Consider the following 72,089-nt stretch of genomic DNA (forward strand, 5'->3'; position numbering starts at 1 on the left):
AGAATAAGTGGTTTATTAGCTTGTTTTCATGCTGGCACAATACACCCATTTTACCACAGCCACAAAATAGCTCACGGAAGCCTGTGGACCAAAGATAATTATTGCAAAAAGTGGCATATGCAGCATTATTACTGTTATTTGAAATAACCCTACTGTACTTCTGCAGGTTTGTGGGTGAACTCTCAATAAACAATAGACCAGTCAATACAGCATATAATCATAATTAACTAACATTGCTTTGTTGGTGGATTGATGCTGACATGTTTCAATGGTTCATACTACCTTAGAGAGTGATGCACTCACACTTTTAAACTTTAGTGGCTACAAACAATAGGAATGTAAAAAAAAAAAAAAAAAAAAAAAAGTTTTTTTATAGTAATGGTGATTCTTATTTGTAACGGTTCTTAATCGAAAAAAATCAATTTAAAATGTTTTTTAATGTTTAAAAAAAATAAATTAAATCAAAATAATAAATTAATACATTTAAAAAATAAATAAATATTATATATATATATATATATATATATATATATATATATATATATATATATATATATATATATATATATATATATATATATATATATATATATATATATATATATATATATATATATATATATATATATATATATATATATATATATATATATATATATACATATATATTTTTTTTTTTCCTCTGTCCTGTCCAGCCATTTAGACAAATCCTTTTGTTGATGTAGATATCTATATCTGCTGTAGAGATGTACTTTAGACAAGAGAAGTGTTGGATACTTCTCTCTTGGCCTTGATTGTACTTATTTTCCTTTCCTTCTCCGTTAAGTTTTCTTGTCGGAGAAATACACAAGAAATAACAAATAAACAAGGTCTTTCGCACTTTGTTGTGTAATTTTTAGGAACGCACCTAACTAAGTCCAACCAATCAGCATCCGTCAGCACAGCCCGCTCCCTCCAAGATTCCGGGAACCTTCCAAAACTCCTACTAAAAAAGTTCCTGAAGAACTCAATCTACCTGGGTAGTTTTTGGTTGAAACACAAGGGGAACTTAATTAAAAGGGGGACGTTCCTGCGGTGGAAAAGGGCCTCTAGTTTCTGGTTGTTACTCTTACATACAATACCAGCTCTGTTTGACAGTGCAAACATTTTACCACAAGGTTTGTCTTTTTCAGTTTGGAAAGATCGCAAGGCCTCTTTCTCATCTTCTTTGGGCCCTTTGCTCTCTTGTCTTTGTGTTTCTTCCTACCACACAGGCCACATCACCCGCAGTGTGATCAATGCACTCTATGGAGCAGTCTTGCGGAAATAATGTCAGATTTTATACATTTTTCATGAATTGAGCTCATTAAGCGACTCATCGAAGCAACAAAATACAAACCGAAGCTTTTTTCTGACCAAAATAATCTGTGAATGGTTGCAGCCTGAATAACAGGCTTGGTTACACATCTATAAAAAAAATTTTTTTTAATGTGTTGATAATGTTCTGTACGGTGCGTGCAGTCTGCAGGACATAAAATATTTGCCTATGTGGTCGAATCATAGAATTGTGCAAACGTGCGCTGTAATGGCCGTCATTTTATTAGCATGAAATGGATTGTTAGCTAAAAAGCCTGCAATTACCATATATTAATTACACTAATATATGTGGTCTAATGACTCAGCAGGTGTCTCCTGGTTTTATGGAGGTCTGTGAGGTTCCCACTGATTGCACGCAGGACGCATCTGGGATTCTTCTCTGCAGAAGCATTTTTACCGAATGGCAGCCGTTTGAAAGAGCATTTAGTCATTGTTTGATTCACATGATTGTATTTATTCATCTTCTTTTAGGAATTGTTGTGCTTTGCCACACATGCGAGCAATTGAACCCACAACCTTTAGCTTTAAAACATTGCAACCTATGAATTAAGATAAGTCAGCATTAGGGATGTCTGATAATATCGGACTGCCAATATTATCGGCCGATAAATGCTTTAAAATGTGATATCGGAAATTATCGGTATCGGTTTCAAAAAGTAAAATTTATGACTGCCGCTGTGTACACGGACGTAGGGAGAAGTACAGAGCGCCAATAAACCTTAAAAGCACTGCCTTTGCGTGCCGGCCCAGTCACATAATATCTACGGCTTTTCACACACACAAGTGAATGCAATGCATACTTGGTCAACAGCCATACAGGTCACTCTGAGGGTGGCCGTATAAACAACTTTAACACTGTTACAAATATGCGCCACACTGTGAACCCACACCAAACAAGAATGACAAACACATTTCGGGAGAACATCCGCACCGTAACACAACATAAACACAACAGAACAAATACCCAGAACCCCTTGCAGCACTAACTCTTCTGGGACGCGACAATATACACCCCCCCCAAACCCCGCCGAACTCAACCTCCTCATGCTCTCTCAGGAAGAGCATGTCCTAAATTCCAAGCTGCTGTTTTGAGGCATGTTAAAAAAAATAATGCACTTTGTGATTTCAATAATAAATATGGCAGTGCCATGTTGGCATTTTTTTTCCATAACTTCAGTTGATTTATTTTGAAAAACCTTGTTACATTGTTTAATGCATCCAGCGGGGCATCACAACAAAATTAGGCATAATAATGTGTTGATTCCACGACTGTATATATCGGTATCGGTTGATATCGGAATCTGTAATTAAGAGTTGGACAATATCGGGATATCGGCAAAAAAGCCATTATCGGACATCTCTAGGTAAAACACATACAAAACACATTGAAAATAATTGGCCCCATTTGTCCATACTACACCCAGTTCTAGTGCTCACACTTCTGATTTTTTCTTAAGCCACTTTTTCAGTTTTGTGGAGAAAAGTTGAATGTTCAACTGTGACTTTAAAGTGCAGTGGCAAAGAGTTCCACAGATGTGAGGCACCTTTCTACTCTACAGCTGGAGTCTGCACACCTTCACTACTCTATCTTTGTATTCCTTGACACACCACATCAGAGACTAATCCATTAAGACACTTAAAAATAGCTTTTAAAAATGAGAAATTTATAAAATGATCAAAACTCATCATGTTATATTTTTGGGTAATATGGCCTGCGATGAGGTGGCGACTTGTCCAGGGTGTACCCCGCCTTCCGCCCGATTGTAGCTGAGATAGGCTCCAGCGCCCCCCGCGACCCCGAAGGGAATAAGCGGTAGAAAATGGATGGATGGATGGCAGTGATGATGCTTCATTGGTTTTTGGTCAAATATCATTAGTGTTTGTTTATGTAATAATAACTAATAATAACTGGGATTTATATAGCGCTTTTCTAAGTACCCAAAGTCGCTTTACATGTTAAAAACCCATCATTCATTCACACCTGGTGGTGGTAAGCTACTTTCATAGCCACAGCTGCCCTGGGGTAGACTGATGGAAGCGTGGCTGCCAATTTGCGCCTACGGCCCCTCCGACCACCACCTATCATTCATTCAACATTCATTCACCAGTGTGAGCGGCACCGGGGGGCAAGGGTGAAGTGTCCTGCCCAAGGACACAACGGCATGGTAAGAAGCGGGGAGCGAACCTGCAACCCTCAGGTTTCTGACACGGGCGCTCTACCCACTACGCCATGCCGCCCCAATGTAATGACAACAGAGGCTTCACTACACATTTCATGGCACAATATGACATATGGGAACAAATCATTGCATGCAAGTAAACATGTGGAGCTTGAATTGATTGATTGATTGATTGAAACTTGTATTAGTAGATTGCACAGTACAGTACATATTCCATACAACTGACCACTAAATGGTAACACCCGAATAAGTTTTTCAACTTGTTTAAGTCAGGGTCCACTTCAATCAATTTATGGTAACAGATAAACAAGGTCTAATAAGCCTGAAACAGTTTATATTTATTTTTGTGGTCTTAGTCATTTTTATAATAGGGCCATCACATTTTAGCTTAGGGTCCAAAATAACACCCAAATATTTAAATTCCTTTACCTGCTCTATTTTATTTTGATTGATGTTGACCTGAATTTCATTGAATGATTGTTTCTTCAAAGAGAAACCCATTGAGACTGTTTTGTTATGATTTAGGGTTAAAGAGTTATTCTGAAGCCGTGTTGATATTTCAGCAGGCTGTCAGTTTAATATCTCTGAAGCCTGTTGAGGCGTGTCTGCTGCCACATAAATGATCGTATCATCTGCGGACATTTGGCATATGGTATCTGTGCAAATATTGGTGAGGTCATTAATATATATACTGAAAAGCAAGCAGGCCTAATTGTTGTCACTTATTGTGCCACATGCAACTACAGCTGCCCTTACACCAGGAGATACTTGCGATAATATTATCAAATATCTTAATATTTGTTCAATTCCCAGTACAACTCCGACTAGTCAATGACAAATGACCACAAAACAGCATCACGTCGATGACGCACTACTTAAAGAAACAATTTAAATGTGCCAGTGAAGTGAAGTGAATGATATTTATATAGCGCTTTTCTCTAGTGACTCAAAGCGCTTTTACATAGTGAAACCCAATATCTAAGTTTAATTTAAACCAGTGTGGGTGGCACTGGGAGCAGGTGGGTAAAGTGTCTTGCCTAAGGACACAACAGCAGTGACTAGGGATCGAACCTGGAACCCTCAAGTTGCTGGCATGGCCACTCTACCAACCGAGCTATACCACCAGTGAATAACAGAGGTGGGTAGAGTAGCCAAAAATGACACCCATGAGCACCGTTGCTCTTGAGTCTTGAGGAAAATCAGAAATGTGAGCACTAGAACTGGGTGTAGTATAGACAAATGGGGCTAATTATTTTTCTATTTTGTACTTGTCTTAATCCTTTTTTACGTGTTTTTCACTTTTCTTTCAAAGCTTAAAGGCCTACTGAAATGAATTTTTTTTATTTAAACGGGGATAGCAGATCTATTCTATGTGTCATACTTGATCATTTCGCGATATTGCCATATTTTTGCTGAAAGGATTTAGTATAGAACAACGACGATAAAGATTGCAACTTTTGGTATCTGATAAAAAAAAGGCTTGCCCCTACCGGAAGTAGCGTGACGTAGTCAGTTGAACATATACGCAAAGTTCCCTATTGTTTACAATGATGGCCGCATGAAGTGAGAGAGATTCGGACCGAGAAAGCGACAATTTCCCCATTAATTTGAGCGAGGATGAAAGATTTGTGGATGAGTAAAGTGCAAGTGAAGGACTAGTGGGGAGTTGAAGCTATTCAGATAGGGAAGATGCTGTGAGAGCCGGGGGTGACCTGATATTCAGCTGGGAATGACTACAACAGTAAATAAACACAAGACATATATATACTCTATTAGCCACAACACAACCAGGCTTATATTTAATATGCCACAAATTAATCCTGCATAAAAACACCTGCGTGTTTGTTATGCTAGCTCCTAGCTCCTCTGCTAGCTCCTAGCTCCATAGAACACGCCAATACAATTCAAACACCTGATCAACACACACAATCACTCAGCCCAAAAGACCGTTTACCTAACCCAAGGTTCATAAAGCTTATATATTTTTAAAAAGTTACGTACGTGACGCGCACATATGGTCAAGTTATCGAATGTTTAGCAGCCAAGGCTGCATACTCACGGTACCTGATATTCAGCTGGGAATGACTACAACAGTAAATAAACACAAGACATATATATACTCTATTAGCCACAACACAACCTGGCTTATATTTAATATGCCACAAATTAATCCTGCATAATAACACCTGCGTGTTTGTTATGCTAGCTCCTAGCTCCTCTGCTAGCTCCTAGCTCCATAGAACACGCCAATACAATTCAAACACCTGATCAACACACACAATCACTCAGCCCAAAAGACCGTTCACCTAACCCAAGGTTCATAAAGCTTATATATTTTTAAAAAGTTACGTACGTGACGCGCACGTACGGTACGGTACGTGTTATGCTAGCTCCTAGCTCCTCTGCTAGCTCCTAGCTCCATAGAACACGCCAATACAATTCAAACACATGATCAACACACACAATCACTCAGCCCAAAAGACCGTTCACCTAACCCAAGGTTCATAAAGCTTATATATTTTAAAAAAGTTACGTACATACGCAAAAAAAAGCCAAAGCTGCATACTCACAGTAGCACGTCTGCGTCTTTGTCATCCAAATCAAAGTAATCCTGGTAAGAGTCTGTGTTGTCCCAGTTCTCTACAGGCGTCTGTGTATCCAAATCAAAAGTCCTCCTGGTTAGAGTCTCTGTTATCCGAGTTCTTCCATCTTGACTGCATCTTTCGGGAATGTAAACAAAGAAGCGCCGGCTGTGTACTGTTGTGGCTGACTACGTTAGAAAAATACGTCCATTTCGCACCGACAACTTTCTTCTTTGCTTGCTCGGTTTCCTTCTCCATAATGCAATGAACATGATTGAAACAGATTCACGAACACAGATGTCCAGAATACTGTGGAATTATGAAATGAAAACAGAGCTTTTTCGTATCTGCTTCAATGTGGAAGGCATACCCGTGTTCGCCGGGCTACGTCACACGCATACGTCATCCTCAGAGGCGTTTCGAACCGGAAGTTTAGCGGCAAATTTAAAATGTCACTTTATAAGTTAACCCGGCCGTATTGGCATGTGTTATAATGTTAAGATTTCATCATTGATATATAAACTATCAGACTGCGTGGTCGGTAGTAGTGGGTTTCAGTAGGCCTTTAACCACGGATGAGGATGGCAAATGAGCCTGTGCCTAGAAGTCTTATGTACTTTGACATCTGTTACCTATGGGTAGCAATGTTTATGTCTAATTAGGGCTGGGCGATATTTTTACTTAAACTCGATATTCGATATATATATTGATTTGTAACACTGTTACAAATATGCGCCACACTGTGAATCCACATCAAACAAGAATGACAAACACATTCGCACCGTAACACAACAAACACAACAGAACAAATGCCCAGAACCCCTTGCAGCACTAACTCTTCCGGGACACTACAATATACACCCCCCGCTACACCCCTAACCCCACCTCAACCCCGCCCACCTCAACCTCCTCATGCTCTCTCAGGGAGAGCATGTCCCAAATTCCAAGCTGCTGTTTTGAGGCATGTTAAAAAAAAGTCAATAATAAATATGGCAGTGCCATGTTGGCATTTTTTTTTTCCATAACTTGAGTTGATTTATTTTGGAAAACCTTGTTACATTGTTTAATGCATCCAGCGGGGCATCACAACAAAATTAGGCATAATAATGTGTTAATTCCACGACTGTATATATCGGTATCGGTTGATATCGGAATCGGTAATTAAGAGTTGGACAATATCGGAATATCAGGAAAAAAGCCATTATCGTACATCTCTAGTATTAACAGCACAGAAAATAAATTGTTTAAGTAGCACAGAATTACATAACATAAATAAAATAGAAACATTTTATTTCTATGGAAAAATAAATAACACAGCTGTGCAAATAATACAAAATGTATCAAACTCAGATAAAAAAAAAAAACATTTGCAGGCAGGCACTTTTGAACACAAGATACACTTACCATTAGTGCATCAACCCAAGAAAACCCTCCCTCCCCCATTCACACTCATCCACACTCATTTACACAAAAGGGGCTGTCTCTTTCTGTTATTAAAAAAAATAAATCTTTTGGTTCCTACAATATAGAATAATACAGTCTGCAAGGGATACAGTCTTTAGAGCACACATGATTGTGCGTGGTGCTGGTCCACTAACATTTTCATTAATTACTATCTTTTATGTAATTGTTTTTATATTGCTTTACTTTCAAACAAAACAAACAAAGGACCTTAACTTCACCAGACCAGGTTGTCAATGAAATCAGATTGTTCAAAAGGGTTCTTAAAACCAGGTCCAGATCGGGCCCAGCAACACACACCTTCACCCATGTACACCAAAAACCAGGGAACACAACAGGTTGCATACAATCCACATACAAAAATACATTTTCAAATTAAGCACCCATGTACAGTCCACATCACATCCAAGTCGAACTCAGCAACACATACCTTCATTTATGTACACTTAAAATAGGGAATACAACAACAGATTGCATATCATATATAAACAAAATGACATTTTCAAAATAAGCCTTTGAGGACTTCCCATCTTTTTTTTATGTTTTTTGGCATCATTATCGTTTTCAACCATATAATTTTCTAAAGTTAAAAAATACTGAATAAATGTTTTAAAGAAAGAAATACTAAGTGAATATCTGTTTTTGGCCTTAAAAATAAACCTTTTACCGAGTACTATAATTAAATTGACTAAATCATGACTGTCAATGAACTCTCCTAAAATAACAGAAACCACATCAAGCGTCATAAACAAACCAATCTTTAAACACATTTTTTCAGAAGACACAATATGACAATACCAAAACAAATGTAGGGTGGATTCAGGCTCCTGACAACAAAATCGGCAGTCATCTGACTCTGTCATATTCCATATTTTTAACATTTTTCCTGTGGGTAGGAAGTTATAAATAATTTTAATTTGAAAATAACGATTTTGCACATCGATAGTGGTTTTGTAGATTAATTTGAATATTGCATCCCACGGCAACGGGCAGTCAAAAAAGTCCTCCCATTTTCCATATGTGTTGTATGGGGCAGCCTTCAAATATTTCTTTATTAAATAAAACTTATATATTTTTTAAATTTATTTTAGTTCCTTTTTGCCAACTAGAATTTCTTATTAAGGGTTTACAAACTAATAATTTAGTAGTTCCATAATTAATTTGTTTCCATCTTTTCCCAATGACTCCAGTTAGTTGATTAAATGAAAAGCTTGAACAAACATCACCATACATAGTTGTAAATTCATCATATTTTATAATTTTACCATTCTCATTGATAATGTCATTGACAAAAATGATTCCTCTTTCAAGCATATTTTTCCAAAAGAAAGGCTTTCCATCTATTACAATATTAGAGTTCATCCATATTATCTGCTGCAAAATATCATCTCTTTTTTTTGGTAGATAAAATTGAAAACACCACTATGAGTGGATTGTTTCCTTTATGAAGCCCGCCATGTTTCCCAGCAGACTCTCTGGGAGGGGATCACTTGTAAAAAAGGATACAATTTCTTTTGATACAGTACATGTTTTTTGTCCAACAGGACATTTGTGTACCACTCAATGTTTAAATACATCTTTGGAACAATTGATGCTTTTAAAGACAGACACATAGCTTCAAGGTTGAGAAGTTTCAGGCCCCCATATTCATATTCATTGTACAAAACCTTTCTTTTAATCCTTTCTGGTTTGCCGTCCCAGACAAAATCGAAGACCCTCCGCTCATAAATCTTAAAAAAGTTTTGTGATGGAGCTGGTAATGACAAAAACAAATAAATAAATTGGGGAATAATTAACGAGTTGACAATAGATATGGATGTTCTTATACATGCAAGCACGTCTTGGAAGGAGGAAGTGGAGGAGTTTAGTAGCTCGTGGAGGGAGAGCAAGGAACACAACAAATTGATTGATTGATTGATTGATTGATTGAAACTTTTATTAGTAGATTGCACAGTACAGTACATATTCCGTACAATTGACCACTAAATGGTAACACCCGAATAAGTTTTTCAACTTGTTTAAGTCGGGGTCCACGTTAATCAATTCATGGTAAATAAGCAGTGTTTGCTCATTTTAACGTGAAATAAATTACATCGATATTACGATATTTTCTTAATTCATATCTTGTTTAAAAATATATCGATACATCTTACAAACTGGATATATCGCCAAGCCCGACTTGTCATAATCCTTTTAAAGGTGTTTTTCCACTTTTCTTTCAAAGCTTAACCAGGAACGAGGATGTACTTTGACATCAGTTACCTACGGGTAGCAATGTTTATGTCTAATAAATAAATAAATAAAAAAAGATGTAGCGCTCAGTCACTCAGTGATGGACTTCCTCCCTCGCGTCTCTAAGTGGGTGCTAGTTAATTACCGGGGTCTGGGCTGAAGAGAGGTGTCTCTTACCAACCAGCCAGCCAGCGAAGGCGCCTTGTTGACTCCCAGTCGCTGCGCCCGAGCGCTCAGAATAGCAGAAGGCCAAGTCTATTAAAGTGCGGCGGGTTCATTTGTCACAGCTTCCCTGTAACGACCAGGTATGGGCGCTGATGAATGGCCTGACCTTTTCCTTCCTCCTTATAATCATGTGTTCCCGTTGGATTCCCAAACTTCATTTGTAGATGTCTTAGACGCCAAGGCGATCCATGTACGTACGGCGTACGCCAGCCGAGTCTGAGGCGCACCTTTACGATGATTACCGGCAAAAATCTGATTGTGTGACAAGAACTACACTGAGATTTTGCTACAGTCTCATTGACTCCCTTCTTACTGGTTTTGTCAAAAGTGGGCTGATAGAGGACCCCAGGATGCAGAGTCCAAAGGCCACGTGCTTGTCAAAAATTTAAATTTTCTATTGAAAGGGGTCATTCTGGGTATTTTTTTTTTCTACATGAAAAAGACGTCCTTGTGGTCTACATAACATGTAACGGTGGTTCTTTGGTCCAAATTATGTTTTACAGACCGTCTTCAAGCCGCAGTCTTATTTAAGTTCCTCCAGGCCGAGCCCCCTTCGACTGTGTCACCGCCATGTTGTCGTTTTTAGCGCTTACATAGAGTCTACAGGCGTCAGATTGGATCCAGGACTGGACTCGCTGACCACACGGCGACCTCTGCTCCCCACTCTCCACACATTTATTTTACACCGCGCGTGCAAGCACTCCTCCGGGGAGGTGTGCAAGGAAGGCAGTTATCTCGCCTTGGCAACGCAGTGCAGATAGTATAAGTGTTGAAGAGGTCCAGGCCCCGCCCCCATCTGCTCATAACGGCCAATTAAAATGTGATTGGTTGATCTCTCGGTTATTGCTATTACGACATGTGGAGTGCATTAAATAACAGGAATGCACACTTGTCAATATAAACAAGTATCAAAGAATCATATTGCACATAGTCTACAAAGTATCCAGTAACAAACGTGTCCGCAACACTCAACTTACTGTGGGGTGAATTATTGTGGCCACGGAGTGTCCCCAAAAACACTGTTACCACTGCACTTCAATTTAAAGACAGCGTTCCAGTCGGTTAACAATAAAGAGGGTATTTTGTTTCATATTTAGCTGCTATTCAGCTACTGTATATAAGCACGGTTTTCAAAAAGAACAAAAGTATGCCCCATAGTCAATCAATCAAAGTTGACTCATATAGCCCTTAATCGCAAATGTCTCAAAGGGCTGCACAAGCCACAACGACATCGAAAAAAACTAAACCCAATGGGAACAAGGAGACATCAATAAATCAATCAATCAATGTTTACCTATATAGCCCTAAATCACAAGTGTCTAAAAGGGCTGCACAAGCCACAACGACATCCTTGGTTCAGATCCCACATAAGGGCAAGGAAAAACTCAACCCAGTGGGATGTCAATGAGAATGACAATGAGAAACCTTGGAGAGGACCGCAGATGTGGGTAACCCCCCCACCCCCTCTAGGGGAGACCGGATGCAATGGACGTCGAGTGGGTCTGACATAATATGGTGAAAATCCAGTCCATAGTAGATCTAACATAATAGTGAGAGTCCAGTCCATAGTAGATCTAACATAATAGTGAGAGTCCAGTCCATAGTAGATCTAACATAATAGTGAGAGTCCAGTCCATAGTGGATCTAACATAATAGTGTGAGAGTCCAGTCCATAGTGGATCTAACATAATAGTGAGAGTCCAGTCCATAGTGGATCTAACATAATAGTGTGAGAGTCCAGTCCATAGTGGATCTAACATAATAGTGTGAAAGTCCAGTCCATAGTGGATCTAACATAATAGTGTGAGAGTCCAGTCCATAGTGGATCTAACATAATAGTGAGAGTCCAGTCCATAGTGGATCTAACATAATAGTGAGAGTCCAGTCCATAGTGGATCTAACATAATATTGTGAGAGTCCAGTCCATAGTGGATCTAACATAATAGTGAAAGTCCAGTCCATAGTGGATCCAACATAATAGTGAAAGTCCAGTCCATAGTGGATCCAACATAATAATGAAAGTCCAGTCCATAGTGGATCTAACATAATATTGTGAGAGTCCAGTCCATAGTGGATCTAACATAATAGTGAGAGTCCAGTCCATAGTGGATCTAACATAATAGTGAGAGTCCAGTCCATAGTGGATCTAACATAATAGTGAGAGTCCAGTCCATAGTGGATCTAACATAATAGTGTGAGAGTCCAGTCCATAGTGGATCTAACATAATAGTGAGAGTCCAGTCCATAGTGGATCTAACATAATAGTGTGAGAGTCCAGTCCATAGTGGATCTAACATAATAGTGTGAAAGTCCAGTCCATAGTGGATCTAACATAATAGTGTGAGAGTCCAGTCCATAGTGGATCTAACATAATAGTGAGAGTCCAGTCCATAGTGGATCTAACATAATAGTGAGAGTCCAGTCCATAGTGGATCTAACATAATATTGTGAGAGTCCAGTCCATAGTGGATCTAACATAATAGTGAAAGTCCAGTCCATAGTGGATCCAACATAATAGTGAAAGTCCAGTCCATAGTGGATCCAACATAATAATGAAAGTCCAGTCCATAGTGGATCTAACATAATATTGTGAGAGTCCAGTCCATAGTGGATCTAACATAATAGTGAGAGTCCAGTCCATAGTGGATCTAACATAATAGTGAGAGTCCAGTCCATAGTGGATCTAACATAATAGTGAGAGTCCAGTCCATAGTGGATCTAACATAATAGTGAGAGTCCAGTCCATAGTGGATCTAACATAATAGTGTGAGAGTCCAGTCCATAGTGGATCTAACATAATAGTGAGAGTCCAGTCCATAGTGGATCTAACATAATAGTGAGAGTCCAGTCCATAGTGGATCTAACATAATAGTGAGAGTCCAGTCCATAGTGCAGGGGTCACCAACGCGGTGCCCGCGGGCACCAGGTCGCCCGTAAGGACCAGACGAGTCGCCCGCGGGCCTGTTCTAAAAAAAAAATAAATAAATTAAAATATATATATATATATATATATATATATATATATATATATATATATATATATATATATATATATATATATATATATATATATATATATATATATATATATATATATATATATTTTAAAATTAAATCTACATAGAAAAAACACAAGATACACTTTCAATCAGTGCATCAACCCAAACAACCTCCCCCATGCACACTCATCCACACCCACTCACACAAAAGGGGTTATTTCTTTCTGCTACCAATATTCTGGTTCCCACAACATAGACAACACATCTGCAAGGGACACAGTCCCTGAAGCACACATGATTGTATAGGCTGCTGGTCCACTAACATTTTCATTAATTACTATTTTTTATGTAATTATTTTTATATTGTTTTACTTTCTTTTTTATCCAAGAAAATGTTTTTTATTTATTTATCTTATTTTATTTAATTTTTTAAAAAAGGGCCTTATCTTCAACAGACCAGGTTGTCAATGAAATTAGATTTGTTTAAAGGGTTTTTTAAACCAGGCCCAGTGCAGATAATGTCCAAGTCGGACTCAGCAACACACACCTTCATTTATGTACACAGAAAAAAATTAGGGAACACAACAGATTGCATATAATTTATAAACAAAATTACATTTTCAAAATAAGCATTTATGTACAGTCCAGATTATGTCCAGGTCACTCAAATGAGGGAACACAACAACAGATATCATATAATCTATAAACATAATTATACTTTCAAAATAAGCCTTTGAGGACTTCTCATCTTTTTTTTAATGTTTTTTGGCATCATTATCGTTTTCAACCATGTAACTTTCTAAAGTTAGAAAATACTGAATAAATGTTTTAAAGAAAGTAATACTAAGTGAATATCTGTTTTTGGCCTTAAAAATAAACATTTTACCGAGTACTATAATTAAATTGACTAAATCATGATTGTCAATGAACTCTCCTAAAATAACAGAAACCACATTAAGCTTCGTAAACAAACCAATCCTTAAACACATTTTTTCAACTTCCACCCAAAACAAAGACACAATATGACAATACCAAAACAAATGCAGGGTGGATTCAGGCTCCTGACAACAAAATCGGCAATCATCTGACTCTGTCATATTCCATAATTTTAACTATTTCCCTGTGGGTAAGAAGTTATAAATAATTTTAATTTGAAAATAACGATTTTGCACATCGATAGAGGTTTTATAGATTAGTTTGAATATGGCATCCCATGGCAACGGGCAGTCAAAAAAGTCCTCCCATTTTCCATTTGTGTTGTATGAGGCAGCCTTCAAAGATTTCTTTATTAAATAAAAATTATATATTTTTCCATTTATTTTAGTTCCTTTTTGCCAACTAGAATTTCTTATTAGAGGTTTACAAACTAATAATTTAGTAGTTCCATAATTAATTATTTGTTTCCATCTTTTCCCAATGACTCCAGTTAGTTGATAAAATGAAAAGCTTGAGCAAGCATCACCATACATAGCTCTAAATTCATCATACTTCCTAATTTTACCATTCTCATTGATAATATCATTGACAAAAATGATTTCTCTTTCAAACATATTTTTCCAAAAGAAAGGCTTTCCATCTATTACAATATTAGAGTTCATCCATATTAACTGCTGCAAAATATCGTCTCTTTTTTCTGGCACATAAAATTGAAAACACCACTATGAGTGGATTGTTTCCTTTATGAACCCCGCCATGTTTCCCAGCAGACTCTCTGGGAGGGGATCACTTGTAAAAAAGGATACAATTTCTTTTGATACAGTACATGTTTTTTGTCCAACAGGACATTTGTGTACCACTCAATGTTTAAATACATCTTTGGAACAATTGATGCTTTTAAAGACAGACACATTTTATTGAATAAACATTTGGGAGAAAAATGTGTGTGTTTAAAAATTCAGTTTGTTAAATAACAGTGTTTTAAAATGCAGTGTAAAAAATCAGAGCAGAAAAAAAATCTCTCGTCTGGTCCTTACGGGCGACCTGGTGCCCGCGGGCACCGCGTTGGTGACCCCTGGCCTAGATCTTCCAGATTTTCTGGGACAACAACACCAAGTATGTTAACTGGTCCATCTGTCCACAAAACAGGCACTTTGCATTCCATTCGAAAGGACGTTCCCTTTAGATTTCCGATCCTTAACATTTTACATTTATCATAATTAAGCTTAAGGCCAGATTGCTGTGAAAATATGTCCAAAAGATTAAGAAGGTTCCGCAAACAATGAGGAAAAATCTTATCTTTGTGAATCAGCCTTTTCTGACATGAACTTCATCAAGAACAAACACAGAACACGCCTCACTGATGCACATCTGCAAGACTCACTCAGAGTTGCAGTGTCAAGTTACACACCAGAGTACAACACACTAGTTAACAGTGTGCAATGCCAGGCTTCCCACTAACTGACAAAGAAACAGATAACAGATTTGGTGTCCAGTTCAAAGTGTGACATGATTTAAAAATTTGAGAGTTGACTTTTGTATTTTACATGAGTTATTATTTGTACAAACATGGTGCAAAGTAATTCATGATTTGTTAAAAAATGTTAGTGGCTAGCTAGTTAAAATGGGATATTGTGATTTCACAAGACTGTCTTAGAAGTGATCATTTGAAAATGTTCAATTTGAAAAATGTGCACTTAGAGAAAATATAAAAATAAAGTGTTGCATATTGATATTTATCTGTTTCTATATATATTCATTGTGAGAAATCATTAAGATGATCAGTGTTTCCACAAAGATAAATATCATTAATTATTAATAATAACAGAGTTAAAGGTAAATTGAGCAAATTGGCTACTTCTGGCAATTTATTTAAGTGTGTATCTAACTGGTAGCCCTTCGCATTAATAAGTACCCAAGAAGTAGCCCTTGGTTTCAAAAAAGTTGGTGACCCCTGCCATAGTGGATCTAACATAATAGTGAGAGTCCAGTCCATAGTGGATCTAACATAATAGTGAGAGTCCAGTCCATAGTGGATCTAACATAATAGTGAGAGTCCAGTCCATAGTGGATCTAACATAATAGTGAGAGTCCAGTCCATAGTGGATCTAACATAATAGTGAGAGTCCAGTCCATAGTGGATCTAACATAATAGTGAGAGTCCAGTCCATAGTGGATCTAACATAATATTGTGAGAGTAATTAATTTGCTGCCTTTTTTAATTGTTTATTAAACGTAAATGTTGCAATTTCAACGCATCACCAACTTAATTATAGTCACCAAATAAAAGTAAAAAACATACGTTCACAAAACTTGTAAACATTTATCGGAAAAGCTGCATCAAAAGTAGCATTTGTTTACAGTGTACGACTTATATGGGTAGTGTTGGCCTAAAAAAACATGTTTAAAAATCTGCTTTTAAAATTTTATATACAAAAATCACAGAATGTGAAACAATCTATAAAAGAAACTAGAGCAACTCCAACCCAATCCCACATTTACAAGATTTAAGATACACATGTACAAAGCAATTGCTAAAAAAATAAAAATACAAGAAACAGTATTGATACTAAGAGTAATAATAATATTAATACTACTGTAAGGAAAGGATTCATATGGCCCAATTCTTGGGTGGAGGGGGGGTCAATCATTTTGCAATGCAGTCTGCTGAAAATTATGGAAAGCGCCACTCTACATAACAACAGACGCTGTGGTCAAAGTTGGAATTGCCACAAAACACATTTTAAGATATTCCACACTCTACTGCCATCTGGCGATTTAAGTGGATAATGCACACATCCATCCATCCACCCATCCATTTTCTACCGCTTGTCCCTTTTGGGTCGCGGGGGGTGCTGGAGCCTATCTCAGCTGCATTCGGGCGGAAGGCGGCGTACACCCTGGACAAGTCGCCACCTCATCGCAGGGCCAACACAGATAGACAGACAACATTCACACACCCACCCCCCAAATGTGTCACGTTTCATGTGTCAGGTAAACCGCAGAGAATCAATTGAATTTTCAAAAAACATTTCCTAGAACTAGATTTTCAAATTATGCCTTGACTTAAAATGGGAAAATTGTGATTTGGATGTGAATTATTTGTTCTAGCAGCCCTATTGGTTACTGCATCATCTCTATCATTTTTCTTTTCAGTTTCAAAGGTAACTTGACTTTCGATGGCCATGGTACCAATTTTGTATGTAAATGTATATGTGTGTGCATCATCCCGACACCCTTACCACCATTTACCAGCCACTGTCCTTGAGCACGAGCATAAAGCATGAGACAGTGGGACAAAGCACAAACTGGACGTAATTACAGCAAGATGACAAATGCCACAACGAGCTATTTACTCCCTCCGCTGCGCTTGCCCGCAAACACGCATTATTAGCACAACATTGACTCAAGTCATCGTAAGTACGACTGCGCCTAAGTGGCGACAAGTGCAGACTTATTTATTTGTTTTGGGCTAGCGAGGATAGAGACTGTTGGATGGCCTGTCAGCAATGCAGGCAGCCATGTCCGAAGCAGCAGGGTCGCGCGGCCAACACTAATTACATTGATGAATGGCGCTGGCTGGCTGTTCAGCTCATAGCCATTTGTACAGCATCTGTGACCCAAACCAATGCCATACATGAAGGACAAAACATTCAGAGTATAAAGACAAGGACAGACTGTCATTTATCAGGGGGGCGGCAGAAAATATTGGATTTAGTCATTGCAGACTCAACTGACTTATTTTCCCCAGTAACAGAATACATCAGACATTACAAATACATCAGTTGTTTGTATGAACTGAATCATCAGTTTGAATAAGATATCATGTAAATGGTGGGTTATTTTGCAGCCGTACAAGGCTACTAAAAGTTTGCATGTATTAAAACTAGGGCTGTCAAACCTTTTCAATATTTAATCGCGATTAATCACATTTTCTTCATAGTTAACTCAAAATGATTAAAATTAATCGCAGATAGACATCCATTTTCATCATTAAAGGCCTACTGAAAGCCACTACTACCGACCACGCAGTCTGATAGTTTATATATCAATGATGAAATCTTAACATTGCAACACATGCCAATACGGCCGGGTTAGATTAGTAAAGTGCAATTTTAAATTTCGCGCAAAATATCCTGCTGAAAACGTCTCGATATGATGACGCCTGCGCGTGACGTCACGGATTGTAGAGGACATTTTGGGACAGCATTGTGGCCAGCTATTAAGTCCTCTGTTTTCATCGCAAAATTCCACAGTATTCTGGACATCTGTGTTGGTGAATCTTTTGCAATTTGTTCAATGAACAATGGAGACAGCAAAGAAGAAAGCTGTAGGTGGGAAGCGGTGTATTTCGGCCGGCTGCAGCAACACAAACACGTAGCAGGTGTTTCATTGTTTACATTCCCGAAAGATGACAGTCAAGCTTTACCATTGGCTTGTGGAGAACTGGGACAACAGAGACTCTTACCAGGAGGACTTTGAGTTGGATACGCAGACGCGGCACCGTGAGTACGCAACCAGAATGTTGCCATAAGCATTTTGTTTAATTTGTATGTGTAACGCAGTACGCAGCTGCGGCTTCCAAACAACAGAAAAAGAAAACTTATATTTATGTGGCTGAATGAAAAAAAACAAGATCTTTTTTGTCTTCAAGAAACGCATTCAACACATTTAGATGAAGAAAAATGGAGAAAAGAATGGGATGGTCCAATTTTCTTTTCACATGGTTACAGAAATTCAAAAGGTGTTATGATTTTGATAAGAAAAAACTTTAATTTTCAATTTAACTCTATAGAAAAAGACTCACAAGGACGTTGGCTAATATTAAATATGATTATTCAAGGTCAAAAGATGTGTGTTTTGAATCTGTATGGGCCAAATGTTGATGAACCTTCCTTTTTTGAAGAAATAAGTGACATGTTGCAAGAACAACAAGGGGAAATTATTATTGTGGGGGATTTTAACGTTGCTTTGGATAAAGTTCTGGACCGAAAAGGGAATTTTTCAATGGATTATCATCCTCAATCTTTACAAAAGATTCAAAATGTTATGGATGCATTTGATTTAATTGATATCTGGAGATTCAAAAACCCTAGGTTAGTACGGTATACATGGAGAAGACAAAACCAGGCAAGTCGTATTGACTATTTTTTGATATCATTTTCATTGCTAAACAAAGTGACTGCAATAGCAATCGATGATAAATTGCGTTCTGATCATAATTGTATAGGAATAAATATAGCAATTGAAGATAATACACGTGGGCCCGGATATTCAAAGTTTAATCAAATGCATCTACAGGATGATGAATTTATCGAAAAAACAAAGCAATTTATTACTGATTTTTTTAAAAATAATGTAGGATCTTCAAATCCCCAAATAGTCTGGGAAGCCTTCAAATGTTGTTTTAGAGGATATGCCATTGCATACTCTTCATGGAAAAAAAAAAAATTAAAGCGGCAGAACAGGAATTAAAGAAAGAAATTGAGGATTTACAAAAAAAAATATTTGATCGCTTGCCCGTACGTGGGTGCCGCTATGTGCATGTCACGTACGTAACTTTGGGGACTTTGCGGAAATATATGTGCTGTATGAACTTTGGGGAGGTGAACGGTACTTTGGGCTGTGGGATTGAGTGTGTTGTGCGGGTGTTTGATTTGTATGGACGGGAGGGGGGAGGTGTTTGTTATGCGGGATTAATTTGTGGCATATTAAATATAAGCCTGGTTGTGTTTTGGCTAATAGAGCTACTCTCTAATCGCTCTCGCTGCTGGTGGCCATGATTGTAAACAATGTGCAGATGTGAGGAGCTCCACAACCTGTGACGTCACGCGCATATCGTCTGCTACTTCCGGTACAGGCAAGGCTTTTTTATCAGCGACCAAAAGTTGCGAACTTTATCGTCGATGTTCTCTACTAAATCCTTTCAGCAAACATATGGCAATATCGCGAAATGATCAAGTATGACACATAGAATGGACCTACTATCCCCGTTTAAATAAGAAAATTGCATTTCAGTAGGCCTTTAATAAGTGTACCCTCAACAAATAATGTTCAGGTTTTTATTAGCATTTGTTTCAATTAAATGTTTTTTTAAACAGTTGTTGGAATAATTATGTATATATTATCACACAACTCTTATGCTTAAGGGCCGTTGCTATGGTTATTATTAATTGTGCTGAAGTGGTATTTTTCTTTGTCTGTGCAAAGCTGGCAATCCAAAAGATTGCCAGCCAGTCTCGTATCAGTGTTTGTTGTCCAGGAACGGCCTGCTGACTGCCAAGGCCGAACACCGCCGTGACGCAGACAGAGCAGAGACAAGGCGATATCACCAGTGTCAACACATTAGCATTTATTGTATAATCATATATTGTGTCTGACTGGAGCTGTCGAGAATACCCCCTTCCCTCAGCGACAGCTTCAGTGATGTAACCAGGGACCTCCCAAATAAAGAGAGGAAGCAGGTGGGCTAGACTTTAGAGTGAAGTTTGGATCTGTAACTAGAGTACAGCCCAAATAACGTCTTTCCTCAATTGAGCAAAATGTAACTCTGTCTCTGCATGATTCCTTGCTTCTCGCCTGTTTTAATAGATGTCATCAGTGTTTGAACCTGACAACAGTTCAACACAAAAAGGACATACACGCTTTTGAAGACAATAAAAAAAAAGATCTGCAGTGCATTGGTGTCTTACCAATTTTTTTTTATTTTGTAGGAATACATAATTTGTATTCTTGCTGTAGGAGCACTTGCATTCAGAGGAGGAGCTACACCATGTTTAGATATCAGTTTCCCGTATTAATAACACAAAATGTTGATTGTTCTGATCTTGCTTTGATTGTCAAAGATGTTTGGTAATGTAATCTGTAATATTTCTACCTGAATAAATGCTTCTGATACTATGTATATTACATGTTGTACAAGTTAATGTATTCATATCTCTGCATGACGATGGTTTAACCTTCTCTATTTATTGAAAAAAAGTGCAATATTCAGGCTGCAAAACATTCTGTAATTGAGGACTATCAACTAGAACATGTTATAAAAGAAGACGCACAATATTTCAACCTGCCACAAAATGTCCTATTGATGGGCTGGCATTTATTTAGGTAGAAATATTGTATCCCTGATTACATTACAAAACATCTTTGACAAAGTTTTTTTGAACAACTGTATTGTTGATAAATGAGGTAAATTATTGGTATTGTTCATTATCAATAGCGCTATTTCTATTGGTATTTGTATTGCTCCATTTGTAGTGTAATAATGCTCATTGTCATTTCTGTATTATTATTTATTTCGCTAACTGCTTCTTTGCTATCACTTTTACCATCATATTTGTACATATCCTATTTGCTGATGTTGCTCTATTGTTGTTGTTGTTGTTGTTATTGTTGTGTTTGCTGTTGTTGTCTTTGTCTCTCTGTCTTATCCCCCTCTTGTCCCCACAATTTCCCCCTCTGTCTTCCTTGTTTTCCCTCTTTCTACCCCCTCCTGCTCCGGCCCGGCTGCACCAAATGATAATATAAATACATTTAAAGGCCTACTGAAAGCCACTACTACCGACCACACAGTCTGATAGTTTATATATCAATGATGAAATCTTAACATTGCAACACATGCCAATACGGCCGGGTTAACTTATAAAGTGCAATTTTAAATTTCCCGCTAAACTTCCGGTTGAAAACGTCTATGTATGATGACGTATGCGCGTGGCGTCACGGATTGAACGGAAGTATTGGGACACCATTGTGTCCCAATACAAACAGCGTCTGTTTTCTTCGAAAAATTCCACAGTATTCTGGACATCTGTGTTGGTGAATCTTTTGCAATTTGTTTAAAGAACAATGGAGACAGCAAAGAAGAAAGCTGTAGGTGGGATCGGTGTATTAGCGGCTGGCTACTGCAACACAAGCAGGAGGACTTTGAGTTGGATAGCAGACGCGCTATCCAACGCTAGCCGCCGACCGCACAGATGATCGGGTGAAGTCCTTCGTCGCGCCGTCGATCGCTGGAACGCAGGGGAGCATGGGTCGTGATGAGCAGATGAGGGCTGGCGTAGGTGGAGAGCTAATGTTTTTAGCATAGCTCTGTCGAGATCCCGTAGCTAAGTTAGCTTCAATGGCGTCAATAGCAACAGCATTGCTAGGCTTCGCCAGGCTGGACAGCATTAACCGTGTAGTTACAGGTCCAGGGTTTGGTTCGGTGTCTCCTAATAGTAGTATTGTTGATCTTCTGTCTATCCTTCCAGTCAGGGGCATGTTTCTTCTGTTTCTATCCGCAGTTAAGCACAATGCTATCACGTTAGCTCCGAAGCTAAAGTGCTTCACCGATGTATTGTCGTGGAGATAAAAGTCACTGTGAATGTCCATTTCGCGTTCTCGACTCTCATTTTCAAGAGGATATAGTATCCGAGGTGGTTTAAAATACAAATCCGTGATCCACAATAGAAAAAGGAGAAAGTGTGGAATCCAATGAGCCCTTGTACCTAAGTTACGGTCAGAGCGAAAAAAGACACACCCTGGCGTACTGCACTGCACTCTAATCCTTCACTCTCACTTTCCTCATCCACGAATCTTTCATCCTCGCTCAAATTAATGGGGTAATCGACGCTTTCTCGGTCCGAAACGCTCTCGCTGCTGGTGTAAACAATGTGCAGATGTGAGGAGCTCTTCAACCTGTGACGTCACGCTACTTCCGGTACAGGCAAGGCTTTTTATATCAGCGACCAAAAGTTGCGAACTTTATCGTCGTTGTTCTCTACTAAATCCTTTCAGCAAAAATATGGCAATATCGCGAAATGATCAAGTATGACACATAGAATGGATCTGCTATCCCTGTTTAAATAAGAACATTTCATTTCAATAGGCCTTTAACCTTCTCTATTTATTGAAAAAAAAGTGCAATATTCAGGCTGCAAAACATTCTGTAATTGAGGACTATCAACTAGAACAGGGGTCACCAACGCGGTGCCCGCGGGCACCAGGTAGCCCGTTTGGACCAGATGAGTAGCCCGCTGGCCTGTTCTAAAAATAGCTCAAATAGCAGCACTTACCAGTGAGCTGCCTCTATTTTTTTATTTTATTTATTTACTAGCAAGCTGGTCTCGCTTTCCTCAACATTTTTAATTCTAAGAGAGACAAAACTCAAATAGAATTTGAAAATCCAAGAAAATATTTTAAAGACTTGGTCTTAGCTTGTTTAAATAAATTCATTTATTTTTTACTTTGCTTCTTATAACTTTCAGAAAGACAATTTTAGAGAAAAAATACAACCTTAAAAATGATTTTAGGATTTTTAAACACATATACCTATGCAATGCCAGGCTTCCCACTAACTGACAAAGAAACAGATAACAGATTTGGTGCCCAGTTCAAATTGTGACATGATTTATTTAAAAATTTGAGAGTTGACTTTTGTACTTTACATGAGTTATTATTTGTACAAACATGGTGCAAAGTAATTCATGATTTGTTAAAAAAATGTTAGTGGCTAGCTAGTTAAAATGGGATATTGTGATTTCACAAGACTGTCTTAGAAGTGATCATTTGAAAATGTTCAATTTGAAAAATGTGCACTTAGAGAAAATATAAAAATAAAGTGTTGCATATTGATATTTATCTGTTTCCATATATATTTAATGTGAGAAATTATTAAGATGATCAGTGTTTCCACAAAGATAAATATCATTAATTATTAATAATAACATAGAGTTAAAGGTAAATTGAGCAAATTGGCTACTTCTGGCAATTTATTTAAGTGTGTATCTAACTGGTAGCCCTTCGCATTAATCACTACCCAAGAAGTAGCCCTTGGTTTCAAAAAGGTTGGTGACACCTGAACTAGAACATGTTATAAAAGAAGACGCACAATATTTCAACCTGCCACAAAATGTCCTATTGATGGAGTGGCATTTATTTAGGTAGAAATACTGTATCCCTGATTACATTACAAAACATCTTTGACAAAGTTTTTTTGAACAACTGTATTGTTGATAATAGAGGTAAATTATTGGTATTGTTCATTATCATTAGTGATATTTCTATTGGTATTTGTATTGCTCCATTTGTAGTGTAATAATGCTCATTGTCATTTCTGTATTATTATTTATTTCGCTAACTGCTTCTTTGCTATCACTTTTACCATCATATTTGTACATATCCTATTTGCTGTTGTTGCTCTATTGTTGTTGTTGTTGTTGTTGTTATTGTTGTGTTTGCTGTTGTTTTTGTCTCTCTGTCTTATCCCCCTCTTGTCCCCACAATTTCCTCCTCTTTTTTTCCTCTTTCTATCCCCTCCTGCTCCGGCCCGGCTGCACCAAATGATAATAAATATACATTTAATAGAGTCAAATACAAATAAGGCAACAAGAGAAGTATCCTACACTTCTTTTTTGTAAAGTGAATCTGAACAGCAGATATGGGCATCTACATCAACTATATGATTTGCCTGAGAAGCTGGACAGGATAAAAAATAAATAAATAAATACATTTAAAAAATAAAATAAAAAGGAAAATGAGGGTGCCAAATAATGATGTGTTCGAAGCAGAAGACGTGCAATGACAGGTTTTACGCTTTATTTAGGTCGAGGGGGAGGAGCTTCAGCCACGCTTTACTGTGTACCTCATGCTTAGCCCCAGTATAAATCATTTGCTTGCCCTACAGCATTGCTATTGCGACATCCAGTGGGCACATGTAGAACAGCTGTTTCTTTCATTAAAAACATTTCAGCTAATTTTTCTATTTAGCAAACGAATCCCGCGGGCTGGATAAAATCTGTTCGCGGGCCTTAGACCTTTAGTATGTAAGTATATTGAATTAAATCCACTGTTGGAGTACAATTAAATGTTAGAAATTGTTAATGGCTACTCTTCCCACCACTGCCAGCAACAAATATAGCAGAAAGCTCACAATTTGCTGACACAAAACAACAGCCGCTTACTGGAAGTTCCCACGATTTGTACGACTTTAGTGGCTTTCCTGACAAATGACAACTTCGGGCACGTGCGACGTCAAAGGTTCCACGGCTTGCCGATGTCAGCGTTTGAAGGGCGGCTGGAAGAAGACGCAGAATTTCAAAACAATATTGATGCAATTTGCGAGCAGCCGCCATTTGTACAAATGGCAGAAAGCAAGCAGGGTTGCACTTTTGGCATCATCAAAGGGAGACGCGGTGAGATGGAGCGCGTTAATAAGCCCTGACAGGAGGACTTTTCAAATGACAACTTCAACCTACGACTCTTTCATCTCGCGCACTTTTTGCCGCGCTGCAAGTTTTCTGCAAGGGTAAGACGTTTGTGTATTGAACAGGTCTAAAATAGTTTGTTCGTGACTCGACGGTAATTTCACAAGTAATTGTCGACAAGGATTAACATTAACATGTGTCCATTTAAAGGAAGAATCACAGGATTTCACAATAAAAGCCAATTAATTTCCGTCATGTTTGACTCAATAAAAAGTCGAATAATTTAAAAAAAAAGACTGAAATAGACCACGGTCTGCATGGGGGCGTTGAAAAGTAAATAATCTGTTGAGAGAAAAGTAAATGATAGCCACTTTAACATTTACACTTCAGTTTATTGTGTGAATGCTCCAAAGCATTCACACAATTGTTTTTTCTTCTTCTTCTTCTCTGGATTATGGCGGGCTCTACCTTCCACATTTTTCACCCGATTCAAACCGTTCCAACTTCAAACTGTTCAGCCTGTTCGGGAATTGTGGGCTTTCCCTTGACAAATTCCAATTATTCCCAGATTTACCAGAATTCCAGGTTTTCCGGGACATTTTCCCCATTCAAAATTAATTGGCCATTTTTCAAACTTCCACAATTTCCAAATGTTTTAACCAATTCAAACCATGCCACCTTCAACACGTTCCACCATTCTGGAAATTTAAACTACCCTTTTTTCAAGTTAAAAAAACTTCCAGGATTTTCCAGTATTCCTGGTTTTCCAAAGCCCTATTTCCACCCTTTTTTGTAGCGACTACTCCTTCCACATTTTTCAATGTATTTCAACCGTTCCACTGTCAAAACATTCCTCTTAATCAGGACAAAAAAACAAAATTGTTTTTTGTACTGGAAAAATTCCCGGTTTTCCCGAAATTCCAGGAATTCCGTAATACCATTTCTCAATTCAACTTGTTACTACTTCAACATTGAATTCCAAATATTCCCAGAATTCCAAGTTTTCCGGGACATTTTCCCCATTCAAAATTAATTGGCCGTTTTTCAAACTTCCACAATTTCCACATTTTTTAACCAATTCAAACCATGCCACCTTCAACACATTCTACCATTCTGGAACTTTAAACTACACTTTTTCCAAGTTCAAAAAAATTCCATGATTTTCCAGAATTCCTGGTTTTCCAAAGCCCTATTTCCACCCTTTTTTCTGGAGACTACTCCTTCCACATTTTTCAATGTATTTCAACCATTCCACCGTCAAAACATTCCTCTTAATCAGGACAAAAAAACAAAGTTGTTTTTTGAACTGGAAAAATTCCCGGTTTTCCCGAAATTCCAGGAATTCCGTAATACCATTTCTCAATTCAACATGTTACTACTTCAACATTTCTCGACCGATTTGAAAAATTCAAACACCATCCAGAACATTCAAGTCTTTTAACATTTTCAAAAAATGTCCCGATTTTCCCGAAATTCCCAACTTTTATGGAAATTCCCATTGAAATCAATGGGACATTCTTTACTGTTCCACAACTCCCACATTTTTCACCCGATTCAAACCGTGCCAACTTCAAACTGTTCAGCCTATTCGGGAATTGCGGGCTTTCCCTTGACAAATTCCAAATATTCCCAGAAATCCAGGTTTTCCGGGACATTTTCCCCATTCAAAATGAATTGGCCATTTTTCAAACTTCCACATGTTTTAACCAATTCAAACCATTCCACCTTCAACACCTTTTACCATTCTGGAAATTTAAACTACCCTTTTTCCAAGTTAAAAAAAATTCCAGGATTTTCCAGAATTCCTGGTTTTCCAAAGCCCTATTTCCACCCTTTTTTCTGGCGACTACTCCTTCCACACTTTTCAACGCATTTCAACCGCTCCACCGTCAAAACATTCCTCTTAATCACGACAAAAAAACAAAGTTGTTTTTTGAACTGGAAAAATTCCCGGTTTTCCCAAAATTCCAGGAATTCCGTAATACCATTTCTCAATTCAACATGTTACTACTTCAACATTTCTCGACCGATTTGAAAAATTCCAACACCAACCATTTCAACTCATTCAGAACATTCAAGTCTTTCAACATTTTCAAAAAATGTCCCGATTTTCCCGAAATTCCCAACTTTTATGGAAATTCCCATTGAAATCAATGGGACATTCTTCACTGTTCCACAACCCCCACATTTTTCACCCGATTCAAACCGTGCCAACTTCAGACTGTTCAGCCTATTCGGGAATCGTGGGCTTTCCCTTGACAAATTCCAAATATTTCCAGAATTCCAGGTTTTCCGGACATTTTCCCCATTCAAAATGAATTGGCCATTTTTCAAACTTCCACAATTTCCACATTTTTTAACCAATTCAAACCATTCCACCTTCTACACATTCTACCATTCTGGAAATTTAAACTACCCTTTTTCCAAGTTAAAAAAATTCCAAGATTTTCCAGAACTCCTGGTTTTCCAAAGCCCTATTTCCACCCTTTTTTCTGGCGACTACTCCTTCCACATTTTTCAACGCATTTCAACCGTTCCACTGTCAAAACATTCCTCTTAATCACGACAAAAAAAACAAAGTTGTTTTTTTAACTGGAAAATTCCTGGTTTTCCCGAAATTCCAGGAATTCCATTACACCATTTCTCAATTCAACAAGTTACTACTTCCACATTTCTCGACCGATTTGAAAAATTCCAACACCAACCATTTGAACTCATTCAGAACATTCAAGTCTTAACATTTTCCAAAAATGTCCCGATTTTCCCGAAATTCTCAACTTTTATGGAAATTCCCATTGAAATCAATGGGACATTCTTCAATGTTCCACAAATCCCACATTTTTCATCTGATTTAAACTGTTCCAACTTCAAAATATTCAGCCTGTTCAGGAATTATGTGCTCTACTTCAACCATTCTAAAAAAACTCCAGGATATCAGTTCAACTTCAGCATTCACACGCAATTCCTTCAGAGATTGCCTGATCTAGTTGAGTAATGTGTTTCTATTTGATAGGCTCCAGCTTACCCGTGACCCTAATTAGTATGAGCGTCACAGAAAATAGATGTTTTTTTCATCTGTTGCACCCCTATTTGTTTTATAAACATTTCCCCAAACTCCAACACAATATGTTAAATATGAGAAAATAAAAGAATAATAAAACATATGCAGACATTTCTTATTCAGCATAAAGAATAGCAATGGATTTGGATATGTTTCCCTTTACATATTCAATCTGCGGTTTCCAACATAATTCACGATCATTTATTATGCCCAAGAACTTGGTTTCATATACTCTATCAATTTCCACCTGATTAAATTTTAATTTTGCTTCACAATTTGTCCTTGCACCACTAAACACCATAAATTCACTTGACTTTTTCGTCACCTTTGACCACCACAAGTTGGTAGAATGTGGAGCCTCAATAACCACATAATATATGTATTGATATATATCATACAGCCACTGATACTTGCTACAGCTAATTAGATATGAACAATGAATACACTGTTCAAAAAAGTAAGTTCAGTGCAAAAGTTCATGACTCCAGAGTATGCAAAGGGGAAACAGTCAGGGATGTGAGCACCCTTTGACATAAAAAGAGGAAAAAAAGAGAAAAATGTCAATCAGCACAAAGTGCTGCCATACAAAACAAGTGTTGAAGGCATTTCTTTAACCTTTAAAGAGTAGTTTAGCACACCATCCACAATCCTTATGTGAGACAAAACACAGGTATTTCCCTTTTCTCTGCCTTCTACACAGTGAAAAACTGCTAGCACGAGGCAGCTTACAATGCAGATAATTGGGATTCATCTGTTCCGCTTATAAAGCCCTCTAATAAAACATCCAAAAAGCCGCCAACAACAACGCTCCATCCAACAAGCCGTGACCTGCTAAAGCGACGTCATCGGAGGAGCTAACACAGACAAACTACTTTTATGGCGTAGTGACACCGCACCATTGCTCGTCGAAGGGTAACGCTAGCTACTTTGGTTGAGTTGAGTTTGTGTTTATTAGCAAACGACGGCGTGGCGAAGTTGGTAGAGTGGCCGTGTCAGCAATCGGAAGGTTGCTGGTTACTGGGGTTCAATCCCCACCTTCTACCATCCTAGTCACGTTCGTTGTGTCCTTGGGCAAGACACTTCACCCTTGCTCCTGATGGCTGCTGGTTAGCGCCTTGCATGGCAGCTCCCGCCATCAGTGTGTGAATGTGTGTGTGAATGTGTGAATGTGGAAATACTGTCAAAGCGCTTTGAGTACCTTGAAGGTAGAAAAGCGCTATACAAGTATAACCCATTTATCATTTATTTATAACATCACAATTTGCAGTGTCTCTATTCAACATGTTCAAAAAGGAGTAGGAAGAAGCAGAGCTTATTTAATCCTACCCCTTTTCCTTGACATGGCAGTTGCTAACACTTTGGTTCACTTCCTGTTCTCAATTTGTTCACAATACACTCCATAAATAACATTACAAATAAATAAATACATAAATAAATAATAATTAGTGAAATAAGTTACATTTCATATGGTGAGATAAATAAGATTATCTAGAAAATGAATAGATGTATTAAATAAATTCAGAATGTTTATCATGGTTCTTCTTCTTTGTACTTTGTAAACACTTTAAGTTTGAAGAGTTTCTTGAAGTGGATTTTTTTCTTTCTTTCTTTCTTTCTTTCCTCCCTTTCTTTCTTTAGTTTATTTGGAACATGAACACACTTACAGCATAATACATCACACAATTTCATATCATTTCACTTTACATGATGTCCGGAAAGGAGTAGGAAGAAGCAAAGCTTATTTAATCCTACCCCTTTCCCACTTTAGAGCGTTTACACATTTATATTCATTCATTTACTGACTTTTTTTATAGTAAAATGACATCCGTGAATGAGTAATACAACAGTTTTGTAATATATAATGAAGTCAGTCATTATTAACATACTGAGATGAAGAATATCTTTATTTTAAATAAAGTTGTAAGTGTTTCTCATAATTCTTCTTTGTACTTTGTAAACACTATTATTTTGAACAACCTCTTAAACTGGATCATATCAGTACAATGTTTAACTTCTTTACTTAATCCATTCCATCATTTAATTCCACATACTGATATGCTAAAGGTTCTAAGTGTTGTACGTGCATACAAATGTTTTAAAATACATTTTCCTCTAAGGTTATATTTCTCCTCTCTAGTTGAGAAGAATTGTTGTACATTCTTTGGTAGCAGGTTATAGTTTGCTTTGTACATCATTTTCGCTGTTTGCAATTTTACCAAATCATCGAACTTTAATATAATTGATTCAATAAATAAAGTGTTTGTATGTTCTCTATATCCAACATTATGTATCAGTCTAATTCATGGGTGTCAAACTCTGGCCCGCGGGCCAATTTTGATTTCAATTTGATATCGCCCTCTGTGGTAGCAAGGGGTGTATATTGTAGCGTCCTGGAAGAGTTAGTGCTGCAAAGGGTTCTGGGTATTTGTTCTGTTGTGTTTATGTTGTGTTACGGTGCGGATATTCTCCCGAAATGTGTTTGTCATTCTTGTTTGGTGTGGATTCACAGTGTGGCGTATATTTCTAAAAATGTTAAAGTTGTTTATTCGGACACCCTCAGTGTAACCTGTATCACTGTTGATAAAGTATGCGTTGCATTAACTTGTGTGTGCGGACAGAAGCTGCACATATCCCTGTGACTGGACCGGCACGTTGTTAGAATGGATGAAAAGCGGACGTTAAAGGCCTACTGAAATGAATTTTTTAAATTTAAACGGGAATAGCAGATCCATTCTATGTGTCATACTTGATCATTTCGCGATATTGCCATATTTTTGCTGAAAGGATTTAGTAGAGAAAATCGACGATAAAGTTCGCAACTTTTGCTCGCTGATAAAAAAAGCCTTGCCTGTACCGGAAGTAGCGTGACGTCACAGGAGCTAGTATTCCTCACAATTCCCCGTTGTTTACAATGGAGCGAGAGATTCGGAGCAACAAAGCGACGATTACCCCATTAATTTGAGCGAGGATGAAAGATTCGTAGATGAGGAACGTTACAGTGAATGACTAGAGAGGCAGTGATGGACGTATCTTTTTTCGCTCTGACCGTAACTTAGGTACAAGCTGGCTCATTGGATTCCACACTTTCTCCTTTTTCTATTGTGGATCACGGATTTGTATTTTAAACCACCTCGGATACTATATCCTCTTGAAAATGAGAGTCGACAACGCGAAATGGACATTCACAGTGACATTTATCTCCACGACAATACATCGGTGACACACTTAGCTACTGAGCTAACGTGATAGCATCGTTCTCAAATGAAGATAGAAACAAAAGAAATAAACTCCTGACTGGAAGGATAGACAAAAGATCAACAATACTATTAAACCATGTACATGTAACTACACGGTTAAAAATTCTCAGCCTGGTAAGGCTTAACAATGCTGTTGCTAACGACGCTAAGGCTAATTTAGCAACTTAGCAACCGGACCTCACAGAACTATGATAAAACATTAGCGCTCCACCTACGCCAGCCAGCCCTCATCTTCCCATCAACAGCCGTGCTCACCTGCGTTCCAGCGATCGACGGCGCGACGAAGGACTTCATCCGTGGGTTTGGCGGCAAGCATCAGCTAGGCGTAGTAAGTAGTCCTTGTTGTGTTGCTGTAAGTATTGTACTTAGCCGCTAAGACACCGATCGATCCCACCTACAACGTTCTTCTTTGCAGCCTCCATTGTTCATTAAACAAATTGCAAAAGATTCACCAACACAGATGTCCAGAATACTGTGGAATTTCGTCGAAGAAAACAAGAGGTTTTTGTATCGGGTCGATGGGGTACAACCACTTCCGTGGATTTTGTGACCTCACGCGCATAAATCATATCCAAAGGAGTTTTTCAACCGGAAGTGTCTCGGGAATTTTAAAATTGCACTTTATAAGTTAACCCGGCCGTATTGGCATGTGTTTCAATGTTAAGATTTCATCATTGATATATAAACTATCAGACTGCGTGGTCGGTAGTAGTGGGTTTTAGTAGGCCTTTAATGGCAGTGTCTTTAAGGCACGCCCCTAAGACTGCGGTCCGGGTGGACTACGGGATATAATGACTGATGAACACCTTTGTTCGATAATGAAGGTTGCCTCAGCTCAAAGCCTGAGCCCCGATATTAATGAACTAGCAGCCAAGAAAAGATGGCAGGTATCTGGCTTGGGCACATCAGATTAGATCAGTGTGTTGCAAACTGAGCAGTTTAAAGTCCTGAATGGTTGGTTTATTCATTGTTATTTTATTTTCAAATTTATTAGCCTGTGGGAAAAATTAATGTTGATATTTACCTCAGAACGAATAGAAAAGAGGCATTACATTTTTATTTAAATTGTATTTGATATGCCATTGATATTTTTTTATTATTATTATTATTATTTGAAACTCGATTTTGCATGTCACTATGAAGTTATATAAGCCTTGCTTGTTCAATATTCAACGCAAAACTTGTTTGGGTCCCTATTAAAAGGTTAATTTGTTCAACCTTGGCCCGCGGCTTTGTTCAGTTTTAAATTTTGGCCCACTCTGTATTTGAGTTTGACACCCCTGGTATAATTGATCTTTTTTGTAACACGGTTAACAACTGTAGCGTACATTTGAAGTTATTTACCCATATTTCTGCACAATAACTCAGATATGTAACACTAGTGAGCAATAGATAATTTTATAGAATATTGGTACATTGTTTGATTGCTTTGCTTAATCCATTCCATAATTTAATTCCACATACTGATATACTGAAGGTCTTAAGTGTTGTACGTGCATACAAATGTTTTAAACAACATTTTTCTCTAAGATTGTAGTTCTCTTCTTTTTTTTGAGAAGAATTGTTGTATATTCTTGGCTAGCAGATTGTAGTTTGCTTTGTACATCATTTTAGCTGTTTGCAAATTCACTATGTCGTGGAATTTTAGTATTTTCGATTCAATGAATAAAGGGTTTGAATGTTCTCTATATCCAACATTATGTATTATTCTAACTGATCTTTTTTGTAACACGGTTAATGAATTAAGTGTACTTTTGTAGTTATGTCCCCATATTTCTGCACAATAACTCAGATATGTAACACTAGCGAGCAGTAGAGAATATGGAGTGATTTTTGGTCTAGAACATGTTGCTGCTGCCTTTAAGTTTGGAAATGTTAGAAACTCAGAAATTCCACAGGCGACCAACTAAAAATTTGGACCGACTGAAGTAAGCCAGTGTTTCGCTATAGCTGGACCTGCTTAGCATCCTCTGTATATTCAGGCTCAAAAATATAAAGTCCAAGATAATACGATAATGATCCAGAGATCATCATTTCTCCCAAAGTACTCTCACCAAATCTGCCATGATTAATGGTAGCAAACACAGATGTAGCCTTTGTTGCTCAGTGCTCTGTGAAATGAATGTGCCCAGGAAGAAAATGACCAAAATATTGTAAATATGACATGTTATCATGAATACTTTGTGCTTAATAGGCGGAAAATGTAAAAATCTCCATTACCTGCATTGTTAGCTGCCTCATACTAGCATTTTTCTGTCTTTAGAAAAACGTGTGGAAAATGGGCGACAATGAATTAAAAACAAAAATATGTTCTTGTAGCAAATAAATGTAATAAAAGTGAATAAAACAGGTGCTGAAACAAGATAATACATCAACAAACTGGTGTTCATTTGTGCAAGCGTGGATGACGGAGTGGAGAATTGATTTAAAAATTGAGATCTGGCAGCATATCGGGGGAGCATCTTGGACTGAAAAAAATAAATAAATAAATAAATCCTCACGCACACGGAGGGATGACAGTCGCATTAAATCAGTTTTCCATTTGAGCAACAGATTTGGCGAGAAGCACGCAGCGGACATATCAGCTCGTGGGGAGCGGCGGCATCCTCATTCATCGACCAAGCAAGAAATTAAGTTGGCACCCCAAAAGTCTGACTGATAATATCTATGAGTTTATCTTTTTTAAGGGTTAGTATGATAGGGATATATCATGCAAGTCTGAATAGATGTAATGGTAACTGCTGCTAATGCATTGTAACATGGGAGTAAATGCTGGGACTACTTTTATTCTGAAAAGCTAAGCAAGGTTTTTCATAGAAACAATTATTTTTAACTGATGGATGATTCAATGCAGAGTTGTTCAACAGCTGTTTGTTTTTTTAATTAGCTCACACGTTTGATTAGGAGGGTGGTTCTCAAAACTTTTTTCACCAAGTACCACCTCAAAAAAACCTGTGGCTCTCCAAGTACCACCATAATGACCAACATTAAAATACAGTAGCGTAGTAAGTCTAATAATTTATTAACAACAAGGCAGAGGTTTTCCTTTAAAGGCCTACTGAAATGAGATTGTTTTATTTAAACGGGGATAGCAGATCCATTCTATGTGTCATACTTGATCATTTTGCGATATTGCCATATTTTTGCTGAAAGGATTTAGTAGAGAACATCGACGATAAAGTTTGCAACTTTTGGTCGCTGATAAAAAAGCCTTGCCTGTACCGGAAGTAGCGTGACGTCACAGGTTGTGGAGCTCCTCACATCTGCACATTGTTTACAATCATGGCCACCAGCAGCGAGAGTGATTCGGACCGAGAAAGCGACGATTACCCCATTAATTTGAGCGAGGATGAAAGTTTTGTGGATGAGGAAAGTGAGAGTGAAGGACTGGAGGGCAGTGGAAAGGATTCAGATAGGGAAGATGCTGCGAGAGGCGGGTGGGACCTGATATTCAGCTGGGAATGACTAAAACAGTAAATAAACACAAGACTATTAGCCACAACACAACCAGGCTTATATTTAATATGCCACAAATGAATCCCGCATAACAAACACCTCCCCCCTCCCGTCCATATAACCCGCCAATACAAATCAAACACCCGCACAACACACTCAATCCCACAGCCCAAAGTACCGTTCACCTCCGCAAAGTTCATACAGCACATATATTTCCCCAAAGTTACGTACATGACATGCACATAGCGGCACGCACGTACGGGCAAGCGATCAAATGTTTGGAAGCCGCAGCTGCGTACTCACGGTAGCGCATATCCAACTCAAAGTCCTCCTGGTAAGAGTCTCTGTTGTCCCAGTTCTCCACAAGCATGCGTATCCAACTCAAAGTCCTCCTGGTAAGAGTCTATGTTGTCCCAGTTCTCCACAGGCCAATGGTAAAGCTTGACTGTCATATTTCGGGAATGTAAACAATGAAACACCGGCTACGTGTTTGTGTTGCTGCAGCCGGCTGCTAATACACCGCTTCCCACCTACAGCTTTCTTCTTTGCTGTCTTCATTGTTCATTAAACAAAGTGCAAAAGATTCACCAACACAGATGTCCAGAATACTGTGGAATTTTGCGATGAAGGCAGACGACTTAATAGCTGGCCACAATGCTGTCCCAAAATGTCCGCTACAATCAGTGACGTCACGCGCAAACGTCCTCATACCGAGACGTTTTCAGCAGGATATTTTGCGGGAAATTTAAAATTGCACTTTACTAATCTAACCCGTATTGGCATGTGTTGCAATGTTAAGATTTCATCATTGATATATAAACTATCAGACTGCGTGATCGGTAGTAGTGGCTTTCAGTAGGCCTTTAACAACTATGAGTAACATTACGCGCAGTTTGAACAGTATAGGGAAATAAAACACTGTACTTTAAACAAGTGATTCTTTGGGGTGCCACTAGATCAGACCTGGGCATTCTGCGGCCCGCGGGCCGCATCCGGCCCTTTGTGCGTCCCTGTCCGGCCCGCGTGAGGCCAATTATAAATTACAAAATAAATTTTAAAAAGTATCTATGTCGAGTGTGCAATACAACGGTGCTGCTTTTTTTTTGAAAATCGTTATTTGTATTACTTCCGTGTGAACGTATGCGTGTGCGTGATTGTGAGTGAATGTGAACAGCTGCAATCATTAATTACAAAATAAAGTTGAAAAAACATCTATGTCGTGCGCGCAATACAACTGTGCTGCTTTTATTTTGAAAAGTATTATTTATGGGTGTGTGTCCGTGTGTAACCTGCGAGTGAAGGTGCACATGCATCAACAAGTGATGCACGGTTTACACCCGAGACGCTAAAAAGAGAAAAGTTGATGAAGAATGGCGTGTTTCCAACAAGACATGGACTGCAAAGCAACGTTCCCTCGAAGGTGCGTGCCTGCGCAATTGCGCACTGCTCAAGCGTCTGCTGCGCGCAGCAAATATATGTTACTAGAGAAAGTTACAGGAATGCACACTTCATCCTATGCTTACATTTCATTGTGCAACATGAGGATGTTTAAGGGGAACTAAATGTGGTCTCTGAAAGGGGTACAAATGATTTCCAAAGCAGTGCTTTTAGTATAAAGTTAAGTTAGATTAAATGAAAGTATTAGTATTATTAATTATTATTATTATTATTATTATTATTATTTATCTTATGGTATATATCAAAAATAATATTGAGCAAAATTTAATTGAAATATTGTCAACGTGGCCCTCCAGCAGTGCTCGGGTTGCTCATGCGGCCCCCGGTAAAAATTAATTGCCCACCCCTGGTTTAAAGTCATATCCAACAATTGCGACGACGACTTTTTATTGTCAATATCGACTACTATATCGAGTTTCATGTCGGCGGTGTGCCTCCGGATTGTTTCAATGAAAAAAAAATGTGCCCTTAAAAAAGGTTTAAAAAGACTGGTTTAAGCAAAGTCTGAATGTCAGTAAAACAGTTCGCACCATCTTTTGATACTTCTTTGACTCCCCTCCTTGCACGCTACATTGCAACAACAAGGGACGGCGTGGTGCGGTTGGGAGAGTGGCCGTGCCAGCTACCTGAGGGTTCCTGGTTCAATCCCCACCTTCTACCAACCTCGTCACGTCCGTTGTGTCCTTAAGCAAGACACTTCACCTTTGCTCCTGATGGGTCGTGGTTAGGGCCTTTGTGGACGCCGTCTTTGCTCCACAGTAAGTCTTTGCTGTCGTCCAGCATTCTGTTTTTGTTTACTTTGTAGCCAGTTAGGTTTTAGTTTCGTTCTGCATAGCCTTCCCTAAGCTTCAATGCCTTTTCTTAGGGGCACTTGCATGGCAGCTCCCGCCATCAGTGTGTTAATGTGTGAATGTGGAAATAGTGTCAAAGCGCTTTGAGTACCTTGAAGGTAGAAAAGCGCTATACAAGTATAACCCATTTACCATTCAACAAAGATGACGGGGAGAAGATGCTGTCCAAAGGGAGGCACGTAAATAAGACCTGCCCGCAAAACGAGGCTTCCTGAAGAGACAATCATAAAGCGGCCTGAAGATGATGTGTAAAACATCATCTATGCCAGTGTTTTTCAACCACTGTGCCGCGGCACAGAAGTGTGCCGTGAGATACAGTCTGGTGTGCCGTGGGAGATTATGTAATTTCACCTATTTGGGTTAAAATATTTTTTGCGAACCAGTAATTATAGTCTGCAAATGATGTGTTGTTGTTGAGGGTCGGTGCTGTCTAGAGCTCGGCAGAGTAACCGTGTAATACTCCTCCATATCAGTAGGTGGCAGCCGGTAGCTAATTGCTTTGTAGATGTCGGAAACAGCGGAAGGCAGTGTGCAGGTAAAAAGGTGTCTAATACTTTAACCAAAAAAAAAAAAAAAAGGTGAGTTCCCCTAAGAAAAGGCATTGAAGCTTAGGGAAGGCTATACAGAACGAAACTAAAAGTGAACCGGCTACAAAGTAAACAAAAACAGAATGCTGGACGACAGCAAAGACTTACTGTGGAGCAAAGACGGCGTCCACAATGTACATCCGAACATGACATGACAATCAACAATGTCCCCACAAAGATGGATACAAACAACTGAAATATTCTTGATTGCTAAAACAAAGTAGATGTGGGAAATATCACTTAAAGGAAGACATGAAACTGCTACAGGAAAATATTTTTAAAAAAGAGAAAAAGCCACCAAAATAGGAGCGCAAGACAAAGAACTAAAACACTACACACAGGAAAACAGCAAAAAACTCCAAATAAGTCAGGGGGTGATGTGACAGGTGGTGACAGTACACCTACTTTGAGACAAGAGCTAAATTGATGCATGCTTGGCCATGGTTTAAAGTCATATCCAACAATTGCAACAACGACTTTTTACTGTCAACTGAGTTTTGTTTTTCAATGATTTCTGCTGGTGGTGTGCCTCTGGATTTTTTCAACGCAAAAAATGTGCCTTGGCTCAAAAAAGGTTGAAAAACACTGATCTATGCAACCTTTTGAGCAAAGAACCACCATCACATGTTATGTAGACCACAAGGAAGTGTATTAAATCATAATATGCTGCCCTATGGTCCGAAAAATACAGTAAATTGTTGCATAGTTCGACGTCAGCTCAGTCGCCCGCCCGCCATCTTCTCATCTTTGCGAGTTTCGGCAACGGCGAGGCCCTGTTGCCAGGCAACAACCGGGAGCATGTGATTAAAACTTTGATTTCCAATCCATCACCTGCGAGACCGACGCGAGCAACCGGGGATGGACTCGCCGCCCAGCAACTAGCCACTCACCAAAATTCATTCTCACTGTGAAATGAAACATTTTGGCGGAGAAAGGGTCACCTTGCGGTGGACGTGCGACCTCACTGAAGCTGTTCAACCCTCGCTCCTTCTCGAGCCGCTGAAGACGGCGGCCACACCATTAGCAGTTTCCACACGGTGTCGTCATCTTGACTGATTCTGATCTCTACAAGAGTCTCTCATGCTGGCTTCTGACTGACTATTTGTAAGAAGGAACTAAAGGAAGAGAAACTAGACAAGTGTCATGTGAGAAGGTTGGCCCCAGGCAGCGGGGTGATGATACACGACTGGCATATTCATCCACGCCGCCTAGTTCATCTGAACGGCCCCCCCTCTGGCATCCCGGGAGGAAGGGAGATTTCATCTGGAGGCCATAGATTATAAAGCGGTGGCACACGGAGGCTAAGACGAGATGTTGGGATAAGACGAGAGAGGGGAAGGAAAAATGGAAGCGAGGAATGTGACAGACATCACGGACGGTCTGATAGAAAAAACGGAGAGATCTGTGATTGGGGAGGGAAAAAAAGGCTTAGGGGGGGATGTTAAAATGAAACTACAATTAGCAAGACACTGATTGGTTTTGTCAACGTTCATAAGTCAAATTAACGTCAATTCCAGACGATAAGACGATGAACCCTGCGACTTATAAAACAATGCTAATTTATGGATTTGTCTTCGTCGATGGCCATAATGCAAATAGTCAAAACTAATTTTTTTTAAAACAACAAAACAAGCAAAGATACTGAATAAGTGTGTTATTGTTGGTGCTATGGCGCCATCTTTTGGACGTGTTCAGGTGCTGCAGTGTCGCATTGCTTTTCTGAGCTTTCAACCGGAAGTAGAAGTGTTGTTCCGTCTTCTCGCCGTTCATAGTGTTTCTACTCGTGTGGATTCTTCATTCATCACACCAAGACACGTTTGTAAGTGTTACAACTAGAGATGTCCGATAATGGCTTTTTTGCCGATATCCGATATTCCGATATTGTCCAACTCTTAATTATCGATTCCGATATCAACCGATACCGATATATACAGTCGTGGAATTAACACATTATTTTGCCTAATTTTGTTGTGATGCCCCGCTGGATGCATTAAACAATGTAACAAGGTTTTCCAAAATAAATCAACTCAAGTTATGGAAAAAAATGCCAACTTGGCACTGCCATATTTATTATTGAAGTCACAAAGTGCATTATTTTTTTTAACATGCCTCAAAACAGCAGCTTGGAATTTGGGACATGCTGTCCCTGAGAGAGCATGAGGAGGTTGAGGTGGGCGGGGTTTGGGGGGGGGGGGGGTTTGAGGTGGGGGGCGTATATTGTAGCGTCCCGGAAGAGTTAGTGCTGCAAGGGGTTCTGGGTATTTGTTCTGTTGTGTTTATGTTTGTGTTACGGTGCGGATGTTCTCCCGAAATGTGTTTGTCATTCTTGTTTGGTGTGGGTTCCCAGTGTGGTGCATATTTGTAACAGTGTTAAAGTTGTTTATAAGGTCACCCTCAGTGTGACCTGTATGGCTGTTGACCAAGTATGCCTTGCATTCACTTGTGTGTGTGGAAAGCCGTAGATATTATGTGATTGGGCCGGCACGCAAAGGCAGTGCCTTTAAGGTTTATTGGTGCTCTTTACTTCTCCCTACGTTCGTGTACACAGCGGCATTTTAAAAAGTTATACATTTTACTTTTTGAAACCGATACCGATAATGTTGAAACCGATACCGATCATTTCCGACATTACATTTTAAAGCATTTATCGGTCGATAATATCGGCAGGCCGATATTATCGGACATCCTTAGTTACAATATAACTAAAACTATTCCTACTTACTAAACCGTCCCGTGGGTGATGTCTGTAGGAGTGTTTTCATGCATATTTGTACGTATTATCGTGATGTAATGAAGCTAGCGTCGTTAGCATGAACTAATATGCTAACACGTTTATGAGTCCCTCTGTTAGTATTCTTAACTTACAATGGCGATGACAATGACTTCTGTTTTGTTTGATCAGCCGTTTTACTGCCGTGTGACTGACACCATTTGGAAACAATTAAGGTATGTAAATAAATAGTTATAAAATCTTGGTGTAAATAATTCATTTCACAAAGTATATATCTGCGGCTTATAGTCCAGTGCAGCTAATGTATGGAAAATATTTTTTCTTTCAAAAATATTGTGGGTGTGGTTTATATACCTGTGCACTCTACATATAAGATACTGAATAAGTGTATTATTGTTGGTGCTATGGCGCCATCTTTTGGACGAGTTCAGGTGCTGCATTGCTTTTCTGAGCTTTCAACCGGAGGTAGAAGTGTTGTTCCGTCTTCTCGCCGTTCATAGTGTTTTTACTCGCATGGATTCTCCATTCATCGCACCAAGACACGTTTGTAAGTTTTACAATATAACTAAAACTATTCTGACTTACTAAACCATCCCATTTGTGATGTCTATAGGAGTCTTTTCATGCATATGTGTACGTGCTATCGCAATGTAATGAAGCTAGCGTTGTTAGCAATAGCTTATATGCTAACAACTTAATTAACTTAACTAACTTACAATGGCATTTTTTTTGTATTGTTTCAGTTTCACAAATGTGTCAGTAAATTCACCAAGATGTCACCGTGGAGTTATTGAGTCTGTTTAGCTGATTGGAGAGCGTGACCATGACTTCTGTTTTGTTTGATCAGTCGTTTTACTGCCGGGTGACTGACACCGTTTGGAAACAATTAAAGTATGTAAATAAATAGTTACAAAATCTTTGTGTATATAACTCATTCACAATGTATGTATCTCCGGCTTATAGTCCGGTGTGGCTAATGTATGGGAAATATGTTTCCTTTCAAAAAAATTTGTGGGTGTGGCTTATATCCTAGAAAATAGCAACTATCTTTTCAAACGGGTCGCAGCACTAATTTCCCAGAGTCAGTTTGGGCCATGCACATTTCCTTATCTTATCTTATATCGATATATATTAGTGCACAATATGTAGTGTTTTTTTAGTCTTTCATTACATTTTACTTATGTTACCATATGTAAAAACTTGCACTGCCACAATATACTTTCCCCAAAGTGGCATACATTAAAAAAAAAAAAAAAGTATATCCTATATATATCTTCTTCTTCACTTTTTTCTGACACGACCACTTTTTAATAATTTTTTCAGCCTGTGTTCGGTTCTCGGAGACACAACTAACTCGGGCTGACAGTCGCTCTGCGGTTCGCTCCAAACAGGAGAAAGAAACACCTTCTGACTTGTGATTGGTCAGAAGGATATGAAGGAGGATATGACAAAATCACGCATTCTATTGATTTTTGATAATACAAGTCAAGACTTCTCCTTTTTAACACTTTATTTGTAAATTAATATTCCTGAAAATCAGTCAGTGAACTTCGTAAGAGCCGACCAAAACATGGGGTCTTAGTTGTTAGCATTAGCTCATAGCTAGAGATGACATGAAAAAAAAATGTTTCCAACCACAGGAAGGATGGAAGTGAGTGTGAAGGAAAGTGCTGAGTAAAAAGTGGATGATAGTCATTGAATTAAAGAAAAAAATCCTCCCATACGTGGTAGAGCGTGTAACTAGCAAACTTCTTGAAAAAATTGGAGTACAACACTGCTTTTCTGCACCGAATGAATGGGTAACGCCAGCCAAAGATGTTAAAATAATATCTTAACGGCAGACATTCATCCAAGAAAATATGGAGAAGCTGCTGATGCTGTATTTGACAGGGAAACAGCGGAAAGGCCATGTTCTAAAAGTCTGCTTTTTAACGTAAAGGCTGTACATTATTATTACAATACTTTATAGTTACTGTAGTTTGTAGTACATTCTGTTGTATTGTTCTTTATAAAATGTATCTTTTTTTAAATTTTTTATAAAGGCATCTTACATTTAAAAATTGTGCTCGTATTTAATGGATTATAATACATTTCAATGGCCAGTTTTTCAACCAACTGAAGTGTTATTCCGAGGTACCAGGTTACACAGGTACTACTCTGACTTTTCTTAATTTGATTACATGCTATAGTATGATTTTATTGTCATTATTTTATTGCATGATTTTTGTATCCCTTTAATTTAGGTAGCCAGGGACTGCAGATGGAAATGAGCTATTTAGCTATATTCTGGTACAGAACATATCTGTCTTTGAGCTTAATGTTTATGTGCATTGTCCCTTCAAATAAAGACTAAACTAACCAATCTTTTACAAAGCAAGAAAACTATTCATTTTGAATACACTCTTTCATAAGTTGGACAAGACCTCACCTTTCCCCCAGTCCTGATATTTGAGCCTTATCAAGACATGTGGACAGTTGTAAGAACCCATCCTGTATCATCTTCAAACTTGACATGCGCTCTTATTTTGGTTGCACTTCCTGTTTTGGGTTGGTCTTGTCGTCACCTGTGCCCGATAGCCAATCAGGTGGGTTCATCTGCCTGTGTTGCTGGTGTGTATAGCCACTCATAGCCACTAATAACATTTAATTTTTGTTTTATTTAAAAAATGTTTAAATTTTTTGTATGCACGTCACCTGATGTCTGCATTTTTCAGCTAAATTAGGGCCAAAAGTTTTGTACTAAAAAAAAAAATTACATAAAAAATTAAAAATTACATTTTGACGTTACAGTTAAAGTACCACTGATAGTCACACACACTAAGCGTGGTGAAATTACCCTCTGCATCCCCTTGTCCCCCCCCTGGGAGGTGAGGGGAGCAGTAAGCAGCAGCGCTCTTTGAAAAAAAATATTTTTTTACAATTAAATTTTTTTACAGTTTCAGATCTTTATTTTTTAATATTATGTAATATATATTTTATACATTATATATTTAGAATGCCTAATAAGTCGTAAAGACAAAGAGATGATACAGTATTATCTGCTCGCAGATGCTGCCTGCTGGTTGTTTGAGCACACTGCAGCGAGCCCTGGATAGTCCCACTTCTTAATGCTTTAGTAACGGGCAGGATTCTCACAGGAATGAGGCAAAAATACAACCTTACCTACTGTATGTAGATAAAAAGATGTTAAGTGCTTGTTAAAAGAAAAACAGCAGAACTGATATACTTGTATAAAGTATTAAATTAAATGTTTTCAATTTTTTTTTTCACATTTACTCACAGTTAAGAATTCTGCTACTCCTATTTTCTTCTGTTGCTTTTTTGACTGGTGGATTATGAAAGTAATACAAGTCAGAGAGATTGATTAACTGTTGGATTTTTACAAAATGCCCAAGGCATCCAACAAAGCAGTGTGTGTTTCACATTTTAGTATTTATTGTTCAGTCTCTCCCATAAAAAACAGACTTTTTTTTTTTTTCATCACAGCGAGTGTAGCTGATTGCATTTTCTCCATCAGGGTTAGTGTATTTGTATTCCCTCTCAGCCATCACTCCATGTCAATAGAGCCAATTGGAAAAAAAAATGTCCTGCAACCGAGACAAAAACTCGAAAGACTCAAGTCAGTGCTTTGCAAATTAATTTGTGGACATGCAAAACCCCACATTTAATCAAACAGCTGAAACAAGCAATAAGCCAAATATAAGACGACCCTGAATAGATGACCTTTCACGCAACAGCGACAAAAACTCGAAAGACTCAAGTCAGTCCTTTACAAATGAATTTGTGGACATACAAAATCCCACATTTCATCAAAAATCTTTAACAAGCCATAAGCCGAATATAAGACAACCCTGAATAGACGACCTTTCATGAAACCGCAGAAAAACCTCGAGAGACTCAAGTCAGGTCTTTGCAAACTAATTTGTGGACACGAAACCCCACATTTCATCAAACAGCTGAAACGAGCCATAAACCGAATATAAGACAACCCTGTATAGACGTCCTTTCGTGCAACCACAACAAAAGCTTGAAAGACTCAAGTCAGTGCTTTGCAAATTAATTTGTGGACACATAAAACCCCACATTTCATTAGACAACAAGCATTCAGCCGAACATAAGACGACCCTGAAAAGAAGACAGTTCATGAATAGACAACCTTTCATGCAACAGCGACAAAAACTCAAAAGACTCAAGTCAGGTCTTTGCAAACTAATTTGTGGGAATACAAAAACCCACATTTAATCAAACAACGGAAACAAGCAATAAGCCAAATATAAGACGACCCTGAATAGATGACGTTTCATGCAACTGCGACAAAACCTCAAAAGACTCAAGTCAGTGCTTTGCAAATTAATTTGTGGACACAAAACCCCACATTTTAAACCGCTGAAACGAGCCATAAACCGAATATAAGACAACCCTGAATAGACGTCCTTTCATGCAACCACAACAAAAGCTTGAAAGACTCAAGTCAGTGCTTTGCAAATTAATTTGTGGACACATAAACCCCCACATTTCATTAGACAACAAGCATTCAGCCGAACATAAGACGACCCTGAAAAGAAGACAGTTCATGAATGGACAACCTTTTATGCAACAGCAACAAACACTCGAAAGACTCAAGTCAGGTGTTTGCAAACTAATTTGTGGGCGTACAAAAACCCACATTTAATCAAACAGCGGAAACAAGCAATACGCCAAATATAAGACGACCCTGAATAGATGACGTTTCATGCAACCACGACAAAACCTCAAAAGACTCAAGTCAGTGCTTTGCAAATCAATTTGTGGACACAAAACCCCACATTTCATCAAACAGCTGAAACGAGCCATAAACCGAATATAAGACAACCCTGAATAGACGCCCTTTCATCCAACCACAACAAAAGCTTGAAAGACTCAAGTCAGTGCTTTGCAAATTAATTTGTGGACACATAAAACCCCACATTTCATTAGACAACAAGCATTCAGCCGAACATAAGACGACCCTGAAAAGAAGACAGTTCATGAATAGACAACCTTTCATGCAATAGCGACAAAAACTCAAAAGACTCAAGTCAGGTCTTTGCAAACTAATTTGTGGGAATACAAAAACCCGCATTTAATCAAACAGCGGAAACAAGCAATAAGCCAAATATAAGACGACCCTGAATAGATGACGTTTCATGCAACCGCGACAAAACCTCAAAAGACTCAAGTCAGTGCTTTGCAAATCAATTTGTGGACACGAAACCCAAAATTTCATCAAACAGCTGAAACGAGCCATAAACCGAATATAAGACAACCCTGAATAGACGTCCTTTCATCCAACCACAACAAAAGCTTGAAAGACTCAAGTCAGTGCTTTGCAAATTAATTTGTGGACACATAAAACCCCACATTTCATTAGACAACAAGCATTCAGCCGAACATAAGACGACCCTGAAAAGAAGACAGTTCATGAATAGACAACCTTTCATGCAACAGCGACAAAAACTCAAAAGACTCAAGTCAGGTCTTTGCAAACTAATTTGTGGGAATACAAAAACCCACATTTAATCAAACAACGGAAACAAGCAATAAGCCAAATATAAGACGACCCTGAATAGATGACGTTTCATGCAACTGCGACAAAACCTCAAAAGACTCAAGTCAGTGCTTTGCAAATTAATTTGTGGACACAAAACCCCACATTTTATCAAACCGCTGAAACGAGCAATAAGCCGAATATAAGACAACCCTGAATAGACAACCTTTCATGCAACCGCAGCAAAACCTCGAGAGACTCAAGTCAGGTCTTTGCAAACTAATTTGTGGACACGAAACCCCACATTTCATCAAACAGCTGAAACGAGCCATAAACCGAATATAAGACAACCCTGAATAGACGTCCTTTCATCCAACCACAACAAAAGCTTGAAAGACTCAAGTCAGTGCTTTGCAAATTAATTTGTGGACACATAAAACCCCACATTTCATTAGACAACAAGCATTCAGTCGAACATAAGACGACCCTGAAAAGAAGACAGTTCATGAATAGACAACCTTTCATGCAACAGCGACAAAAACTCAAAAGACTCAAGTCAGGTCTTTGCAAACTAATTTGTGGGAATACAAAAACCCGCATTTAATCAAACAGCGGAAACAAGCAATAAGCCAAATATAAGACGACCCTGAATAGATGACGTTTCATGCAACCGCGACAAAACCTCAAAAGACTCAAGTCAGTGCTTTGCAAATTCATTTGTGGACACAAAACCCCACATTTTATCAAACCGCTGAAACGAGCAATAAGCCGAATATAAGACAACCCTGAATAGACAACCTTTCATGCAACCGCAGCAAAACCTCGAGAGACTCAAGTCAGGTCTTTGCAAACTAATTTGTGGACACGAAACCCAACATTTCATCAAACAGCTGAAACGAGCCATAAACCGAATATAAGACAACCCTGAATAGACGTCCTTTCATGCAACCACAACAAAAGCTTGAAAGACTCAAGTCAGTGCTTTGCAAATTAATTTGTGGACACATAAAACCCCACATTTCATTAGACAACAAGCATTCAGCCGAACATAAGACGACCCTGAAAAGAAGACAGTTCATGAATAGACAACCTTTCATGCAACAGCGACAACAACTCGAAAGACTCAAGTCAGGTGTTTGCAAACTAATTTGTGGGCGTACAAAAACCCACATTTAATCAAACAGCGGAAACAAGCAATACGCCAAATATAAGACGACCCTGAATAGATGACGTTTCATGCAACCACGACAAAACCTTGAAAGACTCAAGTCAGTGCTTTGCAAATTCATTTGTGGACACAAAACCCCACATTTCATCAAACAGCTGAAACGAGCCATAAGCCTAATATAACACAACCCTGAATAGATGTTCTTTCATGTAACCACAACAAAAACTTGAAAGACTCAAGTCAGTGCTTTGCAAATTAATTTGTGGACACATACTACCCCACATTTCATTAGACAGCTGAAACAAGCATTAAGCGGAACATAAGACGACCCTAAAAAGAAGACCTTTCATGCAACAGCGACAAAAACTCGAAAGACTCAAGTCAGGTCTTTTTGAAAGATTTGTGGATGAGGAACGTTAGAGTGACGGACTAGAATGCAGTGCGAGACATATCTTTTTTTCGCTCTGACCGTAACTTAGGTACAAGCTGGCTCATTGGATTCCACACTCTCTCCTTTTTCTATTGTGGATCACGGATTTGTATTTTAAACCACCTGGGATACTATATCCTCTTGAAAATGAGAGTCGAGAACGCGAAATGGACATTCACAGTGACTTTTATCTCCACGACAATACATCGGCAAAACTCTTTAGCTACTGAGCTAACGTGATAGCATCTGGCTCAAATGCAGATAGAAACAAAATAAATAAACCCCTGACTGGAAGGATAGACAGAAGATCAACAATACTATTAAACCATGTACATGTAACTACACGGTTAATAATTCTCAGCCTGGCCAAAGCTTAACAATGCTGTTGCTAACGACGCTGAAGCTAACTTAGCAACCGGACCTCACAGAGCTATGATAAAACATTAGCGCTCCACCTACGCCAGCCAGCCCTCATCTGCTCATCAACACCCGTGCTCACCTGCGCTCCAGCGATCGACGGAGCGACGAAGGACTTCACCCGATCACAGATGCGGTTGGCGGCTAGCGTTGGCTAGCGCGTCTGCTATCCAAATAAGTCCTCCTTGTTGTGTTGCTATAGCCAGCCGCTAATACACCGATCCCACCTACAGCTTTCTTCTTTGCAGTCTTCATTGTTCATTAAACAAATTGCAAAAGATTCTCCAACACAGATGTCCAGAATACTGTGGAATTATGAAATGAAAACAGAGCTTTTTGTATTGCCTTCAATGGGCTACCGATACTCCTGTTTCACTGGCTACGTCACGCGCATACGTCATCATCCAAAGGCGTTTTCAAGCGGAAGTTTAGCGGGAAATTTAAATTGCACTTTATAAGTTAACCCGGCCGTATTGGCATGTGTTGCAATGTTAAGATTTCATCATTGATATATAAACTATCAGACTGCGTGGCCGGTAGTAGTGGCTTTCAGTAGGCCTTTAATATATTATATAAATTCATAAAATCATATGTTGGTTCAATAATATTGGGGAAAAAAAGACTCACTACAACTATTGCTGCCACGAAGAAAGCTTTTTAGGCTAAAACCATGCAAAATATGATTTAATTTGTTTCAGATTATTTGGGTGAGGATTCAATTCAACACCATTCTTGCAATACAATATTTGGTATATAAATTGTAATAAATTGTGCCTAATAAAATTACAATATAACCAATTATATTTCAATTAGACTCAGAATCAATTCAAACCAATATATTATTTAGTATGTAAATTACAATACAACTTTTCAAAACGGGTTACAAAACCTGCAATTCAGCACTTTTTGAGGTTAAGGTTACAAGGATATATTAATATATTATATAAATTCATAAAATCATAAGTTGGTTCAATGTTATTGGGAAAAAAAGACTCACTACAACTTTTGCTGCAACGAATGAAAGCCTTTTAGGCTAAAACCATGCAAAATATGATTTAATTGGTTTCAGATTATTTGGGTGAGGATTCAATTCAACACCATTCTTGCAATACAATATTTGGTATAAAAATTGTAATACATTGTGCCTAATAAAATTACAATATAACCAATTATATTTCAATTAGACTCAGAATCAATTCAAACCAATATATTATTTAGTATTTAAATTACAATACAACTTTTCAAAACGGGTTACAAAAGCTGCAATTCAGCACTTTTTGAGGTTAAGGTTACAAGGATATATTAATATATTATATAAATTCATTAAATCATAAGTTGGTTCAATGTTATTGGGGAAAAAAAGTCTCACTACAACTTTTGCTGCCACGAATAAAGCCTTTTAGGCTAAAACCATGCAAAATATGATTTAATTTGTTTCAGATTCTTTGGGTGTGGATTCAATTCAACACCATTCTTGCAATACAATATTTGGTATATAAATTGTAATAAATAATGCCTAATAATATTACAATATAATCAATAATATTTCAATTAGACTCAATCAATTCAAACCAAAATATTAGTTAGTATGTAAGTTACAATAAAACTTTTCAAAACGGGTTACAAAAATCTCAGATTCTTGTAAATTTGTAATAGATCCAGACTTACACTACCGTTCAAAAGTTTGGGGTCACATTGAAATGTCCTTATTTTTGAAGGAAAAGCACTGTACTTTTCAATGAAGATAACTTTAAACTAGTCTTAACTTTAAAGAAATACACTCTATACATTGCTAATGTGGTAAATGACTATTCTAGCTGCAAATGTCTGGTTTTTGGTGCAATATATAGGTATATATATATAGGTATATATAGGGCCTCTATACATAGGTGTATAGAGGCCCATTTCCAGCAACTATCACTCCAGTGTTCTAATGGTACAATGTGTTTGCTCATTGGCTCAGAAGGCTAATTGATGATGAGAAAACCCTTGTGCAATCATGTTCACACATCTGAAAACAGTTTAGCTCTTTACAGAAGCTACAAAACTGACCTTCCTTTGAGCAGATTGAGTTTCTGGAGCATCACATTTGTGGGGTCAATTAAACGCTCAAAATGGCCAGAAAAAGAGAACTTTCATCTGAAACTCGACAGTCTATTCTTGTTCTTAGAAATTAAGGCTATTCCACAAAATTGTTTGGGTGACCCCAAACTTTTGAACGGTAGTGTAGTATAAATTAAAAAATAATAATATATTTTTTTCCTGGCACCTCTGTCTATTTAATGCAATTATTTTAGTACTAAATTAGGGTTTCTTAACATTTTTTATTTCAGGGCCCAACTTTTCCACGACAGAGGGAACCGGGGCCTACTCAAATACAAACACGAAATGAGTCATCTTAGTCTTTAATTTATTCGTATTCAATAATGACGTCTACTTACAGTTTAACAGAATAAACCTTGTCAAACGACATGAAAGCATGTGTTCATCACAAATAATATCAAGGTTTAAGTTGGCTGATGAAAAACATAAATACTAATCAAATATGCTCATAAAAACTGATGAACATAAATGTACATATAATTGCAGAGGGCTGAAATAAATGTTAACTAAATTAATAATACTAAATAATAGATATATTTCTTAAATAAACTGTCAAAACGTAAATGCAAATGAAAAAATACAGTTTCACCACTTAGTCATAATGTTTGCACTTAAACTTCTACTACTTTCGCTCAAGTCTTCTTCTGTTTGATATTGTCATTACTGCCACAAGTGGTGGAAAAGTGTATTACAACTGAGTACCGCTGTGGCCCAACCAGACCACAGCTGAGAAACATTTTTTTTCCGCGGTCCTAGGGGGCCCAAAAATATTTAGGAAACACTACTAAATGATTTCCATGACCAGACAAAACATGTTGCATGAGTTCATGAAAGGGTTTTAATGACATTTTTTCGCATCATGCATAACAACGACTTATTTCACTTCCTTTTGAATTAGTGTCCTCCGCCCTTGTTTTACTGCAATCACAGAATAAAGTCTTTGCTGCGGGGAAATGTCTTCCAAAATATCCAGGATCAGCTGAATTTAATAAGTGCCGTCTTAAATACCCTCTACATTAATCTACATAAATAGGGGCATGTTTTATGGATGATGATCCATAATTTATTTTCAGAACAACGCCAGCAAAAGATCTGAGGAGTCCCGGGGTCTCATAGAACTGGAGTTGCGTAGCATTCCTACTAAAAATATACCTGCGTTCAAATCCAAAAGCTACGTACGCAAGTAAAAACTACATCCACAGGGGGAAAAAAATTTTTAATCTTGCAATCTTTTATATATTAACATGCCAGCATATCACGAAGGTTAAATTGATTACTCAATTTATTATTACAACCCAGGAGAGCTTCAAACGGGCACAGCCGTATCGTCCCCGGTCTCTGGTGCGGCGACCGCCTGACATGGCCAAGGAGTCGCAGGAACACGTTTTGACATCGCCTAGATAAAACTAATATATGTCCTCACAAATATTATGAACACGGAGCAATAATAGTGAATTTTGTGTCCTTACCTCGACCATAGTTCAAATCAAATGTGGGCAAAGCCCGAAACCCCTTTGTGTCACCAACGTATCCACAGCTTGTGTATGTGTACGTACGTCAGCCACACAGTGGGCGTGAGGTTCTCTCTTGACACATCTCATCTTTGCCGTGAAAAAGGGCGTACGCCAGGTTTTTGTGGTCTAGAAATAATACCATGGTCATGTGATCTTGTTGGTGACATGTGATTTAAATAGGACTACCGTATTTTCCGCAATATATTATATACCGACCGGTATATAAGCAGCAGCAACTTAATGAAAAAATTAAAATATTCCATATATTAGCAAGCTGCAGATACTGTATATACATTGTGAAATAAGTTCTTTACACATTTTGTAAATGTTTATATACAGTCGTGGTCAAAAGTTTGCATACACTTGTAAAGAACATAATGTCATGGCTGTCTTGAGTTTCCAATCATTTCTACAACTTTTATTTTTTTGTGATTGGAGCACATACACTACCGTTCAAAAGTTTGGGATCACCCAAACAATTTTGTGGAATAGCCTTCGTTTCTAAGAACAAGAATAGACTGTCGAGTTTCAGATGAAAGTTCTCTTTTTCTGGCCATTTTGAGCGTTTAATTGACCCCACAAATGTGATGCTCCAGAAACTCAATCTGCTCAAAGGAAGGTCAGTTTTGTAGCTTCTGTAACGAGTTAAACTGTTTTCAGATGTGTGAACATGATTGCACAAGGGTTTTCTAATCATCAATTAGCCTTCTGAGCCAATGAGCAAACACATTGTACCATTAGAACAACTGGAGTGATAGTTGCTGGAAATAGGCCTCTATACACCTATGTAGATATTTCACCAAAAACCAGACATTTGCAGCTAGAATAGTCATTTACCACATTAGCAATGTATAGAGTGTATTTCTTTAAAGTTAAGACTAGTTTAAAGTTATCTTCATTGAAAAGTACAGTGCTTTTCCTTCAAAAATAAGGACATTTCAATGTGACCCCAAACTTTTGAACGGTATTGTACTTGTTGGTCACAAAAAAACATTCATGAAGTTTGGTTCTTTTATGAATTTATTATGGCTCTACTGAAAATGTGCTGGGTCAAAAGTATACATACAGCCAGTATTGGGTTAGTTACTGAAAACCAGTAACTAGTTACAGTTACTAGTTACCTTATTTCAAAAGTAACTCAGTTAGTAACTCAGTTACTTACACCAAAAAGTAATGTGTTACTGTGAAAAGTAACTATTTAGTTACATTCCTTTTTTTTTAAGGCTCCCATTAATGCCCTTTTAGCCTTCATTTCAGTACTGTTATTGCACTGGAGAATAATACAATGTGTTGATCAACTTGACATGCATTTGCATCACTGAACTCAGAAAGCAACGTGGTCAACATACAACATACAAACAATGTGGTCTACATACAACACACAAAGACAAAGATATGTTTCAAAGGGCCAATTTATTTCAGGCCAGAACAAATTGACAAAACTATTTTAAATAGCTGCAAAATAATGACACTTTAACTTTAACTAGATAGGATCTTTGACCCAAGACACAACTTACATTCAACTAAAATGTTATTTTCTTTGTGCTCGACAAAAGAAAAGTATTGAGAATGTCTCCATGTTAAAAAACTCGACTTCTGGCTTCACCATGATGTCTTGTTAGTTGTTATGAGAGTAGCGTATATGTGTGTGTGTGTGGCCCTTTAAGATATGACAGCATGTGAGGTGAGTGACGTCAGTGAGTGAGTGGGCGAGAGAGGTGAGGGAACAGCGACAGTGAGTGCGTGCAGGTGCTCTAGCTTGGTGGATGGCTGCGTCCAATAAAGTCACAAAGTTGCAACAAACCGCCGGCCTCGTCATTCACCCTCAGCTGTAAATACCCACTTCCGGGTAAAGTGAAGGTTGTTAGCCCCGAAATACATAGGCCCTGGAGGAACGTCTCCCCTGCGCCCCTCAACTACACCCCCCCCCCCCACCCACCCACCCACATAATGCATGCCTCTTCTTTTCCTTGTGACAGAGAAGGACGCCGCTGCAGCACTGCAATAAAACACACTCAGATCTTGTTTCTAGCCGATACTACATAAAAAATAACGTAAAATAACGCAGTAACGCATCATGTAGTAACGATAACTGAGTTACTGAATATAAAAAATTAACGCGTTAGATTACTAGTTACCGCCGAAACTAACGGCGTTACAGTAACGTGTTACTTTGTAACGCGTTAGTCCCAACACTGCATACAGCAATGTTAATATTTGCTTACATGTCCCTTGGCAAGTTTACCTGCAATAAGGCGCTTTTGGTAGCCATCCACAAGCTTCTGCTTGAATTTTTGACCACTCCTCTTGACAAAATTGGTGCAGTTGAGCTAAATGTGTTGGTTTTCTGACATGGACTTTTTTTTTCAGCATTGTCCACATGTTTAAGTCAGGACTTTGGGAAGGCCATTCGAAAACCTTCATTCTAGCCTGATTTAGCCATTCCTTTACCACTTTTGACGTGTGTTTGGGGTCATTGTCCTGTTGGAACACCCAACTGCACCCAAGACTGATGATTTTAGCTTGTCCTGAAGAATTTGGAGGTAATCCTCCTTTTTCATTGTCCCATTTACTCTCTGTAAAGCACCAGTTTCATTGGCAGCAAAACAGGCCCAGAGAATAATACTACCACCACCATAACACTGCTGTACGTATACTTTTGACCCAGCAGATTTGCTCACATTTTCAGTAGACCCATAATAAATTCATAAAAGAAGCAAACTTCATGAATGTTTTTTGTGACCAACAAGTATGTGCTCCAATCACTACATCACAAAAAAAATAAGAGTTGTAGAAATGATTGGAAACTCAAGACAGCCATGACATTATGTTCTTTACAAGTGTATGTAAATGTTTGACCCTGACTGTACATACCTTAATGGTTTCCGAATGGTGCCTGTAACACTGCAGTAAAACGGCTGATCAAACAAAACAGAAGTCATCGTCATGGACCCACTACCTGTGGAAGCTAGCTCTCCAATCAGCTAATCAGATTCAATAACTCCACAGTGACGTTTTGGTGAATTTACTGAGGAATTTGTGAAACTAAAACAATACTGTGGGGGCGGGTGCAGTCAGCGCTGCCTGTAGGAGGAAAAGTCACCGCCGCTGTCCATTGTACTGATGACGGGCACCAGCGGGCAGGGGCAGGGCATGTGCTGACGGCGAGACACAGCTGGCAGGTGATTAGATTTCACAGGTGGTACGTGTTAATCTAATCATCTGTTGTCTTTAACAGTAAGCGGTCGGGAGCAGAGCGGGAGAGAGGATTGGGAGCGACGGCAACGTTACGACATGCGGAAAGACATTTTGAAAAATCTTGTGACAAACATTAAAACTTTGTTAAACCTGCACGCTTGGCTCTTGTGCCGTGTCTAAAGTGGAGCTGCTAGGAAGCGACTTCCACAAATACAAAAAGAATGCCATTGTAAGTTGATAATACTAACACAGACACTCGTAAAAGTGTTAGCATAGTAGTTAATGCTAACAACCATCGCTTGACTATATTATGATAGCACGTACAAATATGCATGAAAACACTCCTACAGACATCACACACGTGACGGTTTAGTAAGAAAAATATGTTTTAGTTATATTTTGAAACTTACAAATGCTGCTTGGAGTGACGAATGAAGAATCCATTACGAGTAAAATGCTATGGACGGCTAGAAGAAGGAACTTCTACTTCCAGTTCAAAACTTTAAACAGCAGAAATTCACATTCACCCAGCAGCACATGAAGTTAGCGAACTCACCTAAAAGATGGCACAATAGCACAAACAATAACACACATTTTAAGTAGAGATGTCCGATAATATCGGACTGCCGTTATTATCGGCCGATAAATGCTTTCAAATGTAATATCGGAAATGATCGGTATCGGTTTCAAAAAGTAAAATGTATGACCTTTTTAAAACGCCGCTGTGTACACGGACGTAGGGAGAAGTACAGAGCGCCAATAAACCTTAAAGGCACTGCCTTTGCGTGCCGGCCCAGTCACATAATATCTACGGCTTTTCACACACACAAGTGAATGCAAGGCATACTTGGTCAACAGCCATACAGGTCACACTGAGGGTGGCCTTATAAACAACTTTAACACTGTTACAAATATGCGCCACACTGTGAACCCACACCAAACAAGAATGACAAACACATTTCGGGAGAACATCCGCACCGTAACACAACATAACAAATACCCAGAACCCCTTGCGGCTACAATATACACCCCCCACTACCCCCACACGTCAACCTCCTCATGCTCTCTCAGGGAGAGCATGTCCCAAATTCCAAGCTGCTGTTTTGAGGCATGTTAAAAAAAATAATGCACTTTGTGACTTCAATAATAAATATGGCAGTGCCATGTTGGCATTTTTTTTCCATAACTTGAGTTGATTTATTTTGGAAAACCTTGTTACATTGTTTAATGCATCCAGCGGGGCATCACAACAACATTAGGCATAATAATGTGTTAATTCCACGACTGTATATATATATCGGTATCGGTTGATATCGGAATCGGTAATTAAGAGTTGGACAATATCGGAATATCGGCAAAAAAAAGCCATTATCGGACATCTCTAATTTTAAGCATCTGCTTGTTTTGTTTTTTTTAATGAAAACTATTTCCACTATGGGCATCAGCAAACAAAAATCCCTAAATTAACCACACCGTTTTTTTAAGCCGCAGCGTTCAAAGCGTAGGAAAAAAACAGTGGCTTATAGTCCGGAATTTCCGGTATTTCCAGCATTGGCATATCATGAATAAGAATATTGTTTTATGTTCCCACGGGGGAAATAAAATGTTTGTATTCCCACTTCTTCAAGGAAAACATGCTAAACAATTCACTTCCCTGCCTGTGTCAATACCCGCATTTGACATTTAAATGAAGAGAGGGATGACTCTGTTGCAGTCTCCTCTGTTACCATGCCAACGTGCCTTTTCAAACTTGTTCGCAGAGCTGTTTTTCAGTCCGGCTGTGAAGCGGGGCGTAGCGGCGCCTCCCTGTCGAGTGCTTATTACCTGACTGAATGAACTCGCCCTCGCCGTGTCGCAAAGAGCAAGGCCTATCGGTTCGGGGCTCCGCGTGACAGCGCCCGGCCTATTCCACAGTCCCCGGTGATGGCCAGCACAAAACCTCTGAGCGTGGGCGGCGGGCGCCCGCGGAGTTTGCAGTATTTCTTTCAGGAGTCTCGAGTGCGTCTCCTCATGTCAAAAAAACAGCTAACAAAATAAGGGCGTACTCACTTTGGAGAATCATAACGTGCCCGAGACAACTTCACACCTAAAGTGTGGCACATTTTGGGTTTTTTTGTGTGAAAGCTCCTTTTTTTTACTCCCATACTCATAGTGGAGCCTTGAGTATTAGCCGATACATCATATATATAAGCAGGAATACTAGGACCCTCCCCTTTAGGAGGGAAAATGTTTCCATTCTTAGGCTTTATAAAAAAAGAGGTGACTAAAATTGAAGTTTAACAATTTATTCTAAACAAAAGGAGCCCTACTCACTTGCTTTTGTCCTCTTTGGCTGATCAAAACTGAAAGTTCACTTGATGTGTGTGTGTGTGCCGAGCGCACATACAATAGACTTTACTTATCCCACAAGATATTACCGTATTGTCTGGACTATAAAGTGCACCGGTATATAAGCCGCGCCCACAACATTTTTGAAGAAAATATATTTCCATATATTAGCCGCACCGGACTATAAGCCGCAGACATATCGTTATGAACCGAGTAATTTACACAGAAGTATTTTGTAAATATTTATTTACATACCTTAATTGTTTGTAAATGCTGTCTGAAAAACGGCAGTAAAACGGCTGATCAAACAAAACAGAAGTCATCGTCATTGACCCACTAAGTTAAAGTTAAAGTACCAATGATTGTCACACACACACTAGGTGTGGTGAAATTTGTCCTCTGCATTTGACCCATCCCCTTGATCACCCCTTTGGAGGCGAGGGGAGCATTGAGCAGCAGCGGTGGCCGCGCCCGGGAAACATTTTTGGTGATTTAACCCCCAATTCCAACCCTTGATGCTGAGTGCCAAGCAGGGAGGTAATGGGTCCCATTTTTATAGTCTTTGGTATGACTCGGCCGGGGTTTGAACTCACGACCTACCGATGTCAGGCAGGTAGCCGCACACACTAAATTTTAGAAGAAAAACTATTTCCATATATTAGCCGCACCAGACTTTAAGCCTCAGATATATGTTTTGAAATGAGTTATTTACACAGAAGCATTTTGTAAATGCTTATTTACATACCTTAATTGTTTCTAAATGCTGTCTGTAACACGGCAGTAAAACGGCTGACCAAACAAAACAGAAGTCATCGTCGTGGACCCACTAGCTTGTGGAAGCTAGCTCTCCGGTCAGCTAAACAGACTTAACTCCAGGGTGACGTTTTGGTGAATTTACGAAGGAATTTGTGAAACTGAAACAATACAAAACGTACAGTACAAGTTAATAACACAAACAAAGACACTCGTAGTAAGCGTGTTAGCATAGTAGCTAATGCAAATGACGCTAGCTTCGTTACATTACTATAACACGTACAAATACGCATAAAAACACTCCTACAGACTTCCCACATGGGACGGTTTATTAAGTAAAAATAGTTTTAGTTACATTGTAAACCTTACAGAAGTTGCTTGGAGTGATAAATGAAAAATCCATACAAGTAGAAAGGCTACAGACGGCTCAAAGACAGAACGGCAACTGTAAAAAATAAAAAAGTCTAAAGAGAAGAGCAATGCCTGCAGTGAGCCAACTCGTCCATAGGATGGCGCCATAGCACAAACAATAACACACCTATTCAGTGCGTTTGCTTGTTTTTTTAAAAACTATTTACTTTATAGCCGGCATCAGCGAATAAAATCCATAAATTATCCACACTCTTTTATAAGCCACAGGGTTCAAAGCGTAGGAAAAAAATTATAAGCTTATAGTCAGTAATTTACAGTATGCGGTTGCAGTGCAGATGCAAAAAGTTGGCAAAAAATACGGTAAAAAAAACATGAAAACTAGAGGGAAATATCAAAGAACACATCCATCCATCCATTTTCTACCACTTGTCCCTTTTGGGATTGCGGGGGGTGCTAGAGCCTAACTCAGCTGCATTCGGGCGGAAGGCGCGGTACACCCTGGACAAGTCGCCACCTCATCACAGGGCCAGCACAGATAGACAGACAACATTCACACTCACATTCACACAATAGGGACCTTTTTTTTTTAGTAAAAAAAAAAGGACATAAAATACATTTAAAGAACACAGAGCTGCTGCAGCCGGCTGCCACTTCACCGACGCTATTTCTACATACAACTACAAAGGTAAAACACACACACAAAAATTGCTACGTGCATAGACCAACAAGACTAAATCAACACCTGTGTTTAAGAGGTTATTGTTAAGTCTTCAATGTGATTTTAGACTTTTGTTGACATTGTTTGTTTGCCATGTTTGTGTTGACATTGATAGCTGAGGGGATTATAATCAGAAAGGTTACATTTGAAATATTTTTTTTTACATTAAAACTATTTTTTTCCTGGTCCTTATATTCAATAATTCATACATAAAATATGAATAATTATCTATATCAACAGATACAAAACACTTATATCGTAGCCCTGCTGATGCATAACCGCACCAATTGTTGCTACTTCTGTGTGTGTTCATGTGGTAGTTTAATGAAAAAAAATAAAACATTTTTGGAACATTTATCAGTGAGCTCATGACGATAACAGCGCTGTCCAGTTGTCATATCTTGTTGTCTTACACTTACAAGTCTCATTTGCAAGTATTACTATAAACTAGTACTCGTTTGGATTCTTCATTCATCCCTCCAAGCAACGTTTGTAAGTTTTACAATATAACTAAAACAATTCCTACTTACTAAACCGTCCCATGTGTGATGTCTGTAGGAGTGTTTCCATGCATTTTTGTGCATGCCGTCGTTATGTAATGAAGCGAGCGTCATTAGCATTAGCTAATGTGCTAACACATTTACAAGTGTCTGTGTCCGTAACAGTAACTTAAAGGCCTACTGAAATGAATTTTTTTTATTTAAACGGGAATAGCAGATCCATTCTATGAGTCATACTTGATCATTTTGCGATATTGCCATATTTTTGCTGAAAGGATTTAGTATAGAACAACGTCGATAAAGTTCGCAACTTTTGGTCTCTGATAAAAAAAAACCTTGCCCCTACCTGAAGTAGCGTGACGTTGTCAGTTGTTCACTCCCTCATATTTTCCTATTGTTTTCAACGCAGCTAGAGCTATTCGGACCATTACCCCATTAATTTGAGCGAGGATGAAAGATTCGTGGACGAGGAACATTAGAGTGACGGACTAGAATGCAGTGAAATACATTTTTTTCCCCGCTCTGACCGTAACTTAGGTACAAGCTGGCTCATTGGATTCCACACTCTCTCCTTTTTCTATTGTGGATCACGGATTTGTATTTTAAACCACCCCGGATACTATATCCTCTTGAAAATGAGAGTCGAGAACGCGAAATGGACATTCAGTGCCTTTTATCTCCACAACAATACATCGGCGAAACGCTTTAGCTACGAGCTAACGTGATAGCATCGTGCTTTAACTGCATATAGAAACAAAAAAAATAAACCCCTGACTGGAAGTATAGATAGAAAATTAACAATACTATTAAACCGTGGACATGTAAATACACGGTTAATGCTTTCCAGGCTGGCGAAGGTTAACAATGCTGTGCTAACGACGCCATTGAAGCCTACTTAGCAACCGGACCGCACAGAGCTATGCTAAAAACATTAGCTCTCAACCTACGCCAGCCAGCCTTCATCTGCTCATCAACACCCGTGCTCACCTGCGTTCCAGCGATCGACGGAAGGACGAAGGACTTCACCCGATGCGTTTGGCGGCCCGGAGACGTAGGAAGTCAAGGTGAAGTCGCCGGCTAGCGCGTCTGCTCTCCAACAAAGTCCTCCTGGTTGTGTTGCTGTAGTCCGCTGCTAATACACTACCTTATTTACACTACCCACCTACAACTGTCTTCTTTGCAGCCTTCATTGTTCATTAAACAAATTGCAAAAGATGTCCAGAATACTGTGGAATTATGAAATGAAAACAGAGCTTTTTGTATAGGATTCTACGGGGTACCATAACTTCCGTTTAACTGACTACGTCACGCGGATACGTCATCATACCGCAACGTTTCAGCCGGATATTTCCCGGGAAATTTTAAATGTCACTTTATAAGTTAACCCGGCCGTATTGGCATGTGTTGCAATGTTAAGATTTCATCATTGATATATAAACTATCAGACTGCGTGGTCGGTAGTAGTGGGTTTCAGTAGGCCTTTAAAGCGGCATTCTTTGTCTATTGTTTTAGTTTCACAAATTCCTCAGTAAATTCACCAAAACGTCACCGTGGAGTTATTGAGTCTGTTTAGGTGATTGGAGAGATAGATTCCACAGCTAGTGGATCCATGATGATGACTTCTGTTTTGTTTGATCAGCTATTTTACTGCCCTGTTACAGACGCTGTTTGGAAACAATGAAGGTATGTAAATAAAGATTTACAGAATATTTCTGTGTAAATAACTCATTTCACAACATATATATATCTGCGGTTTATAGTACGCTGTGGCTAATATAAGTGTACAGCTCTGGTAATGGGTACATTCGCACCCACCTGCACAAATGTACTTCAAAATGTAACAATCAAAATAAATATGACTTTTTTTTGTTTACTAGGGCATGCATATATAATATGCATTAGTTTGACCATTTAAAATCAACGATAATAAAAAGGAGATGCTTGGAAATAGCATAAAAATGCCCCAAAAACTTGGAAAAACGTGATTCATAGCGTTACTTTTTGGTGTAACCATCATGAGCGTTCTGTTCAGGTATATTTCTTTTATATTTTGATAAATCATCCTATTTATGTATTAATAAATTTATATAGGTATTGATCAATCTTTAAGCTGTGTGTATTTGATTTCAGTTTGTTTTTGACATCTTATTTAGAATTGTAGTTGAAACTTTTACAACCTTGTGTTGCGCTCATGATGGCGTAACCAAACTAGATTTCATTTAATGATCTTATTTTGAATATTTATTCCCTTTTTTACATTAAGTATATTTAAATATTCATTTATAAACATTGAATACATTTCAAATATCAAAAAAATGCAATTGCCTTCATCTTATAGGGTAATGTTTAGTTACACCAAGTCATGAGCGTAACACTAAGCTTCATCACTTTGACTTGTAATATCTCTAATTCTGGTGGTGTTTTATGCTTTTTTCTTTTTGGAACATGTATTATACATATAATACAATAAAGTCCCATACAAAATTATGTTTCTAGCAATACTTTAATTTTGCCTTTGAAAGTAACACTCCAATGTCCATTAATGGATGACTTTTTTTTCAAACTTTTAGCAGCTGCGGTGCTCTATTGTCCGTAAAATACGGTATATATAGTAGACATTAAGGTTGTCTCTACACCAATATTTTCGTACCGGTACCAAAAATGTATTTCAATACTTTTTGATATTTTTCTAAATAAAGGGGACCACAACAAAATGGCATTATTGGCTTTATTTTAACAAAAAATATATTTTTTTAGGGTGCATTAAACATATGTTTATTATTGCAATTTAGTCCTTAAATAAAATAGTGAACATACTAGACAACTTATCTTTTAGTAGTAAGTAAACAAACAAAGGCTCCTAATTAGTCTGCTGACATATGCAGTAACATATTGTGTCATTTATACACCTATTATTGTGTCAAAATTATAAAGGACAAGCTGTAAAAATGTATCATTCATTTACTTGTTAATTTACTGTTAATATCTGCTTAATTTCTCTTTGAACATGTTTTATCTACACTTCTGTTAAAATGTAATAATCACTTATTGTTCTCTTGTTTGATACTTTACTTTAGTTTTGGATGATACCACAAATGTAGGTATTGATCCGATACCAAGTAGTTACAGGATCATACATTGGTCATATTCAAAGTCCTCATGTGTCCAGGGACATATTTACTGAGTTTATAAACAAAACACGATTAAAAAAATAAAACGATTTTGTGACGATAAAAAATATCGATGTAATCTTAGTAGTATCGACTAGATGCGCTCCTGTACTTGGTATCATTACAGTGGCTTTCAGGTGTAGATCCACCCATGTCATTTGTTTACATTGTGACTCCGGTGAGCTATTGTATCCTCCTACGGTGTGTAGTGAAGCATGTTCAGATATTCCTCGTCCTGCAGTGATAATGTTACTTGTAAGAAACTCACTTTATGTGTCGACATGGAGGCGAGGATTAGTGATTTAGAAGTAGCTAAAAAACTGCTGATTGCGGATGGACATTAGCCATGTTTTAAAACACCTCTTCCTGAGGGCGTTTCAGTGTTATAACTTTAGTTTTAGGCAAAATGTGTCCATTCTCTTTTTTCTGTCTACAGACTGTGTCTGCTTGTAAGTACTCTGTGATTGTGCGCTGCCGAACATGCTCCTCTGACCGTAAAACCAGCAATGTCACGACGTGACGACAACACGCCGTCATCCCTGTAAAAAAAAAACAAATAAAAAATGGCAAACCGGTACTTTTCAAACAGAGTATAGTAACGTTTTTGATTCATTAGTAGACTTAGACAAACTTTAATGATCCACAGGGGAAATTGTTCAACAAAGTAGCTCAGTTACAAAGGATGGAAAGGACAATGCAGGTATAAAATAGACTAAAAATGTACCGTAGTAGCAATATAAAATATGACATATATGTAATATTCACATAATATATGTACAGTATGATATATACTGATATATTATATTATATGTTTATATCATATTTACAATATATAACAATTACCATGTACAATATTACAGTATATGTAACAGATACTAGTATAGTACCGCGATACTATACTAGTACCAGTATACCGTACAACTACGGATGTCCGATAATATCAGACTGCCGATATTATCGGCCGATAAATGCTTTAAAATTGAATATCGGAAATTATCGGTTTCAAAATTATCGGTATGGGTTTCAAAAAGTAAAATGTATGACTTTTTAAAACGCTGCTGTGTACACGGACGTAGGGAGAAGTACAGAGCGCCAATAAACCTTAACGGCACTGCCTTTGCGTGCCGGCCCAATCACATAATATCTGCGGCTTTTCACACACACAAGTGAATGCAAGGCATACTTGGTCAACAGCCATACAGGTCACACTGAGGGTGTCCGTATAAACAACTTTAACACTGTTACAAATATGCGCCACACTGTGAACCCACACCAAACAAGAATGACAAACACATTTCGGGAGAACATCCGCACCGTAACACAACATAAACACAACAGAACAAATACCCAGAACCCCTTGCAGCACTAACTTTTCCGGGACTCTACAATATACACCCCCTGCTACCTCCCACCTCCACCTCCACCTCCTCATGCTATCTCAGAGAGAGCATGTCCCAAATTCCAAGCTGCTGTTTTGAGGCATGTTAAAAAAAAGAATGCACTTTGTGACTTCAATAATAAATATGGCAGTGCCATGTTAGCATTTTTTTTCCATAACTTGAGTTGATTTATTTTGGAAAACCTTGTTACATTGTTTAATGCATCCAGCGGGGCATCACAACAAAATTAGGCATAATAATGTGTTAATTCCACGACTGTATATATCGGTAACGGTTGATATCGGAATCGGTAATTAAGAGTTGCAATTCTAAGACCAGAAGAGGCAACAGTTTACTTGCCAATGTTTAAACGAAGCTCCTTTGCCACAACGTTTTTCCCCCCCGTGTGTGATTTTACTGTCAGATCACAAATAAATGAGGTTTCCGGTGTCCTTGTTCTCAAAACCAGAGTCCGCCTGATGAGAGGCATGAGCTAAATTGAAAAGCCGAAGCTGTCACACAATGATAAATTGTGGTATGCGCCAAGAAAAAAACAATAAAAAAAAAGCTTTGGAAATGCAATTACATAACACTCTACATGTTGAGCGTTGATAACCTCCAAATATACAAGTGTGTATTTGCCCGAATCATTTTTTTATCTCCGTAATTACTTGCTGCCGCCAAGGTCAGAAACTGCATCTCTTGTGGATCAGCCTTCCCCCCTTTCTTCTATCCCCTTTTTTACTGTGTCAAGCTCGGACATGGAAGGAGACATCAAAGCAGGTTTTTCCTCCCAAATCCCCCCAGCACGCTGGCCCGGGCCCTGGCTAATATCAGGCAAAATCCACACTGCCTTCCCAGAAGACTTTGGACCATGGATGAAGGGATTGTCTGATGAGAGGACGAATGTATTTGCTCTGTCAGTTGCATTTGTCAGTCGGGAGCTGGCTTACTTACTAACTTACTGGAGCAGCATTGCTGTATTTACAAATAAATAGCAGCAAACTCAGGCCAGGCTGACGCTCAATTGGGAGAAAAACATTTGAATATGCTACAGTTGTCCCTCGCCATGTTGTACATTTCTACCATAAAAAATATATGCAAGCATATTCTACATACTAAGTGGTAAAATCAGTCTGATATGTGCACGATTTGTCATATTTTCTATCGTGTTGTGGCGATCGGGAAACTACCGCGGTACTAATGCATTAAAAAAGGTACTATACTGCCTTTGAAAAATACGAGGCGCATGTGAGTCAACAAACAGAGCACTTACAAGTGGAAATAGTGTGGTGAAAGAATAATGGACGTATTTTGGGTCAAGACTAACGATAAAGTTCGAGCTATTAACATTGAAACGGTGCTTTAAAACATACCGGATTTTCCGGACTATAAGGCGCACTTAAAATAATTTTTTGTCCTCAAAACTCGACAGTGCACCTTATAACCCAGTGCGCCTGATTTACGGAATAATTCTGGTTTTGCGTACCAACCTTGAAGCAATTTCATTTGGTTCATGGTGTAATGATAAGTGTGACCAGTAGATGGCAGTCACACATAGGACATACAAGTGGACTGCAATATGACTCAAGTAAACAACACCAACATTTTATATGTTCAATTGAAAATATAAAACATTACACACGGCACTCAAAAATCCATCAAAATGTTTTAATAGGACTTTGGTAAGCTATGAAGCCACACCGCTTGATGGATTGTACTGTGCTTCAACATAGGAGTATTATTATGGTGTGTGTATAAGGTAAGACATTATCTGGCGTTTTGTTTCGCAATATTATGCGTACCTTCTGGTACCTGCTGATCTGTATTTGGGATCTGCATAAGTCCTGAAAAATTGCGCGCATCTGCTTTTGTAGTCCATAGTCGAAAAACTTTTTTTTTTCTCTATCTTCTTGTAATGTGACATTCATCCTCCGCTGTTGCCATTTCTAATATAAAGTAGTGCAAAGTTATTACTTATATCTGTCAGTAAACTCACCATGAAAGCGCTAAAACATACCGGTGTAGTGAGTTTACATTATTCACCCAAGGAACTTTAGTTATTAGAGAGTTCCGGTCGGACGGTTTTTCACGGGATACATTTCCGGCCTTGTTGTTGTTTCCGGATAAGGAGATTCTGCTCTGTTATTGATTGAAGTAAAGTCTGAATTAGGGCTGGGCGATATATTGATATACTCGATATATCGCGGGTTTGTCTCTGATATTTGAGTATACGTTCTCACGTAGTTGCTTTTAGCTGCGGGCAATACACTGCAGGCCCTTTTCAGTCTTTCATGTCTCTCCTTCTCACAGAGACGTAAAACAAGCGCACCTTTTAACATACGTCGCATACTGTTGCGCGTGCAACGCCATACGCCCTCGCAAAGCAGAGAGGTAGCGACATAGGTAACGTTAGTTGTGGTGCTAACGATGTGGTGCGAGTGGTAATACGAGAGAGAGAAGGTGCAAATCTGCTAACAAATGAAGGAAGAATAAATTCCCAGGAAAAACAGCAGGGGGTTCATCGTCTGGCGGTGGTTTGGCTTCAAGCGGGAAGATGTTGAACAGACAACCGTAATGTGTCAAGTATGGGGAAAAAGTGTTGCTGCAAAAAGTAGCATTACTGCTAATTTGTAGCATCATTTGAAAAGTCACCTGCTAGAGAATGAAGAGTGCTTGAAACTCTGCATGTCAACATCTCCGTTTGGTGCCACACCCACAAAATGCCCAAGCAACCATTTCCACATCAACACTGTATGAAAAAATAGTCAACAACAGAAGGAGATAACGTCCGCAGGAACCTACCACATAGTGAAGGACATACACTATTTGATTTCCTATCATGCAGCTCATTTTTATTTGACACTTATTGAAATATCTTGTGTGACATCATGCACAAAAGTGCACTTTATTTGTTTTAAACTATTGTAGTGGCGTTCTGTACAAAAAGTGCACTTTAATTTAGTGTTGTTTTGATATGTCATCTTAGTGACATCATGCACAAAAGTGCACTCATAGCTTATTTTAAAATGTCTGACAATCTTGCACTTTCTGTTTTGAAATGACATGAATGTTTGTGCCACTGCTTAATAACTCTTTAATAAATACACTTTTGCTAAATTGACTTAGTTGTGATTTCCCTCTCTGCATGAAAGTTTAAAAGTAGCATATATGAATGCAGTATGAAGAAGAATGTTTTAATGTAGACACATAGAATCATCATACTGCTGTGATTATATGCATCAAGTGTTCATTCAAGGCTAAGGCAAAATATCCACATATATATTGTGTATCGTGACATGGCCTAAAAATATCGAGATATTAATAACAGGCCATATCGCCCAGCCCTAGAGTGAATGTCATTAAAACAGTTAGCGCCATCTTTTGACACTTCTTCCACTCCCGTCCTTGCACGCTACACCGTTACAACAAAGATGACGGGGAGAAGACGCTGTCCAAGGTGAGCCACGTAAATAAGACCGCCCACAAAAGCGACTGTCAGAAAGCGACTTGAAGATGTGTAAAACATCATCTATGCAACATTTTGAGCAAAGAACCACCATTACATGTTATGTAGACCACAAGGAAGTCTTTTACATTTAGAAAAAAATAATAATAATATGACTCCTTTAATGAACATTATACATGAAAAAATATCAAATAGATCGGCAGTGCGTTTTATAATCCGATGCGCCCTATGGCACGGAAAATACGGTAGCTAGATAGTTAACATCCGTCCTCCGTGTTCTTGCGACTTTTAAATCAATCATCCTCGCCGTCATGGCAACGCAAACTACGTTTCTTACAAGTATCACCCTTGCATGGCGAGGAATAGCTAAACATGTTTCACTACACACCGTAGGACAGATCTGGGCATTCTGCGGCCCTTTGTACGTCCCTGTCCGGCCCGCGTGAGGCCAATCATAAATTACAAAATACATTTTAAAAAGTATCTATCTCGAGTGTGCAATACAACGGTGCTGCTTTTGTTTTGAAAAGCGTTATTTGTATGACTTCCGTGTGGACGTATGCTCGTGCGCGCAGCGGCAATCACAAATTACAAAATAAATTAAAAAAAACATCTATGTCGTGCGTGCAATACAACTGTGCTGCTTTTACTTTGAAAAGTGTCATTTATGGGCGTGTATGTCCTGTTAGTGAAGGCGCACAGCGACAAGTGATGCCCGGTTATCCCCGAGACGCTAAAAAAAGAAAAGGTGATGACGAATGGCGTGTTTTCAACAAGACATGGACTGCCAAGTAAAGGTAAAGCCATGTGCTTAATTTGTAGTACACATGTTGCTGTGTTTGAAGAATATAGTGTAACGACCTGATGAAGTTGATGTTGTCTTGAGTTGCGTAAATGAGGAGTGAGGATATGTGCGTGTGGAAAGAACGAGATAAGTTGAGCTGTGTTAGTATAGCTTGCTCAATAAAAGTTTAAAAAGAGCGTCAGACTTGGTGTGCACTTCTTCTGGACGCTACAATTGGTGTCAGAAGTAAAACTTTGCGCATACTGCACTGCTTAATTGTGTGCGCAGCCTGCTACGTCATCGAGAGGTACGTGCCACGTGAGGAGCTCGCCGCAGAGAGAGAGAGAGAGAGAGAGAGAGAGAGAGAGAGAGACAGAGAGAGAGAGACAGAGACAGAGACAGAGACAGAGACAGAGAGGGGCAGTGTCTACAGGTGCCATGGGGGAATTCTGCCCTCAATGAAGACTCCCAGGTTTGATGGCAAGGCGAACTGGGAGGCATTTCATCCCACTTCTGACATCAATTGTAGCGTCCAGAAGAAGTGCACACCAAGTCTGACGCTCTTTTTAAAGTTTTATTGAGCAACCTATACTAACACAGCTCAACTTATCTCGTTCTTTCCACACGCACAGCTATCCTCACTCCTCATTTCCGCAACAGCAACGCTTCCTCCTTCTTGGCCAATCACCTTGCAGGCGTGCTACGTTCACAACAAAGAGGCGGCAGGATAAAGTGACAGAAATTTAAATGTTTGCATGGTATTACACATCAGGAAGCGTTGTGTAAGAAAGTGTTAAAAATAAAACCATCAAAAGCCATCTGCTTTTGTATAAAGATAAGTTAGGTTAAATGAAAATATTATTATTTTTTATCTTACGGTATATCAAAAATAATTTAAGCAAAATTTAATTGAAATATTGTCGGTGTGGCCCTCCAGCAGTGCTCGGGTTGCTCATGCGGCCCCCGGTAAAAATTAATTGCCCACCCCTGCCGTAGGAGGATACAATAGCTTACCACTAACAGCAAGCTAGTGCTCCCCCTGAATGCAAAACAATTGGTGGATCCATACAAATATCAGATAACTAGATATTAACAGTAAATAAACAAGTCGATTAATAATCCATCATCATTTTGACCAAATAATAGAATGAGAAATGACACAATAGGCCCAATTAGGAGCCTTTGTTTGCTTGTATACTACTAAAAATAATGAAATTAAAGTATGGAATGGATTAAGCAAAGCAATCAAACAATGTACTAATATGATCCACTTCAAGAAACTCTTCAAACTTAAAGTGTTTAAAAAGTACAAAGAAGAAGAACCATGATAAACATTCTGATTTTATTTCATCCATCTATTCATTTTCTAGATAATCTTACGCATCTCACCATATGAAATGTAACTTACTTCACCGAGTATTATTTATTTATTTGTGTTGTGATTACTTATGGAGTATATTGTGAATAAATTGAGAACAGGAAGTGAACAAAAGTTTTAGCAACTGTTATGTAAAAGAAAAGGGGTAGGATTAAATACGCTCTGCTTCTTCCCACTCCTTTTCCAACATGTTGAAAAGAGAAACTGGAAATTCAATCAATCAATCAATCAATGTTTATTTATACAGCCCTAAATCACAAGTGTCTCAAAGGGCTGTACAAGCCACAACGACATCCTCGGTACAGAGCCCACATATTGTGATGTATCATGTTGTATGCTTGCATGTTCCAAATAAAAACAAACTCAAACTCAAAAATGAAGTTGTCTAGTATGTTTACTATTGTATTTATTGTAAAATAATTATTTGATTGCAATAAGAAACATGTTTAATGTATCATAAGATTTGCTGTTAAAATGAAGCCAATTAAAATTTTTGTGCTCCCCATTATTTTGAAAAGTATCAAAAAGTATAAAAGTAAAGTACTATTTGGGACCAGGAGCCAGCGGAAAAACGGAAAAAGGCGTTCAAAAACAAGAAGGAAAAAAAAAAAAGGAAAGCTGCTGGTTAATTTTGCGTCCTTTTCTACTGATGTTTTCTTCATAATGCTTGAGGAAACACAGGCTATGGCACAGCAGGTACTTCTGGAAAGTTAGTGATCTGGCAATAACTCAAAAACTCATCGAAATCACGGGACATAACTGCCAGATTAATTTTCCGGTGCCAAAAATACAAAGAGACCTTATTAATAAAATGTTGGTCATCTGGACACTACGGGTCTTATGACGCTAACAAGACTGCTGTTGCAGCTGTCTGGGCAACGCTAAGTGGAGATGCACTCTATTGATGCACTTCATTAACTCCACATGACATTAGTGAGCCTTTGGCGTGAGCGATGCAAAGTGACAATGCTAACAACACACACCGCTAACATTACAGCTAATGGTCGTAGCTGCAACTGTCAAGTTGACCAAGTTACAACAACTTACGCCCGTGGTTTCAGCACACGGATGCCCAGTTCGAACTTTGAGGAATTAGCCAGAATGTGATGAAGTATTTTTGCGGCGTGGTTGTGTTGTAGTGGCCGGGTGACAACCACAGCCATGACGCTTGCAGGACCCTGCAGGCTACCAGTGAGTACCGTGATCTACAGTAGAACACGTTCAAGACTACTATATTGGGTGAAACTAGAGATGTCCGATAATATCGCACTGCCGATATTATCGGCCGATAAATGCTTTAAAATGTAATATCGGAAATTATCGGTTTCAAAAAGTAAAATTGATTAATTTTTAAAAGGCCGCTGTGTACACGGACGTAGGGAGAAGTACAGAGCGCCAATAAACCTTAAAGGCACTGCCTTTGCGTGCCGGCCCAATCACATAATATCTACGGCTTTTCACACACACACAAGTCTTCATCGTATGGGCAGCTGTTTTCCGGCACCCGGACCTGAGGCCGAGGGTCTATGCCTTTTACCACCCCAGGCCCGGGGGGCCCTCCCGTTCATATGTCAGGACACACAGAAGTGAGCCAGGTCACCGAGCAGTCATCCAGGTCCGCCAGGCCACGCAAACCATTAGGAGCACGATAAATCGGGCAACGCAGGATCACGTGGTCGGCAGTCTGCTCCTCCGCGCCACACTCACACGTCGCGTTAGGTGCTAAGCCCCACTGGAACATGTTTGAGCGAAAGCGACCGACACCAGTTCGGAGGCGGTTAAGCCTCACCCAGGCCACTCGTGGTAGTGAGAGGCCTGGTATTGAGCCGGTGTCAGGTATGAAGTCACGGAGTCTGGAGGAGATGGTATGCTCCAGGTCCGTGCTCCATTTGTGATTCGCCCAGTGAGCCGCCCTGATGTTGTTGTCACTGCATTGCTGCAGGAGCTTCAGGGCGGCTGGTACCAGTGGGTCTCTGGAGGGGAGGCGGGGCGTTGGCTCTGAGGAGAGTGTGAGCCTTTCATGGAGCAGGTGGTTCTCATCCATGTTTGCCCGGCCCGCCAGAGTTGCTACAGCACCTTGGCGACGAAGCTCAGCGGGTTGGATGCCTGCTAAGATGGGCAGTAGCTCCACAGGGGTGGGGCGCAGGTATCCAGTGATAACACGCAAGGCTTCGTTGATCGGGACATCAAGTTGTTTAGAGTGAGCACTGCGCGCCCAGACAGGTGCGCAGTACTCAGCAGTTGAGTAGACCAGGGCAAGTGCTGCTGTTCGCAGAGTTCTTGCCCCGGCACCCCAACCGGACCCGACCAACCGTCTCAGCAGTGAGACGCGGGTGTTGAGTTTCTT

The sequence above is a fragment of the Entelurus aequoreus genome, linkage group LG20 (genome assembly GCF_033978785.1).
Source record: "Entelurus aequoreus isolate RoL-2023_Sb linkage group LG20, RoL_Eaeq_v1.1, whole genome shotgun sequence".
Taxonomy (NCBI): domain Eukaryota; kingdom Metazoa; phylum Chordata; class Actinopteri; order Syngnathiformes; family Syngnathidae; genus Entelurus; species Entelurus aequoreus.